This window comes from Neltuma alba, unplaced genomic scaffold (genome assembly GCF_004799145.2).
Source record: "Neltuma alba isolate B1F8T4 unplaced genomic scaffold, ASM479914v2 tig00013119_pilon, whole genome shotgun sequence".
NCBI lineage: Eukaryota > Viridiplantae > Streptophyta > Magnoliopsida > Fabales > Fabaceae > Neltuma > Neltuma alba.
Genome location: NW_021637441.1, coordinates 1 through 55,857, shown reverse-complemented (window position 1 = coordinate 55,857; position 55,857 = coordinate 1). Strand labels below are relative to the sequence as shown.

Sequence of the window (55,857 nt, the reverse complement as noted above, 5' to 3'; positions counted from 1 at the left end):
TTTCCTCCACAATCTGTGGCAGTCAGCTTCACGGCCAAGAACAGTTTATTCTGCTTCATACCGAATATTTGGAAGCTGATGGTATATATTTAACGCTTTTGAACGTCAGGATTAACTCAACTAACTGCATAGAATCTAAGGATCGAACAAAAGAGAAAAAAGTGTAAGGACTTGATTCAAGATCGCCTGTATACCATGTAGAAAGGCTGTTAGTGCTATCAAGTAAAATTAAACATTTATTTAACAGAAAAAAAGTAGATAAGTACCAAATTAAAAATCGAAGGAAAATATCACCTAAACTTTTTGTTTATATAAAAAAATTGAAGGAATACAGATACCTTCAAGATGATTTTCCCTTCTTTCAAGGTTCCAAATTCCAATTAAAAATTTAAAACAATAGATTTTTCCATTTTCTATGGATTTATTCTTATTTTATTCTCCTTTTTATTGTATTCTATTTTGCATACAAATTTTCAATTGATTATTTAATGTTTGGCTAAAAGAATCATGCATTAATGCTATTTATTTTTTATATTATTTATGGAAAATTTGTATTTTTATGACTTTTTTAATACAGAAATCTTTCTCAGTGATTTTACATTTGGACAATTTCTTCTGTTTCCTCCTTTGCCTCTCACATAGGAAAAAACACAGACTAAATCGGTCGATTCAACTGAAAAACTGGTAAACCGGTTACTGATTCAGTCTAGTTTGAGTGTTGAACGACTAGAAATTGAATTGATACCAACTCAGTCAAACCGAGGATAAACTAATAAAAACCGGTAATGAATCAATTTGGATAATTATATTATTATTGGTCTTTTTTTTTATACAACTCCTTATTTCTCAGTTACTATAGATTTGAATGAATTTAATGATGATTTTGGTATCAAATATTTATAAATTTAATTATTGAGAAATCATAAATATCACAATTCTCGTTATACTTTGTTATTATTATACTCAAATTATTATTATATTTTTTAATATTTTGTTATTAGTAATTATTAACATTATTATATTTTATTATTTTCAATTAATTAAATCATTGTCCCAACCCATTGTCCACTCCAGGCTTTTTGGTTCCTTCCTCTTGGGGACGCAATTTTCAGCAAAGCAGAACCCTGCTCGTTACAAAGTGTGGAAGTGTTGAATATGGAGGAAATACGGAACCAAGAACCACATACGCGTCTCAATCCCTCGTTGGCTCGTTGCCTTCTCCAGTACATGCATTCTCCATCCGCCTCTCAAGCCACATTGTTGTGCGGGCGCCAGCCTAGCCTTTGACGATCGCCGTCATCGCCAGTTCTTGCTGTTGCCATCAGATATCTCTGTCAGGTTTATACCGGAACCAACCTCCTTTCCGAATTCAGCCGACTCTGGTTTGCTTTCCTGCGTAAACAAGTTCTTCTGAACGGAAAATTAATTTTTGAGAGCTTTGTACTGCCTTTGTAGGCCCATGCTCTCTTCCACCCTGCAACATGCTCAAGGTCCCCTAGCTGAAGCTACGAGGAAAAACCAAAAGCGCTCAATTTTCTCTCTTGCTTGCTTTCCTACATTTTCTTCCTTTCAAATCCTTAATTCGACTATTATTAGAATTACTAGATATTTACATTTACTGGTTTTGCAAAAGGCCATTCTGTGTTTCTTCCTGTTTCTTGTTTATCTTCCTGTTCCACTTTGTTGTTATGGTTGATGAATTCAAACTAATATTAGGCTGCTCACAAATATGACAATATCATTTAACATTATCTAGTGTGCTGTTAAATTGATTCTCAGTTCGATTTTCTTGGGGACCCAGTGAAAATTTGATTTGTAAACAGACTAGCAATCATAGAAAGAGATGGATCATGGATGTAAGTCCTTTTTCTTTTTACACAACTAAGCCCTTTAGTTTGTATCTTTCTTTTACTAAAAAGAAAGTGTGTTTGGTATCCAAGAAAACTGTATTGCTTTTTGGTAAATATAGGCCCATCAGTATTATACAGCCCTGGTTTTCCTTCGACACTAGTGAATGAGGGGGCGAAGACCATCTTCCACACTCGTCTTGAATGTTGTTACTGATAAGAAGGTGCAGTGAATGTATAACGCTTGATTTTATAATTCCATCTCTGCAAGCTGCAATCATCTATGCAGTATTAGTTTTCTTTCTTTCCTAGCCAGCATTAACATTGTTATGATTTTGTTATAGAATATCGAACTTTCATGCATAGGCACAATTTTTATCCCTGTCAAATCTGAATTGCTTCATAGAGTTTCGACATTTACTATAGTTTGTTTCTTGACGTCCTTTCTTTTGACTCTCAAGTAGTGCTAGGAAAAATGCACAAGAAGAACACAAGTTGATAAGCATGGACCTTTACATGGTAATATGGGTACCCAAGATCAAGAAATGGACATAATAATGAAACATGTCGAAAATGTACATTTCTTTGGTTCTCATTTAGACCAACTGCTTTTACCTTTTGTTAATTTTATCTCCTGTTGTATTAGTTTTTATATTTTATTATGACCTACTTTTGGCTTATGTTATCGTGCTTTTATTCTCTTTTGGAGGATGATGTATTAATAATAATAATAAGAATAATAGTTAGTTAGGGTTTATTTTGATCGTTGTGGTATAAGTTGGTTTATAGCCGTTAGTTTTAGGATTGAGTAAGAGGCTATAAAAGGGAGTCTATTTGTAAACTCAGTTCAGTTTTGGAAGTTATTCAGAAGTCCTTTTCAGAAACTCTCTATCTCTTCTCTCTTCTTCCCCTCTCTCTTTTTCTCTTTTTCTTTCCATAATTTCTATTCAACGACTCATCAGAGGATTCAAATTAGAGTTCAGCACCTCTTTCCCAATACCTTAGTCAACCATGAGTTACGCTTTAAGTCTGATTACCGCCTGCTGGTCTGTAACACCGATCGACAGGAATCAAAAAGAATGAGGAAGAAAAGTTTTCACTATCAGGCTGCCTGGGCTCTCGAACAGGATTTCAAGAGAGTGGTGGAATCCTCATGGGAGTGTAGGACCTGGACTGAGGGCATTAAAATATTCCAAGAGGCCGTGGTAAATTGGAATGAGACGTGTGTGGGGAATTCTGTAAGAAGAAACATGAAGTTCTAAAGTGACTCGATGGGATTGATAAAAAAGAAGGCAAGTGTCACACACGGGACTTAAGAGGCTAGAGGACAAACTATGGAAAGAATATCACAAGCTTGCAGCACAAGAAGAATTAGACTGGTTTCAAAAATCCTGATGCAAGTGGCTTCAATGGGGAGATAAAAATACAAAATTTTTCCATGCATCGGCAACCATCAAAAAGAGGTCTCAATATGTGAATGCTCTGCGAGATGATAACGGGAACTGGGTTGAGGATCCTGACACACTTAAGCAGATGACATGTGAATTCTACAAAAACCTCTATACAAAAGATGAAAATACGACCAGCCCCTCAAATTGGATCGCCAAGTTTCCCAGGCTAAATGAAACAGAAATAACATGGCTATCAAGAGGTGTAGATCGTGTGGAGATTAAAATGCAGCATTTGCAATAGGGGCCTTGAAAGCACCAGGCCCAGATGGTTTGCAGCCTCACTTTTTTCAATCCCAATGCGACATTATTGGGGATCAAATCTGTGAAAAAGTGGAGTACCTGTTTCGCTATCCACAACATATGGGAGAGATCAACCAGAAAAATATAGTTCTTATCCCCAAAATGGATCACCCCACTTGTCTTAAGGAGTTGCGACCTATTTCACTCTGCAATGTCAGCTTGAAGATCATTACTAAACTCCTTGCAAATCGTTTTAGAAGGATCATGGACAAGCTGATTAGCGATGAGCAATGTAGCTTTATTGCTTGCCGGTCTAGCTGTGATAATATAATCCTAGCACAGGAAGCCATTCACACTTTACGAACAAGCAAAAAGAAGAAGGGCTATGTAGCCATCAAAGTTGATATGGAGAAGGCGTACGATAGGTTGGATTGGGAATTTATCCGCCACACACTGCAGTGCTTGGGAATTGCACAGCATATCATCGAAGTTATTATGGCTTCTATTTCTACAGCCTCGACGAGGATATTATGGAATGGGGAGGCTAGCAATGAATTCTTTCCGACACGTGGGGTGCGTCAAGGAGATCCCCTTAGCCCATACATATTTGTCCTTTGTATGGAAGGGTTGGGACATCAGATTAAAGAGGAGTGTGCTGCAAAGCGATGGAAGCCACTTAGGTTTAAGAAAGATGGGCCATCACTGTCACATCTTTTCTTTGCGGACGACCTGGTACTCTTTACAGAAGCAAACTCGAGACAGATGGAGCTAGTTAGGCGAGTGTTGGGATCCTTCTGCTTAGTTTCCGGGCATAGAGTAAATCTAGAAAAGTCTAAGATGTTCTGCTCCAATTCCATACACTTCAACAGGAAAGTAGAACTAAGCCAGTCCTTGGGTGTGGCGGTAACCACTGATTTGGGTAAATATTTGGGAGTGCCTCTATTTCATACCAGAGTCACCAAAGCAACGTATGCTCCCCTAGTACAGAAAGTGAAAAGGAAACTCTCTTTATGGAAGGAGCAATTTTTAACCTTTGCTGGAAGGTCCGTGCTCATTAAGTCAGCTATGGTTGCTCTTCCTACCTATCAGATGCAATCTTCAATTCTTCCACTTGGGATTCTGGAGGAAATTGAGAAACTCAGTAGAAGCTTTTTGTGGAGCCAAGATGAAGAACTCAGGAAGGTATACCTAATTGCCTGGGAAACAATTAAACGACCAAAAAGATTTGGGGGCCTGGGTATTAAAGACCTTAAATGTCAAAATGTTGCTTTTGTGATGAAACTTTGTTGGTTCCTTTTGACCAGGCCTGAGAAACTTTGGGTCAAGTGTTTAAGATCTAAATATTGCTGTGGGAATAGTGAGATGCCGTTGGTAATGATGAAGAGAAAAGCGTCTCACACCTGGAGATCCATTTGTCGTGTCTGGGAAAAATTCCTCAAAGGTGTAGGTAGGAAAATTAATAATGGGGAAAAGACTAGCTTCTAGTGGGAGTTTTGGCACCCACTAGACCGCCCTTTAATTGACTTTGTTCAGGGGGAGGCGAGCATTAATAGCCATGATAAAGTGAGTGATCATCTCCTACCTTGTGGAAGATGGAATGTTGAGTACTGGAGAACAATATTTCCAGAGTGTGTCACTCACATTTTGAGCAGAATATCACCTCCAACTGGGGGGAGAGAGGACGGTTTTATATGGAGAAACGGAAAAGAGGGTATGTTCACTGTCAAAGCAGCGTATCTCTTTGTTAGACAGGACAGAGAATACCCGAACAACAATATTTGGAGTGGACTTTGGAAATGGCAGATACCGGAGAAGGTTAAAACGTTTATGTGGCATGTGTCCCATGAGAGACTTGTTACAAATGCCTTGAGAGCCAAGAGAGGACTAACCCAATCAAATGGCTGTCCTTTCGAGTGTCAAAGAGAGGAGAGTGTCATACACGTTTTGAGAGATTGTGAGAGAGCAAAAGATTTTTGGAAGCTTATTATTCACCCTAACTGTTTTTCTAGTTTTTATATTGGTTCCTTGCAGGTTTGGCTTAACTGGAACGCTTCTCATAATCCGGGCAGAGGAAGTGTTAGCAAATGTTCTTGGATGCAAGTCTTTAGTTTACCCTGCTGGCTACTTTGGACAACATGGTGCAAGCTTGTTTTTGAAGGGCATACATCATCACCGAAGGAAATGCTACATAAATGTTACTACATGCTGATGGAAGGCGTCATCAACAATGAGTTTAAGCATCAAGTATTCGGCAAGCCAGGTTACAGTGAGGAACACTGGACACCACCACCAGTAAATGCTATCCGAATTGATGTGGACGGCTCTGTTTGGACGCATCAACAAGCGGCGTGCGGTGGAGTCATCAGAGACTCAAATGCTGACTGGATCATGGGTTTCCACAAGAATTTAGGTATATGCTCTCTGGAGGCAAAATTACAGGCAATACATGCGGGACTCCAGCTAGGAAGAGACCTCTCAGCTGACCAGGTTTTGGTGTTCACAGACTCTATTGAAGCGGTTGACTTACTTATGAGGGACTATATCGGGGAGCATCCGCAGAGAGACCTCATAACTGGGATAAGGGACATGGCTTTCGGGGAGAGAAATGTTCAGATTCATCACACAAATCGGACCCATATTAAGTGTGCGGACTACATGGCCCGAGAAGGACATATAGGATCAACGGGGATGGAGCTGAGATGGGAGATTCCTGATGGATGCAGGAAGATGTTTTTGGAAGACAAAATTTTTTGTCTGACTTCAGGTCTTTGTAGGAGTCTTGTTCTCCTCCTTTTCAAGCTTTTGCTTGCCTTTTCCATTGTAAAAAAAAAATTAGAGTTCAGCCTAGACAAAATTGTGGATGCTTGTATTCTTGGTCATGTAATTTAAATATTTGGGTCTTGATTTCTTTGGTTTGCTCTATTGCAGCTCAAACTATATATATTGGGTAACTAACAAACATGATACTCTTTAAGATTCCAATTTTAACATTGTCGATATTTTTTTTTCCTTTTCTTTTGTTTGGCTAAAATATGCATAACCTCCCAAACCTTCTGATGATGTGTGAAGAACGATCCTTTTGGTTGGCAATAAACTTTCCTTCCATTTGTCCGTAAAGGACCTCCAACTATTAGTCTAACTGTTAAAATGGAAACTGCCACGTTAGATTTAATGGAGCCATGTGGCACATGACATCCTGCGTCATTTGGTAATTTCTCTTCCCAATCAAAAAGCACATTTTGTTTCTCCTCCCTTCGAAAGTTAAGAAAAACCCAGTATTTTTTTCCCTTCCCTAGTTTCCAGATTTCACCTTCCTGCTTCTTCATCACTGGGATATCTCATTTCCATCTCCATCTTGCACCTTTACCAAACTTACTCAAGCCCCGGATTCCATCTTCCTCCTTGTGCTTCGGATTTTGAATGCCCCCTTTTGAGGCTGTAGCAAAGCTGTGAGCTGGAGGAAGATTTTGCACCTGGGTTTTTCATGATAATTTTGAAAGTTACAATACTTTTGTTGGAATTCTTCATTCGTTCACGTACCTAGAAAGCTGTTATTTTTTGTTATGGATTTCTACAGAATTGCTGGTGGTTCACTATGTGCATCTTCTCTTTGTGCCCTAGTTGCTGGAATCCTTTGTTAGAGAGGGAAAAAATCTGTTGATCTTTTAAAACAATGTTAAAGGTGAAAATTATAGTGGCTCTTATGCGAGGACACTCAATCAAAGAGGCTGTCTTCAAAATTATTTTGTCCAATTTGTCAGCTCTCTTTGCCTGCTATAAGGAAATCACCTGCAAGACATATTACTGGCGATGGTGCTTGTTGATAGTAACATTTGCTGCTCTAATGCCCTCTTTGAATGCTTTGGTGGCACAATTACCAATAGCGAAGGATATTGGTTTGGTCTGCTAGATGACATTGAATGCAAAGCTCCTTAGAACAAACGTTTACTGCGTCTAAACTCAAACGCCTATTCAGAGAGATGATGGGGAGGATGAGGATATATCTACAAGGAGAACGATGTTCTGAGCTTTTTAAGGAAGAACAAAGGATGTGCATATTTGAGAAGCTGATGTAGCATTGGATGGACTTGTAGCTAATGGGCCAAGGAGGGAAGGACAAGTCATGTGGAGTGTGCGTAGTTTGTGAGAGAGGAGTAGAAATACAGAAGGACTGTGCGGTGTATATAATTGGGAAGAAGGGCTTAGTGAGAGGATAGGCAATTGGTGAGTATTGTGAGGGAGAGACTCTAGCCTCTCGAATGCTAGAGAATCAATGAGTATGTGTGTCAGTTTTGTCACTTAAGCTTAATGTCTTTGTAGCTTTATGACTAGACTTACGCTCTGCCGGAATTTTATCATTTTAATAACACTATTAGTGTGGGTCTCATCAACATTTTAATGTAAAACGTGAGCATTGGACGTATTGGAAGAATATGTGGGCTTAGGAAGTTGCACCAACCATGGTATTTTGTACGTATGTGCCACATTTTTCATCATGATTGGGTTTTGAGATGTTTGCATGATAGTAAGTGAAGGTGTGTCTGGGTCTAGAAATTTATGGATTCAAAACAGTTGTTTCTGTCGTATATGATTCCTGTTGAACCCTGTCCATCGAGTTTCATATTGATGTTGCTCTTGATGATGCCAACTTACGCTATTTGTTTCAGGCTACTCGCATATGTCATGGAAAGAACGTAAAAAGATTGACGATAGGAAGGTTGCTTCTCTTGGCGGAAAGGTGATGGAGTAAATGTTTGCTGCATCATGTGCTGCAAAACAATGTAAACTTAGGAGACCTGGCAAAAAAATTTCATACTGTTCTTTGTTCCTTATGCAGGCCCCTGCACAGCAGAAATTGCCTTTAAAGGTGGCACGACCAAGGATGAAGAAACAGAAGGAGAGAGAGCAGAAAATGCTCCGAGAGGTACTCTTAAAAGCTGGTGCTGTATGTCACGAGAACCATCATTGTCAAGAATGGTTTCAGTTCAATAACAGAAGCTTTCAAGGAAACTGCTCTGATGAATAGTTTTAACTAGTCTCTGACACTCATTATGGTATCATAGTGAAAGTTCATGAATAATTTTTTTAGTCACCAACACTGCAGAACTGATAGTATAGATGATCTTACTTGTGTGCCTGTGGAACTCTCGCTGACTGTATTTTATCAATTTGCTCCACTCAGTGACTTTGTAGCGTTTGATTCGTGGACAATTTGGGGGAAACCTTGGTCAGCAGGGAAGCGCAAACCAGAGGAGAGGGGTCTGAAGTCAAGCGAAGGTCGTTTTAAAAGTGGCGTCCTTAATGTGAAGCATTTGTTAAATCCAGCGGAATCTAAAGGGCAAGCTACTGAAACCCTTGTGCCCGGTGGAGGGAAAAGGGTAAGTGGAGATCAGAAGAGAGGCAAGACGGGCCGTTGGGTAATGAAATCCCATGTGGAGAGAAGCTTTTTAGGAAACCAAGCGGCATTCAATTTGTTAGGGTGTGTGAAGTATATTGAGTTTGGACATTTCATAGTACTTATTAAGGATATATTAACATACTCCTCTATAGGAGTGCTCACAAGATAAGACGACACGGACACCACCCTTGTCCCGTGTTTTGTCCTGAAAAATAGGACGTGTGTCCTGTTCCATCTTAGTTTTGTCCAGGTCCTGACCAAGACGGAACGGGACAGGAACGTTCTGATCAACTACTTTTTTCCCCCTTAAAAAAGGCCCTTATAATTTAGTTAGCAAAAAAAAAAAAGGCCCAATTACAACTTATACTTAAAAGAAAAAAAAAACCTGAAAACTGAAGCAAATTTGCATGAAATAGCTACAAGTAAATATAAATGAGCAATATAAAATAAACTTGAGACAAATGTAAATCATTTAAATGGCTAGTAAATTGTTGGGAAAAAATGAACAATAAACTTGAAGTAAATATAAATAAACAACATAAAATGAACTACTAGTATATAAATAAATTTAGCATATGGTAGATATCCTTTAAATTTAAATGGATGAGCTTGCAAATTTATTCAAACACATTAATCTTTCAAAAATAATGATAGAAATCATTGCATATGACAATCTGAATTAATCCATAAACCTGAAGCGAATTCATTAAAAAAAGAAGAAGAAAAAGAAAACCAAAACATCTATGGAAACTTAATATGGAGCAACGTTAGTTGAAGACTTATTTAAAATTTAGTCAAAATGTAAAAACATAGTCTATGATAACTCTCACTTAAGCTTTATGAAATTTTAAAAAAAACAATAAAAGTTTTCTAAAAGCAAAGAAAAACGCAACCCATAAACTAAATTTTAGTTCAAATTCTAATATATATATATATTAGTATCAAAATAAAATTGAAGGGTGTAAACAACATAAATAATGAAAAAAATGCTTTTTTAAAAAAAATAAGAGAGGTTGGGACTAGGACGGATAAGGCGTCCCTAAGGTCATCCTGAGTCCCGTCCTGGTCCATTTCAAGGCGAGTATGAGACTACCGAGATGGGTACAAGGTTTGAGCACTCCTACTCCTCTAATCCTATTTATAAGGTTTATAAGGTAGGGAGAGAAGGTTTTTCTTAGTTTTATTTATAAGCCACTTTATTTAATTTTTAGTATAAATATACTATTTTGTTATTCATTTATTACAGCATGAATATTTTTTTTTTAAAAGTGTATATATTAAATACGGATAAAGTTGTAAAGTTATTATATTTTAAAAGAGAGTTATTACAATTTAAGATTTTTCTTGGTTTGTATAAAAGATGCTGAAAATATCTTATAAATAAGACTAGAGGTGTATTCTAGAGGTGTACTAATCCTTATAGTTTTCATAATTTTTTATAGGGCTAAGGTGCAAATCTATGCATGAAGTATTCTGCTATGGGCACCAAACACCATAAACTTTTCTTGGGCGCAAAAATACAAACAAAGTTTTCAAAGTAGTACAAAAATACCACAGCTATTAAGTCAACTAATGTTAATTGTTTAACAAACATGTCAACTAACAAAATGGTGCAAAAATATGCCATAAACTTTTCAAAATGATGCAAAGATACATATGAAATTTCCCGTGATTGTGGTATTTTTTCATCTTTTGAAAACTTTCCGTGTATTTTCGCATCATTTTCTTGACTTTTATATGTGCTAAACAGTCAACGTATATTAACTTTATGGTCATGATATTTTTTCACCATTTTAAAAATTTCATTTATACTTTTGCACTCAAGAAAAGTTTATAGTGTTGGCTTCCCATAATAAAATACTTCGTGGATAGATTTACACCTTAACTTTTTCTTCCTTTTTTTTTTTTTTTAATGTTAGCCCTTATAGTCTGAAAGTTTTGTAGTCCGCCTTATAGTTTTCACAAATGACAAGTTTAATTAATTCCTATGCATCTGAGTGACCAAGACCTCCATCCAAAGGTTGACGTGGCTGGTCAACGATAGAGGATGTGGCAAAAGATTTGAGGTATGCTAGATGATTTGGCTTCTTCTTCTTGTTTTTTTTTTGTCCATGTAAAATGCCATGTAAGCATTGCTTCTTATTTAACAAACTCTTGCTTGAGAGTCTTGAAAGAGGATTGCTTGAGAGCTTGTCGCCATTGACATCATGGATACCAAGAAAAAAGCAATAGAGAATGCAAAAATTAGTAGACGAGCTTGTTCTGATTTTACCTAGCTTCAATTTATACTCTCCGAAAATTGTAATTTTCTTTTTCAAATTTTCCTTATTAACACCACATACATAATAAGAAGGTTTTTTTTTATTAATGGAGTAATTTTCAGTCCAAATTATTATAATGACGTTTTAGGAAAATCAACTCAAATATTTTTATAAATAACTAACTTAATATTCTTAATCTTCGCAACTTAGTTCTATAATTCTTGCTGAGGGAGTATGACCCTCTACAACGTAATTGAATGTTGAAATCTCACGCATATGTCTATTATCATTATTTTATTTTGTTTGAAGATTCCTGAGGAGTTTCTAATTCCTACTCATACACTCGAGTATATTGACAAAATCCTTCGTGCCCGCAACGAAAATATTGAAAAAGCATGCTTGAAGAATAGATGGGGACTAAATTGAAAAAAAAAAATGTATCTTTGAAGGACGAAAGCGATAATTCCCTCATTTGTTTAAGTTGTTCAGCGACAACACAGTGCGTATTGCATGAAAATTAGTCCCTGATGGAGAAGTAGGAAGATGGTGGAGTGAGTTGATATCTCAAGAAGATGAAGTGGTTACTGGGAAAAGCTATGCTTTTAGGATAGGAAGAGTATCATTTAGTGAGTCCACATTACTATTTTAATGCTTTTATAATATTTGAGAGATCAAAGTTAAAATAGGCCTGAATTTTAAGGACCATAAATTATATTAGTCCCTTTTCTCCCAGTGAATTATTTTACATGCTTTTGCCATCCATCACTTTTATTTTATCTTTGTCCAAGAAAATAAATGCAAAAACAACAAGAAAAAATCTAAATCATGTTAGCCATGAGATCATTTCCCTGTGTGTGTACGTGTGCACGACAAAGGCGGCATAATGTCTGAGATTTTTCTAACAAATTTAAACTGATGAGAATTAAAATCTGAAAGTGGAATAATTGATGACAGAAAACCTAGTCTTTTCCTATAACCTACAAGGTAGGATCGATGAAGAAATCTCGTGGTTTCGTCCACAAGATCCATTGGTCAACGAGACAAGTGGCTCTGTGCCATAGAGAGACATGGGACAGTGTAAGTATATATCAACTCAATCTTCATCTTTGCATTGTTACAATCTCATGATCATCATTAACAGTTCTAACTATTCATTAATTCTTTGCCAAGCTCATCACATAAATTTTCTCAGGAAAATGGACTCCAACAAGGCAAGTTACAATGCCGGACAAGCCAAAGGCCAAGCTCAGGTAGCTAACTTCATTGATTATAGTCTCTCTATTACCCTTCAAAGTTTTCTCAATCATTTATTAATTAGCATATTAATTAATATATTCCTCCAGTCCTTAATATAAGACCTAATTATTGAATTAATTTTGATCTTAAATATAAGACTTATTTCTTATATTTATTAATTTTTTCTAAATTATCCTTATGGGTACTTTCTTAATCATAATCAAGTAGAAGAGGGAAGAAAGGTATTAAGAAAGATGATTATGATGTTTTAGGAAAAACATGTCATATTTCTTATAATTAACTAACTTACATAACTTCCTTAATCTAATCAAATTAGTTAAATAGGTTTTATATCAAGAACCAGAGGAGTATTACTAATAATAATTATGGGTGAATTAATTAAATGATGTAGGAAAAGGCAAGCAGCATGATGGATAAGGCTAGAGATGCAGCACAATCTGCAAAAGAATCCATGCAAGAGGTATTACATCATTTACTTTGAACTTAATCAATTATATAAACATTATGGATATTAATTCCAAATAGATAATAGGCTTAATGTTTGTGTGTGCATGTGTGTTTATAGGGAGGTCAACAACTGCAGGCAAAGGCACAGGGAGCTGCAGATGCAGTGAAAGATGCAACTGGAACCAACAACTGAAATGAAAAATTAGGTTGAATATTTATCGAATAATACAATGGTGTTCTTTTTTAAACTTGATGGTTAAATTCACTTTGATTATCTAGGAGTTTCAAATTGAGTTGTTTTTACTTTAAACTCTTTTTAATTATACGCAATCTCTCTCTCTCTCTCTCTCTCACTTTTACTTGTAATTTCATCACTTTTCGTGATAATCAAATCTCTATTTTTGACTGACCAAACTTTTAGATCCTATCCATTGATTGTTATATATGAATTGTCAGCTTTCATATCAAGATGCATCACACACACACGTTCCTATTTTTTTCTTGTGTCATTATCTAACTCATTTTGGATTTAAAATTAATTTCTATCAAACTGAGAGTATTTAGGGTTAAAGCCTTTACCACAAGTATATTTCTTAACATTCGAATTTATACTTTCTCTTTTATGGGGTGAAACTACTTATCACGTCAGTCAAATTAAACTTAATGATCAAATCTAACCCAATAATATTATGTGTTAAATAATTATATAAAAAAGAGAAATATAGAGAATCAAGTAACCATTCGGTTTTTTTCTTCCAAAATTTCATAAAGTTTTGCATCCAATTTTTTATTATATTCAAACAAACAAAATTTCTTAGAAAATTTCTTTCAATTATTATTTTTACCATTTTACTGGGGGGAAAAAACAACATTAGGTCCCATTGGTAATTGGTAACTATATAGAGAAGAATTGAAATGGCCAACATTGAGTGATGTTAATTAGGTGAATTTCAAATCCTCAAAACGCCACCCGATCTTATTTTCGTTGTCAAAAAAAAAAACAAAACAAAACCACACCAATTTTAATGATTCAGATTGCATAAAGCTCTTTTATCAACTAGTTTTGATTCAGATTGCATAAAGCTCTTTTATCAACTAGTTTTTGTTTTTATATATACAAGACTCAAACTCTTTAATTTTTTTCCAAGGGTGAATCACATAAACCAACTTCAGTTAATTAATAAAATCTAGCAATTATAACTTACAACTAATAGCTTTATGATTAATTTATATGTAAAGTTTTATATACTAGGATAACCATGAATACACAATCAAGCAATTTTTTGAAATTTGTTTATCATTCTTCATAAGTTTAAATTGGTTATTTGTAAACAACTGCAATCTTCTTTTTAATAGAAACTGCTTCTTCTATAAAGAGATACTACCTCCGGTAACGAGGTATTATAATTAGGACCAAAGATAGTACATCACTCTTGAGAAGCTGTATAAGGGATACCACACCCTTGATCTCTCACCCTTACAATATACAAAGAATGATTATTATTGAAGAAGAATTCAGTTCAATAAACTCTCTCAAAGAGCAGAATGAGTACAATTAAGCACTAATACTCAAAAGATATATAGAGATATATATTAACATTTGACGGCTCAATAAATGATGATTTTCAAGTATATATAAGTGTACACGGACAATAGGTACATTTTAGCTTCTTTTTTTTAATCATTCGAGCTTTACATACGAAGCAAGCTTGAAGTGGTTTATTTATAACCAATTGAAAAATATAGCTGTTAGAGATAAACACTAGCCATTTTCTATTTTTCAATTAAATAAAATATAAATATAATATTGATACATACATACATACATTTTAAAAAATGCAATATCTATGAAAAGAGATTTTTTTTTTTAATATTTCTTATTCTATTCTCTTATTTATTATATCTAAGGAAAAGGCGAATAGGTTTTGATACCATGTGAGTGAGTCTCCTCAAACCTCTAAGACTCAGTCTAGAGATTTACAGGTCTTATCATGTCAAGGTCTTAACAAACAGTTCTCCTGGCCTTACATAAACCATATTAGGACCTAAACCTGTAAAACTTCAAACTAAAGTTCTTCTGCCTAAAAGGACTATTCCATAGCATCATGGTGGGATTCTTTCTGATAAACAGGATCTTTAGATGAGGCAAGTGTAGAGCATACTTGAATCTTAGATTAAGTGAGTAAGAAAGAATATTTTAATCATGAGTGAATCCTCCTCTGCAGAACCTATTCATCTTTTTTCATCTCTTACTTTTGACCTCATTCCTTCTTCGCTTCACTAAATACTCAACAATAAGGTTGATAAAGTCATAGAAATTACCCATGTACCACAAGATGCCTGCATCCAATCCACGGAACTACCCTCATCAGTCCTTACTCCCTCTATCATCGTCAAAGATCTTTTACCGGACCCATCATATCTCTTGTGACCAAATTTACTCCTACTGTCAAAGAACTTGTTCAAAGTTCCTGTCTCAACCAATGTGGTCTTCCTGCAACTACATCTAAACAGTATGTCACCCTTGAGATACCTCAACCCATTATTGATTTATACATAGAGTAAGGATATACACATCTATATATAGGTGCAGTACATTTTGGTCTTACCCTACATGGAAGAAAAGGTATCCTTGCCACTGTAAGAGTAGCCCTCTTGGACACTTCTTATAAATCCTACCAAAATGCCTTAATAGGAACCCTTCTCACTACACTCAGTAACGGCAGTATTATTATGACCATTGCTCCAAACTTTAACTTTATGCTCTCTAATCAAACGACTTCCTAGAGATTGAAAGTTCAAATCCAGATCATTGGAGCTGAACAGGATCCCCTAGCTATTATGGCCACTCTTCATCATCGAATGGTGTATAGAGTACAAAATCACTCTCTAAATCTTCATATCCCTAATTCTACCCAAGATACCCTATATATGTCCACTGACAGAGACTATGGTCCAGCTATCATCAACATCCCAAGGCAAATCTGAAAAGACCTTTTCTTAATACATAGTTATAAAATTATTTTTAAAATGATAGCCATTGTAGAAAAAGAATTGAGTTAGAGCGTTAAAATACTACCATGATTATAAAGAGTTTGTCTTATTTTGAAAACATCCCAAGAGGCTCAAGATACATAAACCACCCATGAGTTTAACAATATGTAGAACAAGAACTGAGGGCACAGTAACCGTCCACAAGCACAATATAATATTCATCCCACAAAAACTTAAGACCTAAGAAACACAGGGTACTCAACCCGGCCCACAAGTCATACACATAAAGAGTAACACATACAGCACAGTCTTACAGCCTCCAGACATTCTAACAGCACTCCATCAAATATAGTGATCCAACAACCAAACAAAAGGAAGTATATGTCAACAAAGTCATGGGCCTTAAATGGCAATATACATAACATCACATGCCCAAACCAAAAGAGGACTACTAAGCTATACTCGCCTATGCCTCTAGTTGCTTCCCATCGCACCAAGCCAAACTAGATGGCTCTCTTAAAAAGCATTGATGAATAGTAGGGTGAGACATAAAGTCCTAGTAACCAAGTATTAATTCATGGCATATATAAGTAGGATGGCAAGTTGGTGAAGTAGTAATTAAATATAATTCAAGTAATAAATAATGCCTTAGGAGATACAACCACGTGAAAGGAGCATGTCTCACCATCCACAACACAATTTATACAAAAGTACATATATGCAATAACACAATGAGGTATGCCCTCCCATCACCATACTCCTCTTTATGGCTCCTTGACAAGGACTCGGGCTTTCTGTGCTGAGTAACTCGGCCAAAGGTCACCCCACTCATATCAAGCAGCAAATTCCCTCCTGTACCTATACCGTCCAAGAATGGACTATGGTGCAAAATGTGTCCACCCAAGAGCTCATTCTCAATTCCGGGCCAAGGAAAAGAAAGAATTACAAGGGTCTAACAAAAAAGCCAAACACTAGGATCAGTAGTGTAGGCATGCTACACTGACTTTGAAAACAATTATCCTCCACATATCAAAATCTCAATCTCCACATGTGAACCCCATGCATGGTCACAATATATATTAAAAATATCATAGTTTTTCAGAGTAAGATGATATAAGTTCAAACAAAGTACAACATATTTTCATTTTATTTAATAACATAATATTAGTATATTAAATTCAACACCACAAGAAAACATCATTTCCAATAAAACACAACTCAGGCATAATTAAATCAACATACTTCCCACTTCACCAAAATTTGTCACATAAAAAAAAATACATACTTCATTCACAAGCATACTTTCACAAATTAATTTGAAAAAATAAAAACATAATAAACATCTTACAATCCGAAGCATGTATGTAAAATAAATTAATCCCAGTTACCTCTATTTCAAGCTTAACCTCACAGCTTAAGAAATAAGAGCACAAATTATAAACTCTGAAGTATAAGATAATCTACAAATAATGTAGATATAATTTAATATATACACAAATAATTAACTTAAATTACATAGAATAGTATATATACATATATTTACTATCCAAAAATTCTTACTTCAAATAACAATTTTTTCCTCTACCCAAATAACTCCTTTAAATTATAAAAATATCATTTTTATCTAACATTGTAAAAATCTCAATTTACAGCATACTTTCTAATAATATATTCAAAAATATTTTCATATTCTAATACATTTTAAATCGATTAAAATCTTAATAATATATTAAATAATCTAAATAAGTTAGTTAGCTTAAATTTAATTGGTAAAAATATTCTATATGCCTTGAATAATACATTTTTCAACTAAAATCTTAGTTTAAAGTTCTCAAAACAATCAATGAATAAATATAAACCAATTAAAATTTTAATAATATATCAAACAACCCAAATAAATTATTTAACTTAATTTTAATTGGTATAAATATGATATATATCATAAATGACAGATTTGTCAACAAAATAAATTTAATTTTAAATACCATAAGTAATAAATAGACAAATCTAAATCAATTAAAACTAACTACTTATTTATCTCTAAATTTTTATGATCATCCATTGTCAAAACTCAGTACTTATTCTATATACTAATCACGGAATTTTCCCTAAATATTATAATGATACTACTAATATAAAGCTCTAAATATATAGAAAATATTGATAAAAAATTAATAAAAAAGAGTTTTTTAATGTATCTAAATGATCTTCCAAAACTTGTATTATCTTTCAAAATACTAATACTTCTCTACCTCCCTCTCCTTCCACGCCTCTCACTCTCTCTTTCCATTTTCTGATGTCACCTTTCCTCCATTTATCCTTCTACTTTCAACCATCCTTCCCCATTTTCCTTCTTTCATTAATAGACTTCTCTTATTTTTCTTCCTTCATTAATGCACCATCCCCCAGTTTCTTCTTCACCTTCAATACACTCAGAATTAGGTGGAAAAGCTTAATGTTTTTTTAATAAAAATATTATTATTTTATAATAAAATATTTTTTTATATTATTTAATTAACATATTTTTTTCAAATAATAATTTTTTCCAATAATATTTTGGATGTTACCAGATCTCTACAAAAGAACTCTCTTAGCTCATGCCACTTGAATGGACCAACAATTATGAGAAAGAGTCTCATTCTGTTCCGGCAAATGTTCATACTACAGCTCCTCAACTTATCAAAAGATTGCTTGATGGGACAGTTAAAACTGTCTTCCAACGACCAGGAACAGAAGGATCCCTTCCTCCAACAAGGACAATCGCTACCATTCTTCCTATCTATGAGAATAATGAATATCCTACAGTTGATTATTTTACAGTTCAAGGACAACTTGTTTTTGTGTCTCATATTTATGGACATTTCATTTAGGATCTTGATCCAAGTATGTGTAAACCAGACTGTGACTACCAGTACCATGATTTCCAGTACAACTCAGATGAGGATGATCTTGTAGATTTCAGTTCTAGACAAAAGTCTAGAAAGAAAAAGAAAAAAGTTCAGACCACTTGTGTTGCGCAACGGTCATGAAGAAATGACAGGGATGATGAGGCTCCATAATTATCGATCAGCAGACCTATTCGTGAAGCTCCCACCAGAGATTTGACTATTTGGGAACTTCTGAGAGAATGGGGTCATGATGACATAGCACATGATGATGTAGCAGCTAATATTTTTCCAGACACCAAGCCAGAAACTTCCGTAGCTTCTCATAATTATCCTACCCATATATAGGAATGATACAATCTAATACTACTTCCGGTCCTAATTATAAGACCCAGTTGACTTATTTGAGGAGATTAAAGAAGTAAGTTAAGTTAGTTATTTGTAATAAATAAGTGTTGTCATTCCTAAAATATCCTTGCTAATTAAGTGTATTGGCTAGAATTATCATTGTTAGAAGGATTATCTTGGAAAAAAATGCATAAATATGAGAGACAAAATGCATTGGGATCTTATAATTAGGACCAAACAAAAAGTCAAACAGGATCTTATATTAAGGACCGGAGGTAGTACTTATGAAGAAGAATTTCCAGCGCTTGAACATCGATACAATGAAAATACTAAGATCTCTTCTCGACCTTATGTTGCCTCGACAGAAGTAACCCCTCAAGGTACTTACAAACCACTTTCTCCTACTGAAGAAGTTTTGAAATAAGTCCTTCATAGGATTGACTCTAAACTGGATCATCTGTCCTCAAAAACTAAAGATAAAGCTGACTCATCAGAAATCTGCTTTTAGTATCAATGTCATTAATTTAGTACCTGACATAAAGTGAAAGCACACCACTAAAGTAATCATGTTTATGCTAAAAGCAGATTCCTGATGAGTCAACCTTATCTTTAGTCCTTAAAGATAAGTTCATCACTAGTCTTCTACTTCCGACTATATCAAATTATCAATTAATTATTTAATGTTGGGCTTCAAAATCAATAATTTAGTGCTATTTATATTTTTTATAATTAATTGTGAAAAATTTATCTTTGCTTTTTTATTTCATTACATTTGAAACCATTTATCAAACAAACCCTCAGCATGGATACGGAGGACCCATCACAACGAGGCTAAAAAAAACACTTTATTCATATGAATACGAAGAGCATGGTCCAACCCCATGAAAGGGGCACAAGCCCAGAATAACACACTTGAAAGAAACAAAAACAAACTTGAGCAACCAATTATGAAAAGTTAAAGAGCAATATATGTATATATAGTATATGTTGCCCTGTACTCAAACCATAACCCCAAACTTATTCAGAATCAGCAAACATAAACACACAAATAAATCATTAAAATCCACAAACTATATCTCGTCCCCTTCTTCCTTCTCGTCCTCACTACTCCAACAGCTTTTCAGAATGGACCTTGGAGATGCACAGCCATCAGCTTGAACAAAGTCATAGAACAAAACGGAACCGCCTGCTCCAAGAACCTCCTTGTTCTTCTCTCCACAGTCGTATCCTTTAATGGCCAGGGGGAATTTGTTGATCAGTGCTTCATCATGCATATCAGTGTGCAAAGCCAGAGAAAACTCAGCCGGCTCGAAGCATGCCAAGACCCTTCCAACGAGACCTATCAGAGATTTTTCATCAAAATCATACCCCACTGCTTCAAAGCTTGCATAGCTGAAGCCATCTTCTGGGGTGACATGGATGGTGGAGATTGCATTGTCTTCTATTGCGTTCATGGAATACCCACAGGGATCAAATTCATAGTCACATATGTCAGATTGAGGAAGGATCTTTCGGATTCCAGAGTCTTCGGTCATTGAGGATGCTGAATTTGTGTTTGCTTTGAAGAATACAGAAGCACTTTTCTTCTGTAAGCCAGTCATGCACATCTCCAGGGTGTAAGTTGCTTTTGATTGGCCTTGCAGGTCCGCACTAGCAGAGTAGATATGCCATAATTGTGACTTTTCAGGGTTGCCCATCATGTATGCTTTGCTGCCAGAACCAAGGTTGCCAAAATAACCGTCAAGAACAGCAACTTCCTCAGAGAAACTACGATGTGGGAATGGTTGGGCCGCAGGAAAAATAAAGCTTCCACGAGTGTATCTCACAGATTTCACAGCAAGCATAAGACTATCAGCCAGCTTCAGAATGACCGGGATGGACAGAAGCAACTTTGTAGTGCCGCAAGTTTTGATGATAACCTTGTAAGGATAGACAAATAAGCTGGATTCAGAGAGAACGTAGGAATCAACAAAGTCATTGGACAGTGAGTCAACAATGGTGCACTCAGCTGGTTTCAGAATCTCATCCAATTGATCCTTGGACAATGATCGAAGGCCTAAACCATCAGGATCAGAAAACAGACCAGGCTCAAAGAATGATATCTCAAGCCTCTTTTCATAGCCCTCAAAACCAATAGCAGAGCCTGTCAAGGCCATCTTGACTATCAGGGAGAAAGTATTGTTGCACTGACAGAGCACAACCGAACAAGGAGAACAAGGAGGAGAATGAAAAGGAGACGGAGAATGTGGAGGGTAAACTACTATCACTGTATAAAAAAGCTAGGGGTTATGTAGCAAGCAAGGAAGGAAACCTCAGGATGGCTTTCGAACGCACTGCACAAGAAAAAACACCATGTAAGACACCAGAAAATCATTCTTGCAATAATTATCTCCAATTATCGGAAGAATTAAACAGGGGACTTACGTTGGAGTAAGCAGCTGATCTGAACTTCTTGATTCCACCGTTTGGTCGAAGGTCTTCAATGGTGTAGCCGAGAGGAGCTTCGTAGAATAATGATTTACTACTGCTAGACTTCTTTTTCCCACCTTTAGTCTCCATCAGTTCATTCACAATATGCTGCAAAAAACAATAAACCACAAACTTAATAACAATTATAGTTCATGGAGTTCATTCAGCTCAGCTGCCAGAATTTGAATGCAAGATCACCATTTTCAGGTAGAAAAGAATAACAAAATTGAAATTCACTGTATCAGAAAATAGAAGAACAATGTTCTAGCCACACAATACGTGAACAAGACAATAACGGGAAGCAATAGTCTCATCCAATAAGAAAACAATGCAAAACTAACATTTCATGATCATAAGAAACAAAAATGACAGTCACTTTCTTTACAAACGAATAAACAAAGACAGGCGCAAATTTGTCAGAAAACAAATGTTAATCTAACTTCTATCTACAAATAGAAATTAAATACACAGTATGAAAAAGCAGAATTTGTCATATCTCCACAAAACAATAGCAAGATTGCCAACAGAACACTACTTTTACAATATTGAAAACCAATTACTTTCAGTCCTCTAAACTTCAAGGGTTGGTAGGAAATATTGAAAATAAGGGATTAGAATTAGGATTACAATTGAGAAAATCTATTAAAAGAGTGTTTAGTATAAGAGATTGTTTGTTATATGGGATTAGCCAAACCCATGTATGTGGAATTAGAGAATGCCATGAGGAAAGTGTTATTCTCCAATCCCACCTCTATGGGTTTGCCTAATCCCATATAATAAGTAATTACTCATACTAAATATTATTTTAATAATTTTTTTCAATTGCAATCACAATCTCAATCGCTCATTTTCAATGCTTCATACCAAATGAGACCCAAGGGTCTTCAGAAAACTTTATTTTGGTCACTATAATTTAAGAATCTATAATTGAAGCTTACATGCTATGAAAATTTTGATTTCATCACGGTCACTGAATTTTTGGAAATATTTGTTAAATTTTTTAATATAATGACTTATAAATCTAATTTATGATCACAAACATAATAAAAGCATAGTTAATAAAGTGAAAACACCTTGCAAGTGTCAAATAATGATAAAAACGTATCAACCACTTGCTGAGAATATAATTCTTGCAACTCATTAAAATTTATTTCGTTTCTCGATCGATAATTTGAAATCGTAAATCGGCATCCCCACAATAGAGGGTATAAGATCCTAATGTCATGATCAGATAGCAAATATAAAACGTAAAAGAAGAAGCCAAAATAATAGCAACACAAATCATATAAGGCATCAAGATTTCCTCAAATCATCATATTAAACGAAAAATCATATCTTCAAATACAAATTATATGGTAGTATGTGAAAGATACACGCGATGAACGAAGGCATGCAACTAATCAGTTTTTAATGGCGTAATAACTCATAAAATCGCATACTTACTGTTATAAAGAATCTTTGAACAAAGGAACCTTCTCTAGTATCCCCTTTCCCAGAAATCAGACTTCAGAATCCGAATGAATTAACCTAGAACAAAAACAGAGAGCAATCAACAAGAAAATCGGCGCAAGAATTCGGAAAGAGAATAAACAAGCAATTACCAATGCACTTACGCTGAATCAAAATTCGAGAGACCGAGAACAAAAATCAAACGACGAACAGAAGAACCTCAACCGCCAGGAGACACGAGATGTTAGAGAGAATCAAAGATAACGCGTAACACAATTGCGCAGTCAGGATGATGAAGGGGGAAGAGGGCTGAATGAGGGGGTTATATAGTGCGGCTGGTAACAGTGAAAGTACAAAAATGCCCTTAGTGTAATCATAATTTCTGGTTCCTTCCCTGATTTTCTGAGCCACGCAATCTTTGTGATAAAAAAGGCCAAGAATCTGAAATTAGGTCCGCAAAAGTAGTGGAATAGATTAAAAGAATACAGTAAAGTCGGCTATAAATAACAATTTTTTTTTGTTTAGATAAGAAAAAAATAAAAAATAAGAGCAACAAATATAAAAAATTATCTCGCGTTATCAAAGGGGAAAGATCATTGTATATTACCCTCAATATAAAAAGATTTAAATTTCAATATTATAAGAAAAGATCAAAGTTTTTATATCTATTATATTTAGTTTTTTAATCACATAAAGCTATATATTCTATTTTAAAAATATTATTGTTATATTATAAATTCATATTTAAAAAAATTAAGTCACGTGCTATTTGTATTTAGAAAAACTTAACATAATAAATATAAATAACTTTATATAAGTTTTTTTTTTTTAAGATATTGCGTCAAGAAATGTATTTGTGTAGCTTGAATATTTGTATGTATAAAAATGATATGTGTACAATTTATTATATCTTGATTCTGGAAATTTATTAACATATATATTATCATTAGGAACGAATATTAAATTATTTGTGTTGAGAGTTGACTTTAGCCCACGCAGCTACTCAAGTTTTTACTTATAAGTTTATGTCTAAATGTGTGTTATGTGAATGACAAATTTGAACATCTTAATAATTTAATTTATGAGTTTATATTTTCGGTATAATTCTCTCTATTTTTCATCATCTAAATGAGATATTGTGCATTTTTTAAATTTATTTTTAATAACAACAATAAGGGGGTGTTTGGCAAGATAGAAAAATACTTTTCAAAAGCATTTTTTCACAAAACGAGACAAACTCTTCCACATATTTATTTCGTACACTGTAAAGTACTTTTAAAACCACGATTTGATTTTATCCCTAAACAAAGTTTATCAAAGAAATTAGTGTTTTTAATTATTGATTTACTAGGTGGCAGTCATAGTCACCATTACACATTTCAGGATTTTCACAAAAAATAAATGATTATTATGAAAATATTTATTAGGAATTAGATTACGTGATAGACAAGAGAAGAGCTTTATAAAGAAGGAATAGCTATAAAATAGGGAATGAGATAGGGACGACGAAGAACAAGACAAGAAACGTGTGAGCTGGTACCTCGTGGTCATATCCAATTCATCAGTAATCAACGAATCATCGAACTTTCCACGCCCATCTGCCTCCTCACTTCCGTGCCTTTATTCTCGCCCTTCTGGTTAAAGTATTGCACGCGTTGAAGCTTGTATTCTTTTCTTTGTGGGTGAGATTTTATTTTATTTTATTTGAGAAAACAAAAATTAAACTATTTCGTGTCCTTTTACAATTAATACAAAGCTCTAAACAATTTTTAGAATGGATGACAAGCATAATTATTTAATAAACGTCATAAATTTTTTTAAATTGTGGTTTTAAAAATATAAATATTTTTTAATGAAAATAGCTTACAGAAACTAGCCTTTTAAGTTGGAGGATAGAGAGAGTTGAGAATACTTTCCATAATGCAAGCTCTCATATAAATACAAGATCGAAAATTTAATTTCGCTTATAACACTCTTCTAAATAAACAAAATAGATTTAGTCATAATAACAATATGGCAAAATAAAATAATATATCAGAATAAAAGATTAAAAAATAAAACTAGCATATTTAATAATGGAAAAGTGATTTTACTGCAAGACAAAAATGTTACCCTTACATTACTTTTGTCAAAACTAGTACTGAGAAAACGGGCCAGCCGGCCCTGCAGGGCCGGCCCGTCACGGGTTCGGGCTTAAACGAGCCGGTCCGTTTAAGCCCGAGTTCTAAAAATAAGTCATTTTTTCAAGCCCGGCCGTGAGATGACGGGCTCGGGCTAGCCGGGGCTTTTGGCCTTTTAACTAAAATGAAATTTTTTTTTATTTTTTTATATATTTTATCAAAATAATAAAAATGAAACAATAAAATTACTAATAAAAGGTATAAATATAAATAAAATTGAGTCACAAATATAAACTTATTATGTCTAAACATATATTATAGTCTAATAGTCTTTGAATAAACAAACTAATAGAGGACAGACATAATAAACAACTAAAAAAGCACTAAGTTCAATAGAATTACAATGCGGATGATCTAGTTTGATTAGAAATAATTAACAAAAAATTTTAACTAACAAACATAGTATACATGAGAATAATCATTTGTCATATCGATTAAAAAGAAAAGAGTCCATCATCCTTTTCTAAATTTGTTTCTACTAAAAAATGATATAGATCTTTATTTTAGTTTAAAAGATTTTGACATTATATTTTCAAGATAAAAAATATGGAGATGACAAATAAAGACTGTAAAAATTACATACAGTATTTTAATAGGTTTTGACAACTTATTTAACATATATTTTTGAGTATACCAGTTTTAAATTTGTAATTTCATTTTTTTTTGGTTATTTTTTGCACAACTATAGTGATTCTTTTTTTTTTTTTGTGAATGCTATCTAGTGAGCTGCAAGATAAGTAAAACTAAGAGTATGATATGTTTAAATGTTAAGGTTTTCTTTTTAAGTAAGAAAAAAAGACAGAAATTAAAAAAAAAATTGGCGGGCCTAAACGGGCCGGCCCTTTTTATTTCGGCCCTACAGGGCTGTCCTTTAAGCCCGATCCCTTTCAAAGCTCCAAAATACAAGCCCGGCCTCGACTTAAACGGGCTAAACGGGCCGGCCCGACGGGCTCGGTCCGTTTTCCCGGCTCTAGTCAAAACGTGTCTCTTGATCCAATTCAACGAATTTGAAAAAATTTAAAATTGTGATCTTTATTCTTCAATTCAAAAAGGAAAATAAAATAAAAAGATAAGGAAAACAGGATTAAGAGGTCATCCCAGCTGGTTGAAAGGGCTAGTGCGCACAGCCAAACAACTATAAGTGCAAGCAAGCAGAACCAAGCAATTTCAAGGAAAGGAAACTTAACTAATCAATTATTATTTCAGCTCAAAAAAAAAAACTAATCGATTATTATTATTATTATTATTATTATTATTATTATATTATGGCTCATTTTGCAATTATCGTTTTGTCAATTTTGGCATTTTGGTACTACTATTTCAACTGAAGAGAGAGCTTCAGCACGAAAGTGCCTTTTCTATGAAACTCACAGGGTAATAATAGTGTTAAAAGCAAATCAATAATTTGATCTCTCTAGCCGAAAAGAGAAATCAATAATTTGATCAAATATTATTATTTTCTTTGTGAGATTGGAGATTCTCTATGTCATCATGTCTTGTCTCCTATAATTAGATTTGGATCCTTTTTAGGATCCTCTTTCTCCATTTCTTCTCAAAATTCTCTTTTCATCCTTAGATCAAAAAATAGATGATTCAATATATTATCTCCAATTCTTCATATAAGAGTTAGTTGAATAATTTGAGTAGATTAATTAGTTGAATAATTTAAATAGATTAAAAAAATTTAAAATTATTTAATTATAAGGATAATTAATCCGCAAGTCCTTATAGTTTCAACGAATTTTGAATTAGGTCCTTATAGTTTTTTTCTTTTTATCAGATCCTTATACTTTCACTTGTTTTTAATTAGGTCTTGTATTTATTTTTCTTTTATCAAGTCCTTATAAGTTCATTTTATTTTTAATTAAGTCCCTGAATTTTTTATTCTTTATTTTATGAATTCTAATAGTACTATTATATAAACATAAAATAGTATATATTATTTAATATTAGTTTATAAACAATAATATTCTAACAATATTGAATTATTATAATGATTTAAATTTTTCAACAAAAAAAATTAATTGTTCTAAAAAATTTTCCTGAATTAATTAATCTATTATTTTTTATTACATAATTATTAATTTAATTTACTTATTAATATTATATTTCATTATTAATCTATTTAATTAAGCTTATATTTAATTAATAAATAAAAATTAAAACTACATGGACCTGATTAAAAATTTAATGAAATTATAAGGACTTAATTAAAAGAAAAATAAATACAAGGACCTAATTAAAAAAGGTAAAAGTATAAGGATCTAATAAAAAAAAAAAAAACTATAGGGACCTGATTCAAAATTCGTTGAAACTATAAGGACTTGCAGATTAATTAACCCTAATTATAATAAATACATATTGTTTTTTTTAAATACCTTTACTAATCTTATATATCAGCTAGAACTATTATTTGATCATGTGCAACTATTAGAAATATTACTTTGAAAAAAAAAAAGATTTATAAAATTAACTTTTATATGAAGGACCGGAAGTAAAAATATATTATAAAATTATCATTAAAATATTTTGTAGATTATTTTTTTATATAGTTTAAGGTGTAAATTTGCTCTAAAAATTTTACTTGGAAGCACTAGATATTTGGAATTGTTTTAGGTGAAAATTTACCTTGAAGATTTCAAATCGTAACAATAATAGTTAAAAAACTAATATTGACTATTAAACTAATGATGCTACCCGTTAACATTTTAATATTTTAATAATATTATGATAATATTTAATAAGATATTACATGTAAATTATCCATTTTTAGATCTAAAGGTAGGGAAGGGATTTTAAGAGGAACAGGAGAAACATGATTCCCACAGGATCCAAATGCGTTAAGACTCAATCGTTTAATTTTAACTTGTATAACTCAACTTTTATAAATTTAAAATAGGCTTCAAGAAATGTATAATTCTATTTTAGGGAGAGTTACTGTAAGATCTTAAAAAAGAAAAATAATTATTAAAAAGTTCTAATGAGAAGTGAGCAATTAAAACATGTTGTCAGATGTTGCTATGAAACTTGTTATTTTATTACAAGTTGCTCACTTGTTATAAAAAATTTTTTTAATATGTTTCTTGATTTAGAACCTTATTGTAATTCTCTTTTTATTTTATTTTTCGTTAACCCACTACTCTCATCTAACTATCTAAGCAAGTGGATTAACTTGCTGGTTTACCCTGCGGATCAGATAGGCTGAGCCTAAATTGGCTCTTATGGAAATGGGCCACTGCTATCCCAACCCAGTCCATTTAATGCAATCAATGGGCTTTTTGCAATTAAAAAAACAAATGGGCTAGCCCAAGGAATGCTTTCCAATTCCAAATTACGAGTCCTAATTTGCTAGGGTTTTAAAACTTATTATCTACTATACCTATGCATGTATAATTAGAGCTAGTAATAAAAATTGACGGTAATAAAAGTTGACGGTGTGGATATGGGGGCAAAGGCTTAGACATTTCAGCAGCATAAATAAATCATTGTTGTCAACCCGTTCAACGTTATCATCATTGAAAAGCACACCATTCAAAACCATTTAACATCCCTCGCATCCCCTTTTTCTTCTTTCAAACCGAAGCATACCCACCTCACTCAAACAACAAGAAAACAAGACAAATAAAACACAGAGAGAGAGAGAGAGAGTTGAGTTGTCCAGGTAAAACATACCCACCTACTTCTCATACCCACCTATCTTCTTTGAAACTGAATCTTTATTGGGTCACAATGTCAAATGGCTACCAATATAAGCCTTTACATTGAAATAAACAAATGGCCGTGGGAATATGACTTTCTTGAATTTGTTGGCTTCCATGTTGAAGCATGATTCAAAAAAACATACTGGGTCAACCACATAAATTAGAGTCATATTTTAATTAATAAGTTGTTCCTATTTTTCGAGTCAGTTACATAGTGGGTTGTTATTAAGCAAATATCTAGATTTGTTCTAGATTTTTCTTATGGTCAAATAAGTTGCTATTGCCTAGCTTAGTAGGCTGTAATGGCTCCCTAAATTCATGTTGAATTTGTTTCTTGTAAGCCTATAAATATAGGCACTTCTGTTTCAATTAATGCATTGAGTGTTCAGCTTTCTTTCTCCTATTTTATCTCTATCACGTGACTCAACAAATTTGGCATCAGAGCCTGCTTCGATCCTGTGGTCAATAGAGTGAAAAGTGACGTTGGGTCTATTGGGTTTTGGAGAAAAAACACCTTTTGGGTCAGTCTTGGGAAACACCAGAGAGAGAGTGTGTGTTCTTTTATTTTGACTTTGCAGAGTTTTATTGAAATGGCAACACTCACGGGTTTTCTTCTTCTCAACCACTCTTACCCATTTTTAATAGAGAGAAATACGAGTGGTGGAGCATCAAAGTGAAGACCTTGCTGAAATCGTAGGAGCTGTGGGACTTGGTGGAATATAGGTTTGTCGACCTATTAGAACTCACTGAAGAAGAAGAGGAGAGGCTGAAAGCAGCCAAGAAAGAGATGCTAAGGAGCCATTCATTCTTCAACAAGCAGTCCATGAGACCATTTCTCATAGATTACATCAGCAACCACATCAAAAGAAGCATGGTCAATTCTGCAAAAGGAGTTTCAAGGTGATTCGAAGGTCATTTTTGTGAAATTGCAATCACTAAGACATGATTTTGAAACCTTATTAATGAAGAGCAACGAATCGATTGTTGCATTTTTGGCAAGAACAATTGCAATAGTTGGTCAGATGCAATCTTACGGTGAATAGATTTCTAATGAGACGATCATTGCAAAAGTGTTAAGGAGCTTGACTATAAAGTTTGATCATGTTGTGGCTGCCATAGAAGAAGCCAAGGATCTGTCAGTTCTTTCAGTAGATGAGTTGATGGGTTCTCTTCAAGCTCATGAGGCAAGAATCAACCGATCAATGGAAATGAGTAAGGAGAAGGCATTCCAACTGAAAGAGATAGTAGCTAATCAGGAAGAAAATGATAGACCAACAAATAGAGGTCGTGGAAGGGGAGGATTCCATGGTGGCCAAGGTCGTGGCCATGGTAACGGCAGAGGCAGAGGAAGGCAATCCAATGAGCATGGTAACACAAAAAGTGACTTTCAATGTTATCATTGTAACAAATATGGACATATCAAGCTAATAGCTGGTTTAAAGATCAAAATATGAACTTTACAGTAGAGAATGAGGATGATAACATGCTGTTTGTGGCTTGTATTGACACTAACCATAAGCCAAGTGACTTGTGGTTTGTTGACAGGAGCTGTTCGAATCACATGACAAGGACCAAGTCTTTATTTAAAGAGTTTGATGAGTCACAAAGACTAAAGATGCAGCTTGGAAACTAAAGAGACGTGCAAGTTGAAGGAAAATGCATGATCAGTATTGGCACTACCAATGGCAAAGTAAAAATGTTGGACAATGTTCAATTTGTACCTGATTTAGGATACAATTTATTGAGCGTTGGACAACTAATGGCCAGTGGATGTTCTGTTTTGTTTGATGATAATGCATGTGTCATGACCAATAAGAAGTCAGGAAAAAAGTTCATGTCAGCATGACTCCCAACAAGATGTTTCTGTTAGACGCGACCAATATAGAGAATTTTGCTGTTACTGCAACTGCAAAGGAAGACTCAAGGCTGTGGCATTTAAGGTATGGGCATCTCAACCTAAAGGGCTTGAAATTGCTGAGTGATAAAGAAAATGGCATCCATAGGAAGTTAACAACTCCTTATACTCCAGAGCAAAATGGTGTTGCTAAACGAAAGAATCGAACCATTATAGAGATGGCACGAAGCATGCCACAAGCAAAAGGACTTCCAAATATGTTTTGGGCAGAAGCTGTAGCAACATTTGTCTACTTGTAGAATCTCTCACCAATAAGGGCTGTCATGAATAAGACTCCATATAAAGCTTGGTGTGGAAGGAGGCCAAATGTAAGTCACTTATCAATTTTTGGGTGCATTTCTTATGCTTTGATAAATTTTTAAGCTCGACAAAAGCTTGATGAAAAATCTGAAAAATGTACTTTTTATTGGTTATTGTATTCAATCTAAAGCATATAGATTGCATAACCCTGTTAGTGGCAAGATTTTAACTATAAGGGATGTAATATTTGATGAAAATGCAAGCTGGAATTGGAATGGAAAGCAGGTACAACAGGAGCTTTGTGATCTCATTGAAGTTCCTCTAGATGATGGAGACAAGCAAACTCCAGCAAGCTCTCCTGTTAGCTCATTACCATTGACAACACAAAGCAGCAACAACTCTTCATCTACAACTCTTGAAGAGGTTTCAGACGAGCTAATTCCATTGAGGAGATCAACAAGAGTCAAAAAGCCAAATCCCAAATTTGTTGATGACAAATACACTTGTCAATTTGCTCTTACTATTTCATATCCATTATATTATGAAGAAGCAGCTGAAAAGAAAGAATGGCAGAGAGCAATGGTGGAGGAGATGATATCTATTAAAAAGAACGGAACGTGGGAGATGGTGGATTTACCAGATGGAAAAAATGCAATTGGCTTGAGATGGGTGTTCAAAACAAAGTTTGCCGCAGATGGAAGCTTGCAAAAGTACAAAGCTCGCCTTGTGACAAAAGGATATGCACAGCAATATCGTGTTGATTTTAAAGAAACCTTTTCTCCAGTAACTCAGTTTGAAACTGTGAGACTAGTTCTAGCATTAGCTGCACAACTATAATGGCCAGTTTGTTAGTTTGACGTCAAGTCTGCATTCCTTAATGGAGACTTACAAGAAGAAGTCTATATAGCACAGCCAAAAGGTTTTATAAAAGAAGGTAGTGAAACAAAGGTGCACAAGCTAAAAAAGGCATTGTATGGTTTAAAGCAAGCTCCCCGAGCTTGGTATAGCAGGATTGATGGATATCTTCAAAAGAAGGGGTATATGAGAAGTGAAAATAAGCCCACCTTATATGTAAAGAAGAAAGGTAATGATTTCATCATTGTTTGCCTTTATGTTGATGATATCATTTACACCAGTTCCTCTACTGCTCTTATGGATGAATTTAAATCACAAATGGTAAATGAGTTTGAGATGTCAGATATGGGGTTATTACATTATTTCCTTGGCCTTGAAGTTCATCAAGCAAAAGATGGAATATTTCTTTCACAAAAGAAATATGCTAGGGAGCTTCTCAATAAATTTGGCATGCTTAATTGCAAGCCTACAAGTACACCCATTAATATAAATGAAAAATTACAGCAAGAAGATGGAGAAGAGATGGTAGATGCAAGGAGGTTTAGAAGCTTAGTTGGAGGTTTGATTTATCTTACTCACACTAGACTTGATATTGCATTCCCAGTTGGCATAATTTCCAGGTTTATGCAACAACCTTCAAAAGTTCATTTTGGAGCATCAAAAGGGTCCTATGCTACATTCTGGAACTTTGGAGTATGGCATTTGGTACTCTAAAGTCTTTAATCCCAGATTGTGTAGGTACACGGATAGTGATTGGGCGAGTTTGTTGGATGATAGACGAAGTGTTTCAGCAAGTGTTTTCACTTTTGGTTCAAGGATGATTACATGGAGTTCAAAAAAGCAAGCTACAGTAGCATTGTCAACCTCAAAAGCAAAATTTATTACAGCAACTTCAGCCACTTGTCAAGCAATTTGGCTCAAAAGAATATTAGCATATCTTCAACAAGAGCTAAAAGGACCAACGAAGATATTTTGTGACAATAAAGCAATTATCTCTATGACAAAGAACCCAACATTTCATAGTAGAACCAAGCATATTGATATCCATTATCATTTCATTCGTGACCTGGTAGCAAAAGAGGAGATAACATTGAAATACTATAGCACACAGGGCCAGGTAGCTGATATTCTGACAAAGGCATTTTCAATGGAGAAGTTCCTTTATTTTAGAGGATTGCTCGATGTGTGTGTTTTTTAATCAAGAGGGAATGTTGAAGCATGATTCAAAAAAACATACTGGGTCAACCGCAAAAATTGGAGTCATATTTTAATTAATTAAGTTGTTCCTATTTTTCTGAGTCAGTTATGTAGTAGGTTGTTATTAAGCAAATATCTAGATTTGTTCTAGATTTTTTCTTATGGTCAAATAAGTTGCTATGATCTAGCTTAGTGGGCTGTAGTGTGTCCCTAAATTCATGTTGAATTTGTTTCTTTGTAAGCCTATAAATATAGGCACTTTTGTTTCAATTAATGCATTGAGTGTTCAGCTTTCTTTCTCTTATTTTATCTCCATCACATGACTCAACACTTTAATTAACCAAATATTTAGAGATAGCAAAAGAAGATTTGCTTGAGAGATTGAGATACCAGTGCTACTCTCTGGTTGACGAGCTCGAGCTGAAGGAGACAAGGAGAGACGATGAGCTAGTTGCAACTCGTGATGAAGAAGACAAGCACAGCTTGAATCTTTGCCTACTGCAAATGTATGGAGCGGGGTCACCGGTCGAGGAGCTCAAGCCAAAGAAGTAAGAGGAGGAGGAGGAGGAAGAAAGGAGTGACTCCAGGAAGATGGGCGACCATGACGCGGACTGAGTAAGGAAGAAGGTTGGGGCAAATTTTTTAAGTGTTTTAAACTTTATTAAATTTGTAGTTGTGGGTTGGGCTTTAGTTGGAATTGGACTAGGTAATTTTTTTTGGGGTCACTCGTGTCATATAGTAAATTTATTTTTAAAAAATACAAGTGGGCGACTGAACGGATTCAAAGCGGTACAAGCTAAAGTAGCTTGCACCTTGACAGGCTGGCATTTTCCAACCTGAACCCACCACATTTGGCTGGCTAGCTGGCTGGCTGGCTAGGCCCCGCAGGCTGAGCCTATATTACCAGCTCTATATATAATGTTTAGAATTCTCTTCAGGCAAAGTCAAGTTTGATTGTTGATTTTAAATTGATTTGGACTTTTAGCAAAAAGAAAAATGGGCAAATTACACTTAGGTCCCATAGAAGACAATTAATTTCAAAAAAGTCCCTGGAAATCCTAAAATGATTCCTAAGTCCCCAGGGACCTGTGTGTAATTAATTGTAATTGTGAAATTACCTATTTACCTCTATTAATTTGAACCCAATGTAATCAATATAACTATCCAATCTCTTCCAGTTAAGCCGTTCCCTCATATTGGCTCTGCATCGACTATAGACACAGTGTACTGTTCACAAGGTTAATTTGGCTCGGATGACGTTTCTAAAACATACATGTGGCTCTGTGCCAGCCGTGATACTTTGTCGGCTTAGGTTGGGCTATGTGCTAGGTGTGTAGTGGCGTGTGTTTGAATTTAACATCGGAAGCAGAGGTCTTGGTGACAAATTCAAAATGAATGTTTTAGAAAAATATATGCCAATTCTATTTTTATTATATTCATTCTTTGGGCTGGCAATTCTATTTCAATGCTCTCTGACCTTTGTTCCCAACCAGAATTGATGCTCGCATAGAAGTGCAGTTATTGATGAACTTCTAAACCAACCAAAGTCGGGTAACATGTGTGGGGAGGAAGACCTTTCTTTTTGTTACTTAACTTCCCATATCCTTTGCGACTGAAATGTGCATTAATGAATATCAAATATTCTTCTTCTTCCATGGCGTGACTTTTCTTTGCATGTTGAGTTAATGTGATATCCTACATTTGTACTTGTCCATGGTGCGATTTTTTTCTTTATTTGTAGTTCAAGGGATTACTGCATTCAACAAGACTTTGACCGAGAGAATGATGGTTTCATAGCTGGTGGCTTCCACAACTGCTCAAACATAGTAACATCCCATATCGTATTAAATGTTGTTTCATTGATTCACCTACCTGAAATTCAAGTCATTTATGATATGTTTCTGCTTATAAATATGTTCTATTCTTATCGATTTCTCTTCACATTCTCTTTGTTCTCATACGAGATAACTTGTTGAAGAAATCAACCATGTCTGAAGCACTTGCCTTTCAGGTCCTCCGTGGCAGACCTGTCCTTCTCTCCGAATTGCATCGTGGTCCTTGTGATGGGACCCTCTTTGTGAAGTTTGACCGTATCATCACAAAGACTGTCGTCAAGTTCACCGCGAGAAGGAGGAGGCCTGTCATTGAAATCGTGACAATCGACCTCATGTTATTTGACTATCAGGTATAATTACTTACATACTTTGGCTTTTTGTATTCTAGCCTATTGTGACGATAAGTAAACTTCACATGACAACGTACCCATGTTTTCCATGCGTAGAGGGTGAGGGTATTAGCCCGGCTGAAAGATATGGAGGTCTAGGAGAGTATGCTTTAGTGTCTTGGAGAGCGTCAGTGTTATTGGATAACTGGTTTCACAGTCTGCAGTGGTGGTGAACGAGTGCACGAACACTTCCACCTTGTGTTTGGCCTGGAGACTGTCATCTGGGAGTCATGGGAGCCTTTTCCAGATCGTTCTTTTGCACTGAGGTCTGCTAATGCTGTTGCTCGGCTCTGCGATCCTAATGCTCAGTTAGTAGGTAAGTGTTTCTTTCCTGACAGAGGTTCTTATGGTTTCAATAAGTTAAACAAATATTCATTATGTGTGTAGACATATGCGGTATTTTGAAGTCCTATGGGAAGTCGATTATGGAACCATGGAAAGGGTGTTACACAAAGGAGCTTATGTTTGTCATAGAGGACAGGAGGTTGATGAATCTGTTCTTACAAACTTACTGTTATATTAACCATCAATATTTATAAAGATAATGCTTTCATCCACTTCCTTTCTTGTGGAACTTAGTTCGAAACATTTCTTTCACAGGGAAAAGAAGTAGACCATTTTTCTTTTTCATGGGGATTGTGTGGAGGCAGCCTTTGCTAAGTTTGAAAGCGTGGATGACGGTATCGGCCCTGTTTTTGTTGTGGTTCAGTATGCCATAGGGGACGTCGATCGGAATGGTCACATGGTTATGGCATCTTACTATGATGAGACAAGGGTTTTTGTTAACCCTCAGTTCAGTGAGGTTGAGTGGGCAAGGGCTGCTGTCATTGATGCTCTTGGTTTTTAGTTCGTATGTTGCCCAGTTAATGGTCAAGTTCTGTTAGCACTGTGTTTCCTTATGTTCGGACAACATAATCGTTATGTTGGCCTTATGTTATAAGAGATATGTTGTAACCCTTATTGTGTCTGTGATAGTCTATCTAGCTTTAGTATGTATGTGTTATGTAGAACGAATTTCTGTGCTTTTGCACAGAACTCTGTTGCTTAAGTGTATTATGTAAGGGATTGTTGTTTTGTGTGTTATCGAACTGATATGGGTTATTTAAAATGTGCGTTGGAAATGCTTTCACATGCGAGATGACCTAATTTGAACACACAGCGATTAATCACATGCCAATTATGCTTTTATTCTATGTGTCACTTTGTAAGGATACTCTATTATATAGTATTTGTCAAATGAAATTTTCTAAAACATTTGAAATTAAACTGTATGTTTTTGGTACCATACCCTATTATTATATATACTATATAAAATGCATAAAATATAATATATACTATATAATATATAATATAATAATATAATAATATAATATGCAGTTTTTTTTCAAAAAGGTTGTGGTATTTAAAGAAGTGATATATAAAATGAGAATTTACATATGAAGGTTGATATGAAGGCAGCACTGTGAGAAAGATAAATTAGTAAACAAGAAACATAATATGGGCTTTAGAATTTAAGTAATCCAGAATCATATTATGATATGATGGTCATAGAGGCTGGCCCAATCAGTCTCGTGAAACCACCTTCGAGACTCTTCATCACTCTTGACAAAACCTGGCTCACCACCAGGGTTAGAGGTCTTTGATTGCGTCAATTGGAGGCGTCTCGATCATTGTTGTTATTGCTTGGGGAACCAATGCTTGCTCTAACCCAACTTACAAGGTATCATAGCTGAGATTCTTATTCATATCAAGTAAAAGCTGTCATTTAATTAATCTATTTGTCTATTTCTACCGAACTACAAGCTGCTTTGTAACTAGTTACCTGATTTATGGGGATGCGTGTTTGAGGATGTGTACGAGGTTATACCTTTGTTGTTAATGAAGCTATGTATAGCTTCTAACATGGTAAAGTAATCTCCCCTTTCCTTTAATATATAAATTGTCTTGCTTGGAGCAATGTGTTGAAAAAGTTGGTCAACATGAAGGAGGAGTTTGTATCCTAACTCATTAGATGTGTAATAACTGTGAAGTGTTGATCATGTATAAAGCTTGGAAGGATGGGCTTTAGTATTCATTTGCACTGTCTCTATTAGCAAAGCTTGCATTGTTAATTGGTACTTGCCAATTGTAATATTATCAGCATCATTGATAATGAAAGTACCGTGTGTCAATTTGTGCCATAGAATACTCATATTGTATAAATATAAATATAAATATAAAATTATAGTGAATTGCCTCACCGTGCCAAGTTCATTAATGACCACGCCTCATAATGTATATAATTTTGAATATAATTACATATTTCTAACTCAAATTTCTAATTAATAACATTAACAAAAGTTAGAGTCAGTTTCTTTACATGGTTGACTGGTTATTACACATATCAATTAATCAAATTTAATCAGATAATCAGAAAATGAACTTTTTATTAGGTTTGGATGCTAGTTTACAGAGGTATCTTTCACTAAGTAGAATATGCATATGCATGAATAGATTAAAAATATATATATATCTTTGGTTTACTCTCATATCTTGGATCTCTGTGCATATAGTGAAAGGCAAAGGTACTTTCTATGCATATGGTGTGTTGTCAATATTTTTTTCATCGTTTGGTGAATTTTTTTTTTCATTGCATGAACCAATCTTAGCATCTGCAACCTAATTTTGGCGTCATGTATTTCATTTGCTGACACGATTTTGCTATAGCTATGCAACATCATGTAGTATTGTCATGTTAATGTTTATCAAAGAGGTCAGGCATCAAGGTTAGTAATGGATAGTAAAAAAAAAAAAAAAAGGATGCAGGAAATGGTTAGGTACAGATGCTGATTCATTGCAGTTCCATGTCAGTTATCATAAATTTTACACACTTTTATGGAGATAACTTTTTTGCAATCAAGCAACATAATCTATCTTCTGCCCATTAATCAAGATTAACATGAGGCCAGACACCTATAAACATGAACCTAGCTATTCAAGTTATCCTGTAATATGATGTCAGTTAAAAGTACTGGTTGAGTAGGTGGATGCTTATTTGCAGAAGCCAAATAACATGTGGCTGCAGATTTTATGCACAAACAAGACAAATATTGTATGAGCAGTATTTCATTCAATGCATTCTCGATAATAGTGAAAATCAATCTTGTGATGTTTAAACAGGTTTATATGTGTTAAGAGTTCTGTTGAGTTCATAACCTTATTCCAATGCAAAGCTTTCATCCCTGCACTCAATACGTTCATTAGTTCTTTCGTCCTATCCTTTTATGCTTCTTTGTTTATGATACATGATTTCTGATTTAGAAGTCCTGGCTAATCATTAGGGGAGGACCAATCATTTGCCTTTTTCCAAGTTTCAATACGAATGCTAAGTTAACTCTGAACCTTATTCATTATGTCAAGAAACACATAATATTTGATTTGATTATTTAAAATTTGAATTCTTTAAATAGATCCGTTTTGGAGGGAAACCTTTTCCTACTAAAATGGATATACAAAGGTCCATCTCTATTTAAAGTGGTAGAGTTCACGCAGTTTTTGATCATCACTGTGTTTCTAATCTGTTCTCTCATTTCAAATCTTCCATCTCTCTCCTTTCATTATCATTTTAGATCAACCAGTGATCATGTCTAGAGTTTCTTTGCTGAAAGATATCCATGAAGGTACTGATAGGTGGAGAGTCATTGTGAGGGTATTCAGAAGATGGTGTGTTTATCAAAAATCATCCCCCAATGAGCTGTTTTGTATAACTATGATATTAGTTGATGAAGAGGTGCTTATTTTCGATTTATTGTTATTATACTTTCTACTTTATAAATTATAAATAATATTACCTCTGAAAGCAAGAACTGACTTGATTTGAATCATATTGAACTCACTATGGTTCTGTAGCTTACATTTAGGAACAATTTGGTTCTAACTTTGTTAATATTATGTTGGATGTAATATACAGGGGAACAGGATCCAAGCAAGTGTTTTAAACAGGAACTTGCTCCCTCTATACAAGGATGCTCCAGTGGAAGGAAATACCTACTTTTTTACCAACTTTGAGGTGTCTCCTAATGTGAATCAGTACAGGGCGACGGAAAACAAATGGAAGATAACATTCACTCAACAAACTTACATGAGGGAGCAAGGTGGGAATATTCCGCATGATGCCTACTCTTTTGTTCCACTTCCAGAGATTGTTAAGTGTACTGAAAGGAATCATTTGGAGTATCTGATTGGTAAACTTATCTTTCTATTGAACAGTAACATGAATTTCATTAGTATTTTTGCAATTCAATGACAACGCCTTCATGTTCTCTTATTTGTGTCGTGTCCTTTTAGATGTGGTGGCATTCGTCCAATCAATTGGATCTCTTGAAGAGTATCAAAAGGATAATGAAACGAAGCACAAGTTGCGGATGGTTTTAGTTGATGAGGAGTAATATACTAACTTCATAATTCATAATGCATCATTAATTTGTCTTTTATTTTACCTTTCATGTATTTATGGTTTGCGTTTTTATTCATATAGTGAGATTGATGTGGAGTGTGTCTTATTTGATGAATGCTCAACAAATGCATACACGGCTTATTTGGAGAACATGGAGAACCCAGTTGTTGTGGTCATTAATTTGGCTAGGGTTGGATTCACTGATGATGGTACTTCTTACTTTTTATCAAAGATCTTCTATGTATTATCTTCATCTACTACCTTTATCTTTATTATATAAAATATATAAAAAAATTATGTAAATATATAAATCACGTAAATTAGATTATATAAATTATATAATTAATGAGACAGCATTTAATACAATATGGGATGTTACTGTATACAATATATATACATTATATAATTATATAGTATATTATGTAATTATGTAATATGTAATTAGGTAATTATGTATATTGTGTAATTATGTAATTATGTATATGTAATATATAATATATAAATATATAATATATATATAATATAGATCATAATGATATATAATATATAATATAATAATATAATAATATATATATAATATAATATTAGATATATATAGAATATTTAAATATAATATAATAAATAATATAAATATATATATATTATATAATTATATAATTATATATAATAATATAATAAGATATATAATAATTATCTAATATCTAATTATCTATTATCCACTTACGTATTATTTAATTATTTTTATTATATAAATATATAAATAACTATTTAATAAGTCCCTACTTACCTAATTGTCTATTATCTAATTTTCTAATTACTTATTATTATCTCATTATGTAATATATAATATATAATATATAATATACAATTATATAAATTATATAATATATAATATCTATTATATTTATCTTTTATCTAATATCTAATATGTAATATCTAGATACATAAATATCTATTATCTATTATCTCTTATTACCTAATTATCTATTATTCAAGAAGATGTTATCTATTAACCATTAACTAATTATCTAATTACCTTTATCTGTTATCTGATACCTAATTATCTTTCATCTTTATTGTAAGTCGTCCTCAGCTATGCAATTCATTTAGTGCTACTCGAGTATATTTTAATCCAAAGCTGGCAGAGGTCAGAAAACTTATTGAAAGGTATGATTTTCATCAACATGTGAACACGTATAGTGGATGGTATGATGTTCCCCAGCATATCTGACATATGACAGTGACAGTCTCATTCACTTCATTATGCAAATATGTAGGTCCAAAGACAAATTCTCACCTTCTCTGACTGTGCTAAGCCAGCAGATCCCATCTCAATCTTCTCAACCTTCTGCTTCAGCAATGATGCGCAATAACAGGAGGATGAATATATCTGACATTGAACATGAAGCAAGAGTTTGTATTCTAACTCATTAGATTTGCCTTATATATTTTTCCTTGCAATTATTCATTCCCTATAGTCGGTCACTTCTGCTCTATTATGGCTATTAAAACATTAGTTGTATTAATTAGAGTAATGCTATTACGTTGTTCATCTCATTTATGTTAAAACCTCAGGAGGAGGCATTCATTATTAACTGCAAGGTCATTAAGCTAGAGACTCGCCATGGTTGGAGTTATGATGGGTGCTCAAAGTGTGCAAGCAAGCCTAAGGAGGAGAATGGTTCGCTGCACTGCTCTAACTATAAAAAGAAACCTCAATCCGTCGAGCCTAAGTAATTTAAACAATGATAACCTTATTCTATATTCACTTCAATGCTTATCACCATGCATGTCTTTTTCGTTGTTAAATGCTCAATAGTACAAATCCAACATTACTTATAAATTATAAATTATAATTATTAAATATTAATTTTTTGTTGTTCAATTCATTGTTAAATGGTTGTCAGATTGAAGGTACACTATGTTGTGGAAGATCAATCTGGGAAAACTTCTGTAATCTTCTGGGACAAGTTAGTTGTGCAATTGTTCAACAAGAATGCAACTGAAATAAAGCTAACACTAGAGCAGGTTAGATTGATCTGGAAATAAGGATAGATCATTTTTAGATTGAGTTTAATAAGGACACTTCAATCTGGCTACAAATTATAATATATGATCACTTCAATATGTATTTCAATATGATGCGATAATAAACTAATCAGCCATCATGTCTTATATTTATAGGAACAACGTGAGTATGATTTTCCATATGATCTTGATGAAATAATTGGGAAGCGGATGATATTGAAGTTAAAATTGAATTAATACAATAAAAAGCACCCTCATTCCAGCATAAGTGTGGTGCAATATACATTATGTGAGGATCTTATGGAGCAGTTTACAGAGGTGTCTACTGAGGTAAGATTTATTTGTGTAAACTTCATTTTGTAATATAAAAAAGGTCACGTTTGAAGCTACTGAGATGTAATTATACTTTGAATTTGAATTGAATTCAAATTCAAATTAATTTAATTATATTTATTTAATTATTTAATTATTTATTAATTATTTAATATATATTAATTATATTAATTTGGTGCTGGTGCATGCAAGATGGAGTGCAAGCTGCAAAGATACCACAGGTTGTAATTAAACAATGTAATAACTTCAAAATTTTATACTTGACTCAGCATATTTTTTTTTATTGAAGACAATATGTATTCTTATATGCAGTCAGGGATGGAGGAAATTGATGAAGGTAGTTCAACAGCTGAGATGAGTCCACCTCTTGGGCACTCAACTCCTACTGCACCTGATAATTCTGAGAGCCTGACGTTAGCTGAAATAAGTAACCAAGCATATGGATTTGGTGTTCTTATAAAAGGCAAAAGGAAGACTGTTTCCAAGAAGTCTTCTGTTTTTGTGGATCATGTCAACAATATCAATGACCCCTCATCTTTAAAGGACCTGGGAAGGATTGTGAAGGTCAAGCAGGAGAAGAAGTAGTAGGTTCACTAGATGTAGTTGTTGTAACACGATTGGTCCTTGTTATGTGTTTATGGTTTCATATTAACTTTTTATTCCTGTCGTTTAAGATTTAATGTCTTGGTTGAAATTAGTTGAAATATGTTGTCCTCAATTTAGGTAGTTGACGTCCATCTTGGACTTAGCAGTACTTATGTGGGTTGTAGCGTTCTTTAGTTATGTGGTGTCATTTTTTTTTGTTCAACATATGTGATGTCCTTAATATTATATTCCGTTCTTTAAATTGACTCAATCTTTATTTCCATTAAGAATTGATTTAAGTTAGGATTAAATTATAAACTGCATCTATTTTGCAATTACATGTTAAAGAGTGATCAGTTATATGTTAGTGGTTAATCCATAAAAAGATTATAGTTACAACTCAAGAGTACAAAAAACTGATAATATTATAAACTGTAGTCATAAGTGTGTCAATTTAGACGAAGACTTTATTATGGCCAGAGCAAACTGTATCATTCTAACTTGAATTCATAAGCCATCACATTAGATCTACCACAATATTCTTGGGACTGAACATGAAGTTCTAAATGATTATCTCTGTTATCAAAGTTCATGACAGAATGCATAACACATACTGAATTATTAATTATTATTATTAATGGACCGTAGATGTACTATACAGATATAACTAAATGTAACAGCTATAGTAAGGAGATGATTTTTAAGTTAGATATAAGATATGAATTATGAAATATAATTGTGTGATATACTATAGAAAGAATAAAGAAAGGAATATTGACGTCTTATGTATGTGGTTCAAAATAATAGGGAGACATTAGACATGGTTGCAAAGTGGAAGCATTTTTTTAAAATTCATTATTATCTCTATTAGTTGAGTTAATCATCACATGCTTGTCATTATCATTTATTTGGGTGACAATGGAATGGCTTTAAAAAGATGTTATATTCTATATATAACGTAGGACAAATTTAAAAGCTATAAATTTTAGATGGTGCTTATTTGATACAAGAGATCAAATGCCTTTTTCCAGATTTCCCATGACACTAATTTAGAGCTTAAAGAAAAATGCTAGACCGTTGGATATATACAGTTCACATGACAACTAGAGGTCATTGATCATGCGACTTATCTATGGTTCACGTGACACTATGCAGTCTAAAATGCAGTACTTGTCATCTGATATTAAGTTCTTAGGTTTCTGTATATGTATCAAAAAATTACATGAGATGTCACTATCGTGCAAACAAAGATACATGAGTTTAACATGATGCCAGAAAGTTGCAGCACAAAGAATGTACCAATTCGAAAAGGAATCTTAAGCAAGTACTAGATGAAGCATTTTAGAGTTGGCCTACAACAGAAATGCTTCAAAATGCTTTGCCCGTCATCCCTTACAATAGGAATGAGTTACATGTGACCTCAGTGCACTTCTACTGCTACCACTTTGAACTTTGGTTCATGAAAGAGACCGAATCAATCTCTAAGGGTTTAAGAAGTCAGCCAAGCATGGAGGTTACAGGTAGGCTATATATGTATGAATCATTTCATTTAATTTTCTCCTGTGGCTGGCTCAATAAGTTTTGTCTTACCAATGGATACCATAATATTTGTTGGAGGAGAAAATTTGCTTATGTTATGGGCAGGGGAAGAAAATAGTGCATCAAAGGGAGCAATGGAGAAGTTTAATGAGAATCAGACTCAACCCTCTGCTGTTAGAATATTTGAAAATAGTGTATCCTCTGCTAAATACCAAAAAAGATCTCTAGCTTTGGGAGATATCACAAATGTATCTTCAAACCTATGTGATAAGTTTTCCAATGCCACTAAACCAGGTTAGGAAATACCTACTTATGAGTTTAGTTACTAAGTAGGCACAATTGTGATGATGAAAAAGTCTTCTTCCTACTTAGATATGATGTTTTGGTTTTTTCCTAGCCTTATACGAGTTTTATTAGTCTTATATAAAACAGCTTGTAGGTGACACAATATATTTTCTCTCATTTGTTAAAGTTCCAAAACTAGAAGTGATTAATATTGCTAAGAAGTTAGTGAAATACATTTTTTCAGTAGCTATTTTATTATAATTTTTTAACAATATCATGTTGGCTTCGTTTTGATATGGTTCTTCCAAAAATAGCTTACTTCTATGCACACTAGCTATTTAATCATTGAATATTAATCATACATACTGCTCAACAATCTTTAGTCATTCCATTAGTTGAATGAGTGTTTAGGAAAAAAAAATACTAGGAACTCAAAGTAGAACAGGTACATTATATTGCTCATCTGATCAAGTGTTCAAGCATAAAAGTGCAAGGTTTAAAGCTTTCGAAAACTACATGAACATCATTGAAGAACCAGGAGGAAAGTATCTAATGAAGCCAAAGACTACAGGTCTTTAATCTATTTCTTTTAATGAAAATGTTGTTGTTCATAGGTTTCAAATATACCTTCTTAACTTTTGGATGGTGTTTTTTTTTATTAGGCTGTCAAAGATGTAAGACTAATTCTATGGACATGAATAATAGTATTACTTTGAACCTACCAACGATAATACAAGAGCACGAAGGTCCGCATAATGTAGCAGTTAATGTTAGTAGAAGAAAGGAAAATATTTCATCAAGTAAAAGGAAAGGCAAAAAAATTATTCTGCTGCCTACTGCGATGTCAAATCGTGATCATAGCAAAGGATCAAATGTTGGTAATGTTGGAAATTGTGCCCTAGGGGCCAATCATTATGTTTTGAACATTGTTAATTTATGAATTTATTAATTACGTTATTATATTATTTGCATGTTTACTGTGATGACTATCCTTGGATAACTCATGGTTTATCCTAAATGTCCCTGGTCGGTCATCTATGTGGGAGCAGAGATGAAATAAGACCAATATGACTTTAAAGATATATAGAGATATAAATTAAAGTCATAGGCACATGTAAGAGTACAAGGTGTTGGACCGACCCGCTATGAGAGAGCTGCATGGGTTAAGTCATAAGCTTCTCTCATATACAAACCATGTCACTGTGCCCTTTGACCTGAGATCATCATGGATTCCTACATGAGAAACGCTTAGCTTTGACCTAGTCAAAAGTCACTTTTGACCGAGTGATCATAAAGACTATGTTCAGGCTTAGTGGTTTTTCATGCGGAGGAATGTGAATGGTCAAGATGGAATTTGTCCCTCACATTCGTAGAGAGATATTACTGGGCCCCTCGATGAGTGAGTCTGAGAAATGTATGGCCATACTATAATGGAAAGGTAGTTCCGTTTCTATACTCAGACTACTCAGGGATCGAGAAAGTAACGGTCATGAATAGGAGGATGACGTTCTCCATGCCTCATCCATGACCAAAATGTCGTGTGACAAAAGGGACGCGATATGGTTGTATGAAAGGTTACATCGTTCAACGATCCTCATATGATTTGGGTAGTCGTGATGTCTTGCTAGAGACCGCTTACGACTTGTGAGTCATTATAGTTAATGGCCCACTGCCAACTTCATATGGGCCTACAGGGTCGCACACAAAATAGCCCAACGCGAGTTATGATGTCCAGATTCATTGAATCTAAGATATGTCCAGATTCAATGAATAATATAGGGTGGACATGTATATATATATTCGTATATATATATATATATTATATAAATATAAGAGATATTAATTGTTAGATTTAATTTATAAGGATAAATTAGATCTATGTAAATTAATTCCGTCATATCTTTATTTTTGAATTAAATAAATAGGTGAATTAAATCTGTGAGACGGATTTAATATAAACCATATTTATTTAATTATTCTCTTATCTGATTAGGCAATATTTGATATTGTATTAATTTCGGAATTAATTTAGGATTAATTTCGAAATTAAAAATCATTCATTAAACCTATAGCATCCTATATATTTGATATGAGGAGCTAGGGTTTTAAGAGGGAGAGCGAAAGCACTAAGCAGATAAGGGACGGCCAAAAGTGAGAAGAGAGGACGGATTTTTGAAAACCCTAGACAGACATAGACGCTAGCACGTCGTTCGAGATTGAGGGCTACTCGTGTGGATACCGGTAGAGGAAGCCGACCGGAGTTGTCGACTTCGAACGACAAAGGAGGCGAGCAGAGGCATCTGAACGGCGGAATCACCGAGCCACCTGGAAATCGAACACCGAAGGTAATGCTTCTTACTACCTAACTCAAACGCGATCGGTAGATCCGGGCAAGGGGTTGAAAGTTTTAAATTTTAAGTTGATTTCCGCTGCGCGTCGTCTTTCAATTCCCTTCAGGTAAGTAAGGGAGTAATTGTGTCAATACATTATTAGCAATTCTTTGATTTCTTTGATTTATATAATATCTCTTTATTTTCATGATAAACCTCTTATATGTCAATTTTTTTTTTTACAGAATCTAATAATTGTAGTGTATATCATAAGTCACTTGATAGTATTGGAAAGAGGAGAAGATTAATTTGAACAAACAATTAGCAGCAGAAAACACTTATGACTTGGGCAATTCATCTACAGATCCCCAGTCGAATCTTATGATAGACGTTGGTAAGCCAAGTTCACAAGTCTATCATGCATCTTCCCTGAAAATCTTATACTTTATGGAGTATGCTTCAAATTAATTTTAACTGTTATTTTGTATTTGGATAATTGGACAATGGATAATATGCCTTCCTATTCCCAACATTTGGCCATTTCTTTTGAAAAACAGATAAACAGTTGGACTATAGAGATATTAGCTTCTCCTTCAATTCAGATGAAAGTGATGAAAGTGCCAATGATGATAATGAGCCACACCAATACACTGGTAAATTAAAATCCCTTTCTCAATATTGGACAACATAGATATTACATATTAATATTGATTACTATTAACTATAAATTAATATAGTGTTTTTTAATGTTATTACTCTTAATAGAATTAATTAATAATTAATAATTAATACTAATTAACATTAATTGTCTCTTATATGTGAACAACTTCGTCATCAAAAAGTTTCGTCATTTAATGTAGGCTCTAGACGCAGTGGAGATGCTATGAATGGAGATCAAGTATTGAATGAGAATAATGATTTCACTTTCGATGGACATACTTCAGAAGGTTTGATTATATATGGATGTTACACTTACTTATTTGTATATTCCTGTTCTATGTAATAGTTAGAACTTCATTCCTTATTATTGATGTGGTTACATATATTAATCATTAATAATTAATAATAATAAATAATAATTATTTATTCTATCCACAAATGTTTTACAGATTATGTTGATGAAGGTGACCCCATATATAAGTGCTCACATTGTGCGACAATGCTATGGTATAATGAGAGGATTAAGAAGGACACAAAGAGGATTAATATCACATTTTCAATGTGTTGTCTAAAGGGAAAAGTTCAATTACCTCTTATGCGGCCACCTCCTTCTAAGCTACAGAACTTATTCTTTAGCAAGGACTCAACTGATTCAAAGAATTTTCAAGCAAACATAAGGCAATACAATAATATGTTCTCATTCACGTCACTGGGAGGGAAAATTGATCATTCAAAAAATTCTAGTGGTGGACCATATTCCTTTGTCATGCATGGGGTCAATTATCATTCCATTGGGAGTCTTTTGCCTCCAAAAGGTGGGAGACCAGTTTATTCACAGCTCTACATATTTGATACAGAGCATGAAGTAGCTAATCGAATATCAGCTGTTAGGTTTATCATTTTATTTTTACATTTATTTAATGAGCAAAAGTCCTATAAAATTTGTATGAGTATGATGCTAAGTTTTTACAATTTTTTTGCAGCAAACATCAAACTCAATCAACAATTCTCCCTAAAATTGTCAACCAAATAAAAGATGTTCTTGATGCTGTTAATCCTTTTGTTCAACAATATAGATGTGCATTATCAATGATTATGAATGAAGGACAGAATGAATTGAAATTATGCTTGATTAGTAGTAGAGACACAGATGGTCGCACCTTTAACTTGCCTTCTGCATTAGAAGTTGCTACTTTAATTGTTGGTGACATTGATATGAGTTTTAATGTCAGAGATATCCTTGTCGAAAAAATTTCAGGATCTATTCAACGAATTAGCGAACTTCATGCTGCATATCTTCCATTGCAGTATCCTATCTTATTTCCGTATGGGGAAGATGGATATAAGTTGACAGTGACCATAGAGAAGAGAGCCTTGCTATTACTAAGAAGAAGAAAAAGCTTAGCATGAGGGAATATTTCACATTTAGATTGATGGTGAGGGAAAATGAAATCTCTACCTTACTCCATGCAAGAAGATTGTTGCAACAATTTGTTGTTGATGGTTATACGATGATTGAGTCTCAAAGGTTGCTTTGGGTTAAAACTCACCAAAGAGAACTAAGGGTTGATCTATACTAAGGACTGTCTGATGCATTAACAAGTGGGGAGAGAGATGCTGCATCAATAGGAAGACGTATAATACTTCCTTCGTCTTTTACTGGAGGAGCTCGTTACATGATAATGAATTACCAAGATGCAATGTCTATTTGTCGGTGGGTAGGATACCCTGATATCTTCATAACATTCACTTGCAATCTAGCTTGGCCTGAAATTACAAGATTTTGTTCTCAACATGGATTACATCCTTCTGATAGGCCAGATATTTTATGCAGAGTATTCAAAATGAAGCTTCAATCATTGATGAAGACCATCAAAACAAAAAAGATTTTTGGTACTGTTAGGGCAGGTATATGTTCATGCATAGTTGTTTAATTAATGGTAGTTTTGAATAATCATTATCTATTTGTTTCCAAATGAATTTATATATATTTATCTTTATTTTGATAGAGATTTACACAATTGAGTTCCAGAAGAGAGGATTACCACATGCGCATATACTATTATTCCTTGATACAAGGGATAAGCTCAAACATCCTAAAGATGTTGATAAGATCATATGTGCAGAAATCCCTGATAAGGATTCATCACTACTGTTATATGACTTGGTAAGGAAATTCATGGTTCATGGTCCTTGTGGCTCTAGCAATCCTAAATCACCTTGTATGAAGGATAAGAAATGTAGTAAATACTTCCCAAAGAGATTCAATGATAATACAAAAGTTGATGACGAAGGATATCCTACATATCGTCGCAAAGCTAATGGTAGGTCAGTTGAAATCAAGTCTATCACTTTAGATAATCGATATGTTGTGCCTTATAATCCTTCGCTTCTACAAATGTTCCAAGCTCATATAAATGTGGAGAAATGTAATCAATCATCTGCAATTAAGTATTTATTCAAGTATATCAGTAAAGGTAATGACAGAGTAGTTGTCAAAATATTTGACAAAGATGGTGCTGTAATATTTGATGAGATTCAATAGTACTATAATTGCAGATATCTGATCATGTGAGGCTTCATGGAGAATATTTGGGTTTGATATACATCATAGGTATCCGTCAGTGGAAAGGTTAAGTTTTCATCTACCTAATCAGCAAAGTGTAATATATTGTAATTCTAATGATGTTGCTGACATACTTGACAAACCAAGAGTTAGTGAATCACAATTCCTTGCTTGGATGAAGATTAACGTAACTGATACTTTTGCTAGGACTCTAACTTATGCAGAATTCCCAAATCATTATGTGTATAAAAGAACTATGAGGGAATGGAAGAAAAGGAAGAGAGGATTTTCAGTTGGCCGCATTTGTCATGCTTCATCAACCTTTGGAGAGTTTTACTACTTGCGGGTCCTTCTAACAAAAGTAAAAGGACCACGTTCTTTTGATGAAATTAGAACAGTTGATGGTGTTCCATATCCAACTTTTAGGGAGCACGTTTTGCCATGGGATTATTAGATGATGATAAGGAGTACATATTTGCAATAAAGGAGGCATCAACATGGGCACCTGGTCAATATCTTCGTAGAATGTTTGTTAGTATGTTGTTATGTTATTGTTTGAGTCGGCCTGAAGATGTATGGAAGGAGATAGCTGTATTATTATCTGAAGATTTATTATACATTCCACGAAATGATCCAAACTTCTCAAGTACATCTCTAATGCTTGCTAGATATTTAACTTTCTCCGTATACTACATTAAATTTGCTCAATTCATATATATGTTTAGTAAATAATTACATATGCATTAATTTATTGTCCTCTGTTTTACATGCAGATATTTCTATCCCTCTAGAACAGAAAGAACAAGTAGCATTGACAGAAATTGATAAGTTATTACAAGGGAATGGGAGAAGCCTAGCTGATTTTCCCTCTATGCCAAGTCTAGCATGCATTGAACCTCTTGATGTTTCAAATCAACTTATATTACAAGAGTTAAACTATGATCAGAATGCTCTTCGTTTAGAAGCTGCGAGACTCATAGAATCATTGAATGAAGAGCAACTTCATATATTCAATCATGTAATGTCAGTGTTGGAACATCAAACAGGTGGTTTTTTCTTTGTGTATGGTTATGGTAGAACTGGTAAAACATTTCTATGGAATGCTCTGACATCAATATTACGTTCTAATGGAGAAATTGTGTTAACAGTTGCCTCAAGTGGAATAGCAGCAACTTTATTGCCTTCTGGAAGAACAGCTCATTCAAGGTTTGCAATTCCTATTCATGTACATGAATATTCCATGTGTTCTATCAAGCAAAATTCTCCTATATCTAATCTTATTGAGAAGATGAAGCTTATTATATGGGATGAAGCTCCAATGGTCCAATGCTACTGCATAGAAGCTTTTGACAGAACATTAAAAGATATAATGCATTGTTCAGCTCCATTTGGTGGGAAGTGCATTGTTATGGGTGGTGATTTCCGTCAGATACTTCCTGTTATCCCTAAAGGTACAAGAGCAACAATTGTTAATGCATGCATTAACTCATCAGCATTGTGGGAACATTGCAAAGTTTTCAAATTGACAAAAAACATGCGCTTGAATTTAGCGACATCAACAGAAGGTTACTTGAGGCTACAAAGGTTTTCACAGTGATTACTGGATGTAGGTAATGGTCATTTAGGCGAAGCAAATGATGGAATTGCAGAGATTGATATCCCCCTAAGAGCTCTTGATTAGTAGTTATACAAATCCAATACAAGCAATTGTTGCTTCGACTTATCCCAATCTGCTTGAAAATCTACACAAGAATGAATACTTCAATGATAGAGCTATACTAGCACCAACCATTGAGCATGTCTATCAAGTGAATGACTATATGTGCTCTTTGTTACCAGGAGAAACATTTGAGTTCCTCAGTTGTGATACTGTATGTAGATCTGATGAAGACATTGATAGCTTCAACAATTTGTATACAACAGAATTCCTTAACACTATTAGTTGTTCAGGTTTACCACCACACAAGTTGATCTTGAAAGTTGGAGTACCAATTATGTTGCTACGGAATATTGATCAATCTGCATGCCTTTGTAATGGTACACGCATGCGTATATCCAAATTGGGCAAGAATGTCATTGAAGCGATCATATTAAGTGGTTCAAATCCAAACCAAAAGGTATTACTTCATAGGATGGACATAAATCCCTCTGAGAGTAGGTGGCCATTTCGTATGAAGCGTAGGCAATTCCCTATCACTCTTTCATTTGCCATGACAATAAACAAAAGTCAAGGCCAATCTTTAAGAAGTGTTGGACTTTTTCTAACAAAACCTGTTTTTGCTCATGGCCAGCTATATGTTGCACTATCAAGAGTGAAATCAATTGATGGCTTGAAGATTATAATTGATGCAGATAGAAAAAATATGAAGTCCACAACAACAAATGTTGTGTACAAGGAGATCTTTCGTAATTTGTGAGATTGAGAAGTGTTATTTTATGTTCCTTGTAAGTTATTTTGTATACTTGCTTCCAGGCGTGTATGTTTGATTATTACATTGATAGTATGTTTGGTTTATGAGAAATGAATTTGGACTACGTTATTGAACCTGTAGGTGTGTTGTTTTTAGTTATTTAATTGTGGAAATGCTCGCACGGGAAAACTTGTGCTAGTTCATTTACAACATTAATAGTGGCTGTTGACAACCCAAGAAGAGATTGTTAACAACCTTGGCAATGCCCCTGGCATCCCACAGAGTGAGTTGTCAGGAGCACTGCTAAGGTTGTCAACCACTTCTTCTCGGGTTGTCAACAGCCACTGTTAAGGCTGTAAATGAATTACTATAATAAAATTAATGGGGGTAAATGAGTAATTTTACAATTATAATTAATTACACACAGGTCTCTAGGGACTTCAGAATTATTTCGGGATTTTCAGGGACTTTTTCTAAATTAATTGTTTTCTGTGGGACTTGAGTGTAATTTTCTAAGAAAAATTAAATTGAGCATATTAGAAATGTTGAGGCCGTTTTTAGCAGAAAGAGAGTATGATGAAGAGAGACAATGGAGAGACTTTGAAAGGCCGGACAAAGAGAAACCAATTATGGTCCCTTTTTCTTTAATATTAGATCATTAATATAAGAACTAAAAAACTAATTTTTGAATATTAACAAAATTAAGTAAGTTATTCATTTGTAATAAATAGATGCTGTTTTTTCTAAAATATTTTTATTAATAATGCGTATCGAAACAATTCTTGCAATCACTATAAATATTACTTGGGAGGTAAAATAGATCAATATGGCTAACAAAATGGATTGATATTTGTTTTTAGGACCAAATTAAGTCTCTAATTAGCTCTTATATTAAACTTAAATTACATGATTTCGATGTCTAGAATTCATGACAGGGACTCTAGAAAATTGGTAGATTTTGATGATAAAATATGAGCTGTGACAATATAATGTTCGCCATAGTGAATCATTCTTTGCTGGATACTAAAAACATTTCTATGGATGAAGTTGAAAAATCCTGTTGCTTATACTTTTATTGTTATACTAATTGATTGTGTCATAATTATAAGATCTCATTTATAGACTCCAAACAAAGTATTATAATTAGGACCGGAGGTAGTACCATTTTTTAAATATTACCTTACATCTCATTGGTGTAAAATTTAGTTTAAATTAAAAAGGATTAAAAGGTTTTCTTACCATGTGATTAAATGTATTTAATATGCAAGTAACTTAATTAATTTGAATTAATAAAAATCGAGGCTATTTATCACTAAATAATTTAAATTAACATTTTGATATATAATTAACTGCTAAATGATGTTGAACAAAAATTGATGTAATATTTTGAAGTTAAAATTTATACATGTAATAAATTACCATCGCCAATAAATATTATATGAAAAAAATTTTATTGCTAGATGACTATCAAGTTTGGAACATACCCATGACATGTGGATGCATTACATTAGAATCAACAATACATCCTGTAATAGCGACCACATGATGCAAAGTAAGCTAGGAAGACTGGAACCAAAGTACGAGCTGCAGCTTACACTGGCTAAGATACTGCCATTTGTGACGCTTCAAAGAGCCCCAGTAACCATAAGCATCCTTTGTGGGGAGTAGTAGCTATCAAATTATGCTATTAAGAGTCAAAACTCGGGTGTGGGTACCTCATGGGGTATTTAAAACGTCCCTGGCAACATACACCAAAGAGCAAGATTTTGGCATAGAATCCAAAGTAGAGAAGTGCCAATAGACACGCAGTAAGGCTAGTGCTTGAACAAGTAGTGGACAAGATATCATGAAACCACTGGAACTTAGAGAAACAAAGATAGAATAGAAGCAACTGCATACTTGGTTGAACAAACATGAGAACACAAAGACAAAATGTTGCAATACTGCTTGATGGACCTCTAAGTGACTACTAAAGAACTTAGAGGGCCCCATAGTATCATCCACATGTGTGGAGCTTTTTGGCATAAGTTCCGTCAGAACTCAAGACATTAATAGGATGCTCTTCCCAAGTACACTTGCTTAAAAAATAACATAGCTCCTTCTTAGAGACAGTTGATCCTGGCAAGAACAGCATAACTCCGTAGTCCCCAGACCCCAGTCGACTAGCAAAATTCAGACTCCCAAAACAAACGAAGGCGTGGGAACTCTCTAGTTTTCTGGCTTGCTTCAAGCTAGAGTCACAAAACTCAAAAGGGGGACGTTTCCTGAAAGATATAGGGGGTGTTTGGATGGAATCAAAACCATAATTTTAAAAATGCTTTTATGGTATACGAAATAAATATGTGAAAGAGTTTATCTCGATTTACGAAAAAGTACTTTTTAGAAACACTTTTGATGCTACCCAAACACCCCGAAACTAAGACTTGTGCTTGACCCAAAGACCGGACCTTCTCTACTTGATCTAGAAGAATCCTTTTCTCTCACAAGCTAAACTCTTTCACACCACTTTGAAGAGAATTACTGTCACCAAAATCCATAAGCGTATCTTGAGGTTCAAGTTTTGGGAGTGATTGGCAACCATTAAAAGTGCTTTGAAAAAGCACTTCTCCGTAAAATGAGGCAAATTCCTCTGCATATTATTTTGTGTACCGTAAAATCACTTTTAAAACTATAGTTTGGTTTCTACTTAAACACTCCTGGTCTCTTAAAACAAAGCGCGATCATTAGCCTCTCATTTATGCTTCCGCGTGGCAGCATGGGGAGTCTGATTATGATTATTAGAAACTCCAGCACCACTCAAGCACTCCTGTGATTCAATGAGACTTGTTATCCTAGAGTGATCCGATGCTTTCCTCATAACTAGGGGTGGGAATAGGCCAGCGGCTGTCAGGGGCCTGTGGCCTGGCCTGTAAATACCTGGCCTGGCCTGGCCTATTTAACTATCAGAACAGGCTCAGGCCTGTGAAATGGCTGTTTATCTTATCAGGCCAGGCTCAGCCTGATAATCAGCCTTTTAGGCCTGTTAGGCCGGTCTGGGCCTGTTTTTTTTCTTAGGGTTAAAATTGTATTCATAGGGGGTGAGAAATTTACCCTAAGTCACTCAGTCACTCCTAATCTCTCCGGTCTCCCGCTCACGCTACCGTCGCCACTCGCCCGTCTCTTCTTCAATCTTCAGTTCTTCGACTTTGGAGTTTGGACGGTCCCATTTCATTTTCGCCGAAAACAGACTACGCTTAATCCTTCCAGCCCAAACAGCGTACAGTGGAAGTTCCAGGCTTCTCTACTCTCTGGTCGGCGCTCGGCAACAGAAAATAGCAGACGGCAGAA

At 34.2% G+C, this 55,857-nt stretch overlaps 4 protein-coding genes and 1 long non-coding RNA gene across 5 annotated transcripts; 4 read left to right on the top strand and 1 right to left on the bottom strand.

Annotated features, from left to right (window-relative positions):
• The first annotated feature begins 8,204 nt into the window (after positions 1-8,204).
• LOC114734599 (uncharacterized) lies at positions 8,205-8,887 on the top strand. The gene is made up of 3 exons (XR_003739181.1): positions 8,205-8,276; positions 8,376-8,462; positions 8,721-8,887. It is a non-coding gene; the product is annotated as an uncharacterized LOC114734599 (long non-coding RNA).
• A 3,506-nt stretch (positions 8,888-12,393) lies between these two features.
• Positions 12,394-13,094, top strand: LOC114734596 (stress-induced protein KIN2-like). Its single transcript, XM_028922219.1, has 3 exons — positions 12,394-12,447; positions 12,846-12,914; positions 13,020-13,094. The coding sequence occupies exons 1-3, from the start codon at positions 12,394-12,396 to the stop codon at positions 13,092-13,094; spliced, it is 198 nt and encodes a 65-aa protein (XP_028778052.1).
• Positions 13,095-20,100: 7,006 nt separating this feature from the next.
• LOC114734598 (S-adenosylmethionine decarboxylase proenzyme-like) lies at positions 20,101-23,309 on the bottom strand. Its single transcript, XM_028922220.1, has 4 exons — positions 23,211-23,309; positions 23,041-23,124; positions 21,553-21,705; positions 20,101-21,461 (listed from the first exon to the last, which is right to left on the bottom strand). The coding sequence occupies exon 4, from the start codon at positions 21,282-21,284 to the stop codon at positions 20,199-20,201; it is 1,086 nt and encodes a 361-aa protein (XP_028778053.1). The 5' UTR covers positions 21,285-21,461; positions 21,553-21,705; positions 23,041-23,124; positions 23,211-23,309; the 3' UTR covers positions 20,101-20,198.
• A 15,671-nt stretch (positions 23,310-38,980) lies between these two features.
• Positions 38,981-42,739, top strand: LOC114734595 (uncharacterized). Its single transcript, XM_028922218.1, has 8 exons — positions 38,981-39,046; positions 39,308-39,581; positions 39,685-39,781; positions 39,875-40,002; positions 41,016-41,206; positions 41,369-41,526; positions 41,701-41,821; positions 42,467-42,739. Exons 1-8 carry the CDS (start codon positions 38,981-38,983, stop codon positions 42,737-42,739), a joined length of 1,308 nt encoding a protein of 435 aa, XP_028778051.1.
• A 7,636-nt stretch (positions 42,740-50,375) lies between these two features.
• Positions 50,376-52,536, top strand: LOC114734600 (uncharacterized). Its single transcript, XM_028922221.1, has 4 exons — positions 50,376-50,465; positions 50,546-50,654; positions 50,893-51,570; positions 51,959-52,536. The coding sequence occupies exons 1-4, from the start codon at positions 50,376-50,378 to the stop codon at positions 52,534-52,536; spliced, it is 1,455 nt and encodes a 484-aa protein (XP_028778054.1).
• Positions 52,537-55,857: the final 3,321 nt, after the last annotated feature.

Bases quoted from the DNA above. Each gene is read 5' to 3' on its own strand.
- LOC114734598 (XM_028922220.1), bottom strand. From the start codon at position 21,284: ATGGCCTTGACAGGCTCTGCTATTGGTTTTGAGGGCTATGAAAAGAGG.
- LOC114734600 (XM_028922221.1), top strand. From the start codon at position 50,376: ATGAGGGAATGGAAGAAAAGGAAGAGAGGATTTTCAGTTGGCCGCATT. The intron at 50,466-50,545 runs GTCCTTCTAACA...TCCAACTTTTAG, and splicing joins GAGAGTTTTACTACTTGCGG to GGAGCACGTTTTGCCATGGG. The intron at 50,655-50,892 runs GTATGTTGTTAT...TTTTACATGCAG, and splicing joins TCTTCGTAGAATGTTTGTTA to ATATTTCTATCCCTCTAGAA.
- LOC114734595 (XM_028922218.1), top strand. From the start codon at position 38,981: ATGTCTAGAGTTTCTTTGCTGAAAGATATCCATGAAGGTACTGATAGG. The intron at 39,047-39,307 runs GTATTCAGAAGA...TGTAATATACAG, and splicing joins GGTGGAGAGTCATTGTGAGG to GGGAACAGGATCCAAGCAAG. The intron at 41,207-41,368 runs GTTTGTATTCTA...TTAAAACCTCAG, and splicing joins ACATTGAACATGAAGCAAGA to GAGGAGGCATTCATTATTAA.
- LOC114734596 (XM_028922219.1), top strand. From the start codon at position 12,394: ATGGACTCCAACAAGGCAAGTTACAATGCCGGACAAGCCAAAGGCCAA. The intron at 12,448-12,845 runs GTAGCTAACTTC...TAAATGATGTAG, and splicing joins AAGCCAAAGGCCAAGCTCAG to GAAAAGGCAAGCAGCATGAT. The intron at 12,915-13,019 runs GTATTACATCAT...GTGTGTTTATAG, and splicing joins CAAAAGAATCCATGCAAGAG to GGAGGTCAACAACTGCAGGC.